This window comes from Lactuca sativa, chromosome 5 (assembly GCF_002870075.4).
Source record: "Lactuca sativa cultivar Salinas chromosome 5, Lsat_Salinas_v11, whole genome shotgun sequence".
Classification (NCBI taxonomy): Eukaryota; Viridiplantae; Streptophyta; class Magnoliopsida; order Asterales; family Asteraceae; genus Lactuca; species Lactuca sativa.
The window spans coordinates 61,879,367-61,951,455 of record NC_056627.2 but is presented as its reverse complement, the minus strand read 5'-3'; the positions used below and the strand labels follow the sequence as shown (position 1 = coordinate 61,951,455).

Here is a 72,089-nt window from a genome sequence, read left to right as displayed (position 1 = left end):
CTTGAGAGTGTTTAGATAGCAGTGGGGAGCTTATGAGAGATCTGCTAGTGCATATGATTAGAGAGAGTAGAGTACTTAGGATTTGGGACTCTGGGAGGAGGAATTGGGGTGAATGCTAATGCGGTGTGGACGGTAGTATTGGGCCCGTACTACTGAAGACACCGGGTCAGTGCACAGTCCAAGTAAGAATCCATAGAGTACCAAGGAACAAGTAGGGTGGAGTATTCAAGTGTGAGTATACTCGAGCGAGTCCCTGCAAATCAATACATATGTGAATACCACAACATGTATCAAGGACACAAGAATTACAATGGGGTGAATTATTAGACAATATAGTGTATGTACCTGCATGTTTGGGTTTTACTTTCCCATCCTTCACATCTTTTTGGTACTTTGGGCAGTTTCGCATCCAGTGCGACTTTTCATGGAAATAGAAGCATTCAGCCTCTTTAGGGTTAGCAGAAGGAATGAAGAAACCTTTCTTGGTTCCACTTGATGAGGAGTCATCAAGGGTCTTACCCTTGGTACCCTTCGAAGGGCTCTTCCTCTTCTTTCCTTTGCCTTGCCAGATTTCAAAGACAGGGGTCGCGGTAGGAGTAGGATTGGTAACAACCGACTTACTTTTAAGACCACTTTCCGTGGTCTTCAAAATTCCTTGAAGTTTGCTAAGTGTAACTTCCTTCTTGTTCATGTGGTATGTCATATGGAATTGATCATAACACGAAGGTAAGGAGTGAAAAATTATGTCAATTGCCAACTCCTCAAGGAAGTTCACATTTAGTTTCAGCAAACGGTCCACATACCTTTGCATTTTCTACATGTGGCCCGTGATGGGTTCACCATCCTTCATCCGGGTTGTTATCATGGAGGGGATGATTTCATATCGCTCTTGACGAGCACTCTAATGGTAGCGATCCATCAAATCCTGGTGCATCTTAAAAGGATAGTAGTCCTCATAGGACTTTTGGAGCTCGGCTGTCATTGAGGCCAACATGATACATGCCACTTTGGTAGCATCTCTTTCATTTGCCTGGTATTCAGCGATTTCCTCAGGCGTAGCAGACGACTCAAGATCCTTAAGCTCCTTGTCGAGTACATATTCCTTGTCCTCATAACGGGTGACCATCATGATGTTCCTGATTCAATCCATAAAGTTGGATCCATCAAAGATGACTCTCCCACAAAGGTTCATGAGAGAGAAGGAGTCGGTAGGGTTTGAGCCTGAAGCAGCATTATTGGAAGACATCTGAAAAAAGAAAGACAACTTTAGATTAGATATAAAGATAGTCCCTAATAAGACACCCAAATGTAATATTAAGGCTAGGACCCAACACAATATTTTATAACTTAAAAGAGGGATGCCGTAATCCAAGCTATAAAATATTTGAAGGTATGTGAATGACGATTCACCAATTTCAACCATGACAAACGAAATAAATTATTAGGTTTTAATTGGTTTTGAAACTCCTAGATTCTTTGAGATTCATTGAAATTTTCAATGGCATGTTTCAATCTCAAGTGTGCCCTTCAGGTTTTATGACTGGGATGTCGAGGATCACAAAACAAGGTGTGAAGTAACCATGCAAATTACTTGGTACCCTTAATATTTATCCCTCAATCGATGTGTTGGTTAACTACACGCACTCCATCGATAATATGATAAACATTAAGTTACCTTTTGCCTACCTTGTTAAGTCCAGGTTAGTGTGCCGGTTAACCACACACGCTCCACTAACGACTTAATCAAAGTGCAAAGTGTAATTTCATGGGTTAGCACCTTATTCACATTTTCCTAAAGTAACTAAGATTGGGAATTTATAAAAACATTTAGTTACTTTATATTCATCATACTTTTAGTGAAAATTTAAAGTCATTGTCTTACCCGTTCGGCTAACGACCCTCCACCGATCAAGGAAGTAGTGGGTGAGAGTGGACACCCATTAAGCTGCCATCTTATAGGCAGCAACCTTATATCCCCCTTATAGACCGACTTCGTGAATGAGGCCTACTAACGGTAAATCTACTTGTTCTTATACATATATAATTATTATTAACTTATAATATTATAAAGTTTAAGGGTTGAATTTTAACTTTTAAAATTCTAGGGGTTGGAACTAAAGTTTTTAAAGTGACTTTACATGTTCCAAAACTTGAGGGCAAGTTTTGTAACTTTCAAAACTTTTCATCTTTCATAACTTATGAGTTAAATGGTTTATTAAAATAAGAGACTTTTCATTTTATGTAACCTATGTGTTTCTTTAATAAACTTTAAAAGAATGACTTTTGGTAATCCATAACTTGAGGACAAATTATGGATTCCATTAAAACACATAATGATCAAGAATTAAACTAACAAGCAAGTTACAAATAATTCCTATGATCTTCTAAACTCATAAGTTCATGAACATGCATATCAACAATTTCAAGAATCATAAATAAACCATATAAATCTTGAAATTTTGATAATAGCCATTGAAAATGGATTAGCATAACCATTACACCAACTAAAACAAGTTTTATAACACCAAAGCAGTTTAGGGTAATGTTTCTAGTCCATTTCCAGCAGCAAAGCTCCAAAAACTGCTCCCTGGATGACAAACTCGTCGAGTTCATGCAATAACACATGAACTCGGCGAGTTTTTGGCCAGAACTCGTCGAGTTTTCTTGTATTGGCAGCTTTTGGCTTTTGAAAAACAAGTTTGCATCAAGTACCAAGTAAACAAGCCTAGGCTCTAATACCACTGAATGGTTTTGAACATTCTAACACTCCTAAGGTGTACATGCAACCCTAGAAACCTTGGATCTATGTTTGACTAAGATACATGAAAATTTTATTTTCCAAGGTTCTTCAACTATCTAACATAGCATTGGTACTAGAATCATAAAGCTAGTAAGAAAAACATACCTTTCTATGTTGCTTGGATTCCTTGATAACCTTGTGAGCCTAGAACCTCAAGTTTGATGCCTCATATGTCTCGCACAACACCGCAACACTTGGAATGACCTTGAGAGAAGTTCACTGACACCTCAAAATTGGCTAGCCCTCTCTCTTGTACAAGTAGTGCCGATTTTTGCTAGACTTGGGGTCTTTATATAGCTGTGACACAAGTAAGGTTACACCATGTAAACCCTAATTGTCATGGCTTTCCATATTCCATGATCCATGGATTTGTAACCTCCATGGATTATCCATGGAGCACCTTATGGGTTTTAACCCAATCCATACAAACCATGGATCATTAGCCCACTATACAAGAATAGATGATTTACACAATCAACCCCATATATTTAATTCACCTCCGTTTAATCACTTAATTAATTCCAAATTCATTCTTTGATCAATAATAATTAAATAATATTATTAATATATTAGAGCTTATAATATATTAATAAACCTTAAGTGTTCTTTCTCTCATTTTAGTCTATCCAAGTGTTGCAATGCCATGCAACCCAAATGGACCATGCTAATCGGGTCAAGTACATTCTAGAAATAGTTATGAACTTAGACACCTAATCCAACAACAACCCTTAGGGTTTCGTTGGGAATTGGTCCACCTGGTGTTAAATGCATTTTGTCTGATATCTCCCTGGTTTGTTTTCAGTATGGCAATTATGATACGATTTGAGGCTAGATCCTGATCAGGATCAGGATCAGATGGCCAGAATAGGCCAACATTAACTGAGGACCAGGTCAGGGAGATCATTTGTGAAGAGGTTTTTTCTTTTGTCTGGGGGAGATACTAGATCTGGTCGGGCTTGTTAAGGTCGATATGATGGAGTACTTCGATGACCGGTATGCTGCACTTTTTGAGGTTGTTTTTGCTGCAGTCATCGCGGTTGTTTCTGCCATTAGGGCTCGAGGAGTGAGATCTTAGCAGTACTAGGACTTCGATAATATGAAGCCCCTAGAGTTTGAGGGGGTCTTGGACCCGATTGTGGCGATGAGATGATTGTGTGACGTGGAGGGCTGTTTCTTCACGTGTTCTTGTCCAGATGACCAGCAGGTCAAGTGCGCCCTAAATTTTATACCCCTAAGTAGAGGGCCAAGATGACTTGGGAGCAGTTCTCGGAAATGTTCCGTGCAAGGTATGCCCCCCTGGTAGAGAGGGAGAGACTAGCCCAAAAGTACCTGGATCTGAGACAGACGACTGATTCGGTGACATAGATCACCAAAATGTTTACGGAGAGGGATTTTTTTAGTTCTGATTTTACTGCTTTAGAGCAGGCTCAGATGACTCAGTACATGAGTATGCTCAAGATAGATATTTGGCAGTTCGTGTCCACCTAGCGCTATGGTTCTCTCGTTGAGATTTAGGATGACACGAGGAGGCGAGAGATTGAGATAAAGAGCTAGGAGAGGGAGCAGAGTCAGACTCCGGATCAGTCCCAACCTATAGCGAAGTGGTACAAGTGTGCAAGCTAGGGTTCAGGATCAGTTGGAGTAACGTGCAGACCTTTTGTTTGCCACATGTGTGGTGAGGAGGGCAATTTTGGTAGAGATTGCAGGCGAAGTGTGCGAGTTTGTTTCCATTGCTGTAAGGAAGGCCACATCAGAGCTTCTTGTCCTTTTCTCAGCGAGGTACTGGATCCTACCCCCTTAGCTTAGTAGTTACTCAATGTTCGTCAGGGGACCGCTGGGTCCCGAGGACCAAGATTTGTGTTGGCAGTTCTTCTATTTAGCAATTATGGTAGTATTGGCATTCGCCTATTACTTCTGCCTATGTTTCAAGTTCAATTGTAATCTTGGATGATAAGTTAAATGGAATTATCTTATTTAGCTTTATTTCAATTGATCTCTTGTTATGTATGGATTAATTATCTTTGTCCTCGATTGTATGCGAGTTGCAATGTATGAATGTTGTGTGAATTCAGATTCTCCTATGTATGTGGATATTAGTGGTTGGGATCAAGTAATAGGGTCCGAGTTAGTCTTGGTATCGAAGGACTATGAAGTTCTCGGATTCTAGCATAATTCAAGTGGGGAGAGTGTAACCATGCAATAGGACGACCTTGTGTCAATGTTTGGTTCTCATTAGGATTTATCTAAGTTCCAGATTTCTACGCAACTGCTAAATCTTCGGGTTTCGTAACAAGATCACCGTCAGCTATTGGATTTTCCCTTTGATTAGTAACAATCTTAGTTGTGATAGCATGTGTAAGGTGCACTTGTGCTTGGACCCTAGGGTGTTAAGAGCCAAGTGAAGGGTTTGCTTGTCTGTTATTGTCCGATTGGTGGTGAGTCTGAGTGTTGATTATGGATAACTTAGTTAGGCTGTCGAAGCCGACCAGGAGTGTGGTATAGTTAATATGTGATCAGTTAGTTTTCATTCCGGTAGTGCCCTTTTGCATGGGGTTGCATGCCGGTGTTTGGCCGAAAACCTCTGGAACCGATTAACTCTGCGGATTTTTGTACATCTTGGTTGTTGTGGGGAGTACCTCATGAAGTAAAAGCGAGAGCTGATTTCGAGGATGAAATCTAATTTAAGTGGGGGAGAATTGTAACATTCTGTTTAAAATAAATAAAAATAAATAAATAAAATGAATAATAAACCCTAAAACCCCGATATGTAATTTATATTTTTTTTTATCTTAGCCCTAAATCCGTAATAATTTATCAGTGTTAGGCATAATGAGTTAAATGTTATAATTTATGGAAATTGGGATCTATATTGTAACTTTTGGGCTTGAATTGTAATGAAATCTGAAAGCTAGAGGTTGTTTGGTAAATTGTGGGCTTGAATTGAAAGGAATAGAGGGGGAGGGGTCGTAATTGTCGAAATGGTATGAAGTTTGAAATTAGATGGGGTCTAAACCCTGTCACCTCCCTTTCCTATGCATATCATCTAAACCCTAACCCTACATCTTTTTCCCAGCCGCAACCTTAACAACCCTCACCTCCAGCCACCGCCACCTCCACTACTGAAGCCGAAAACCACCAAGCTGAGCATCGTCACTATCTCCGTTATTGGTGAAGACGAAAAACCATGAACCCGACGTCGTGATTAGTCGGGGAATATCGGGAGAGCGAGGCTCGTGGGTGCAGTAGCCACTGTTCGCAAGTTGGGGTCATAATCTTCTCCCTTCTCTGTCTTTTCTGCTGCTACATTGTCGCCATCGTCGCCACTCCTAGCGGCTATCGCGTTTGACGTCACTACTCCGACCGTCGTATGCCGCCACAAAGGCGGATGAGTTGGTGTGTATATTTTGGTGTTTGAAACTCGTGTTTGAGTGTGTGTGTGTGTGTGTGCATGGGTTACTGCTTGGGCATGTCGGAGAGCCGTGTGTGGGTACGTCCTTGTTGGCCAGAAAACGAAAGGACCACCATGGCAGCCAACCATGGTGACTACCACCCTTTTCTTCCACCACCAGCCACCGTGTGAGGTGGCTATGTGTGTATTATGGTGTGAAAATGTGTGTGTATTGCTGGGTAATGTTGTATGTAACATACATGTTCGGTTATCGTGTTATGTAATTTTAAAAGTAAATAATATTATCAAAAATATTATATGATTTTGAGTATTGAGTTCTAACAGATAGTTTTTACTAGAAATAAAGTAAAACTATGTTTAGAATCACTCGGAAAATATTGGAAGTCTTATGACATTCCAATCTAATGTCAAATATTGAAATCTAACGAAAATATAAAATTTGAAATAAGTTAAATTTTATTATTGAAAGTTGTAAAGAATCTCGTTAGAAACATTTAGGCGAAAACCTCATCGAAATCCGAGTTATAACGAAGAAGTTATGACTATTTGAAGTTTCACGACAGAACCGGCATGACGCCGAATGACGTAAAAAGTGAGTTTTCGATAAACTACTTTTTATCCCTTATGATCTAAATAAAAATCATAGTACTCATTAAACTGAGAATTTTCATAAAAAGAACGTCCAAATCTGACTTCGTATGAGGAAGTGAGGATTTTTATAAGTTTTGATAAAGCAGTAGACAGCTAAAAACACGAAATAAAGATCGAGTGATATTTAGCCGACACGACCTAAACGACAATCGAAGGTCTCGTCAATATTAGTACAACGGTAAAAAGATAGATGAAAACGGACGCCGGATGAAGAAGTTATGAATTTTTAACGAACTTATCTTGTCCAGGCCTATTAAAAATTTAATAAAAAAAATAAATTCAAACTTAGCCGACAAAGTCTAAAGGAAAGTTATAGAGTATATTCTCGCCTATGCGTGCATATAAAGAACATTAAAAACGGAGTTCGTATGCAAAAGATACGAATTGTACAAGTTTTTAAATAAAAATAAATGAAAAATCGAAGCCTTATCCGAAGGGTACGCCCTGCGCAGAAGCGTACGCCCAGCGTTCGCATGCAGGGTCTCGGATCAGGCACGTCTGCGGTCTTCACAGGACTGCCACCTAACAGACACGTCCGAGCCACGTGCCTTTCCTTCGGAGCAGCGGACACGTAGCCTCGTACGCCCCGCGTACAGCGAGACTACGCCCCGCGTGGTGAGCTACTTTGGACCCCTATAAAAGGGATGCGAGGCTGCCGTATTTATGTTACAAATTTATCATTTCCTTTCACTCTAAAACCCCTTTTAGCCCACTTTTAACCCCTCGAAGCCCCGATATCATCCCTGACACCCGAAGCAAGTCTCGACGCCCCGAAGTTCCCGAGAAAATCATATTTTCAAGTCGAAACTCTGCCCGAGTAAGGCCAGTTTTCAACTAAAATCCCCGGTTTCGTCTCAGAAAGTCATATTTAGAGTTGAAGTGCTGCCCAAATTATTATTTATTCCTTCGGTTATTTCACGGTGAGTTCAATATATAGGAACAATTGTATGTTATGTGTTATATGTTCAATGTGCTTTCCCGTGTTATTATGATAATGAGTTATACCTTAGACCATGAAGTGTATGACATAAGCATCACTTGAGTACAGGTATGTAGCATCTGGCCGTGTAGAGCATGTCTCGTAAGAGAATGACTTCTACCATTATGGCATTGGCAGAAGGCTAGGCTGGGCTGAAAGCCTATAACTTTCTAGCCACAATGTTTATTCGGAAATTGGTTATTTTTCCATGCCATATGGGCAAAAGTCTTACTAATGTATATCAAGTATTGAAATTGTTATATCGCATTGATTGTATATCTTTGAATCAGATTATTTGTTGATATGGAAAGCATGTCATATGATACTCATCTGCCTTTGTTGTTCTTTGTACCTCTGTGCTTCTATCATATTTATATGTATATGGCATAGCGTTATATTGTATCTATTATTGAACTCACTAAGCGTCACCACTTACCCCTCTCAATGTTTAACAATTGCAGGAGATAAGTAAATAGTATAGTCGTATACTGTTGGAAGGTTTAGAATAATTATAATATTACTTTTGTATTTAGGGATCATTTATGTATAAAAGCTTAAATATTCTGGGTAGTTATGTAATATAGTAAAACTTAGTCGGTTTGTATCCAATAGTTTGTAATCACTTTATCAATGTAAAATATTGTTTTTATGAATATGCATGTAGCATGTTTTGGAGTAATAATTGTCAAGTATGAAAGTTTGGGTCTTTCAGAAATACGAAAGTTTAGAAAGAGGCACTTTCAATCATGGTATCAGAGCACTGGTTTAAGCAAACTAAATATCACAGATTGGTATTTAGAATTAAACTGTCTAACGTTCAATATATGAACGGAGTCATTTGTAAGTATATGGATACACACCATAGGAAAGATTTAAGTGGGGTATTGGGTAGTGATAAACCCTAGTATTTTAAGATATTAAGTTATTTCAAAAAAAATTAGAGAATTAGTTTAAGTGAACTAGGAATTTTAAGAATTTCTAGACTTAAACATGGATTGCTAAGGGATGATGATACGACATGTATCTAGTATATTTTAGGTTGAATACCTAAATGGACACAAGCACTAGAATATTAGAGGAGATATGTCTTATATTCTAATATGTGCGAAATGATAAATGAATATAGCATGCCTTAGGTTGCTTACTTATATTGTTATTACTTGAGAAAGTTTAAGGTCTGTTGCTGACCATAGTATGGGAAAGGAAATTTTATGTATTCCAGATTTAAAAATTTATATATTAGAACTAATATGAAACTTTTCAAAGTGATAAAAAGACTTATGATAGTCGACTCCGATAATTTTATAGATAAACGATCAAGGGATATCGTAAAATAATATTTAACAAGTGATATCGTAAATAGTGTATTAATACCTATAGAGTGGTGTTGTACATTCAAACTATGTTTAGTGAAATAATAACACCGTTGGAAGAATATTGTGTATTCGAAGTACATTCGGACGAGATGAATGTCTTTGCATAACCAATAAAGTTGTTCCACCGCTGTCCAGAATGAAGCAATGATTGCTTATAGACTAAGAAGAACCGAAGATGGTGATCGATACTTCAGCAGTATCGCAATTGATGTTGTGAAAGATTTTGAAGAATTAAAAGAAGAAGATATACACCTATAGTATTGCATGAGAAGAGATGTTGTTGTTAGAAATGACAGGGAACCGAGTCAAAGCTAGTAGAACACGCTGAGATGCAGCTATAATGCGGACTTCTTAGTAAGACTCCTATGAAGAAGACTTAAAATATACAACCATGAGAAGAAAACTTACTCATATACAGGAATGAAGATGTCATGGAAGGATAATGAAATAAACAATGTGCATGGTGACTTGCATGAGTTAGAAGATGATGCAGATAGTTAGAGACCCTTTGTCTCCACACTACTAGAGTAAATTCTGTCATAATGTGTCTTGCAAAGTAGACACTACCCGAGAAATAATTTATATGAAGAATTGGAAGTACAAATTTCTATCGACCTATGAAAAAGTATTAGGATATTCTAGATCGAGCATATGCATGAGAAGAATCTTAGAAGGTGAGTATAGGAAATCTAAGATATGTTTGATAGAAACGTGAAATCCCTAGTAGAGTCTAGGAGAAATTGTTCTATGTACTTGTTTGAACACACTCAGGTATGAAAAGTTGTTTTGTGAAAACTTTTGAATGGTGACTTGGGAACTGGGAGACAATACTTGGGACGAGTATGAGTAGGAGTGAAGAGTAGTAGAGGCCTATACTACTCGAAGCACAGGACTCACACTTGGATAAAGGAAAGTCACAAGGTTACCAAGAAGCTAGAAATTGATTCTGTTTTTATTTGAGTATGTCATTACCTTCGTTTCGGTGATGACTAAGAAAATGATTTTCGTTCAGACCTTAGTGGTCATAAAGAATCGAGTCCGGTTAATAAAAATCTGCAAAGTGAGTTGATTGGTTCAAAGAACCATGATTTGTCTAGCGACAAAACTTCAGTCGGAAGATTGAAGAAGGAGATGGCCGAGGTAGTCGATAAAAGTATAACAACCTTCATTAAAGGATTAAGCAACAATTAGCTAGAAATGCTATTAGTTATGAAGATATTATATCACATTAGAACATGAAGAAAGGTTTCTTCTATGATAGTGTTTGACTAATAAAAATAAGAGTATGATTCGTTGTATGTCTTTTGCATTATGAAATCAAAGGTCATTAGAATATGACCATTCGAGTTGTTGTTGTAGCAAAAGTGAAGACTTTATCTTGGGTTGAGTCTATAACCCAAATTCTTGAAGGAGTAAGAGTGTGCAATGAGAATTGATTTTTCCCAGAGATTAGAAGCGAAGTCCCAATAGAGAATGAAGAGTGAGTGCAGGTTTGTGCACCGCCATCAATTAAGAAGTTTGAAGAGTTTGGCACACCAAAAATTTAAAGATCGTACATTTTAGAGGAGGCACGTGAAAATCCAAATATTGTGACTAGTACATTTATTGTCAATTCTAGAACTACTAAAATCTTATTTGATTCTGGTGTCTAAGATTCCTTTATGTCTCATGAATTCACGTATTCTTTTCAAATTGCTTGTTACGCATTCGTCCAATCATTTCGTGTAGATACCGTAGGAAGGGTATCATTACTTGCTGATAAAGTCTATAAAGATAGTGTCATAGAAATTAAAGGTTATAATTTTCTTGCTAAACCTAATTCTTATCTCCTTGCCCAACTTTGATATTATTCTTGGCATGGATTGGTTGTCAAAAAAAAACACGCAGAACTCTTGTGCTCCAAAAAGATGGTATGTATCCCTATCGAAGAGGAGGATTCTATTTATGTCTACGGTAAAAATAATAATTTCTTTCTTAAAAACACGTAAATTTATATCGAAGAGATATTCTACTTATCCGACTTATACAGTTAATATCTCAAGAGAGGGGAAGAAAATTGTAAATAATGTTTCCATTATTAATGAATATCCTAATGTTTTTCCCGACGAATTTCCTGGACTACTCTGGATAGTTCCAATGGAGAAATACACACAAGAATACTTGAAGAAAATTATGGCGAGACATGGTATGCCACTAAAGATTATTTCCGATCGTGATACTCGCTTCACTTTTGGGCGAGTATGCAACGAGAATTAGAATATCGAGTTGTTCTCAACACAACTTATCAACCCCAGAAAGATGGTCAGACGGAGAGAACAATCCAAACAGTAGAAGATATGCTACGTGCATGTGTCTTGGAGTTCAGTGGTAACTGTGATAAGTACTCACTCTTGTCAAATTTCCGTATAAAAACAGTTACCACACTTCAATCAAAATGCTGCCATATGAAGCACTATGTGGGCACAAATGTCGCACTCCATTATGTTGGCATGATATAGGCCAAAAAATCCTTGGAGGCCCTGAATTGATTCAAGATACCATCGATAAGATTCAATTGGTATGAGAAAGAATGAAAGCGGCCCAAGATCGACAAAAGTCCTATGCAGAAAAGAGGAGACGACCGATAGAATTCTAGGTGGGTGATTTCGTAATGCTGAAGGTATCCCCATGGAAAGACATTATGCAATTTGGGAAGAAAAGGAGATTGAGTCCTAGATTTGTTGGACTTTTCAAAATCCTCTAGAGAATTGGTCAACAAGCATATCGCTTGGAATTGCCTAAAGATTTGGTAGGTAAACATGATATATTTCATGTAAGATATCTACGTAAATGCTTGAGCATATATGATGAAACGGCTCCATTATCCGAAGTGAAATTGGATAATTAGTTAAAATATGTAGAAGAGCCTGAAGAGATCGTAAATGAAGGAACGACTGAGCTACGTAATAAAGAAGTAGAGTTGGTGCTTGTCAAGTGGAAACACCATAGAAGCCCAAATTATACTTGGGAAAATAAGAATGAGATAAGAGCGAAATATATGTAGTTATTTAAATCGTTGTGATTTCGGGGACAAAATCCTCAAAAGGAGGAGGTATTTGTAACATACACGTTCGGTTATCGTGTTATGTAATTTTAAAAGTAAATAATATTATGAAATATTATATGATTTTGAGTATTGAGTTCTAACAGATAGTTTTTACTAGAAATAAAGTAAAACTATGTTTAGAATCACTCGGAAAATATTGGAAGTCTTATGACATTCCAATCTAATGTCAAATATTGAAATCTAACGAAAATATAAAATTTGAAATAAGTAAAATTTTATTATTGAAATTTGTAAAGAATCTCGTTAGAAACATTTAGGCGAAAACCTCATCAAAATCCGAGTTATAATGAAGAAGTTATGACTATTTGAAGTTTCGCGACAGAACCGGCACGACGCCGAATGACGTAAAAAGTGAATTTTCGATAAACTACTTTTTATCCCTTATGATCTAAATAAAAATCACAGTACTCATTAAACCGAGAATTTTCATCATAAGAACGTCCAAATCTGACATCATATGAGGAGGTTAGGATTTTTATAAGTTTTGATATAGCAGTAGACAGCTAAAAACTCGAAATAAAGATCGAGTAATATTTAGCCGACACGACCAAAATGAGAATCAAAGGTCTCGTCAATATTAGTACAACGGTAAAAAGACAGACGTAAACGGACGTCGGATGAAGAAGTTATGAATTTTTAACGAACATATCTTGTCCCGGCCTGTTAAAAATTTAATAATAAAATTAAAATCAAAATTAGCCGGTGGAGTCTAAACAAAAGTTATAGAGTATATTCTCGCCTACGCGTGCATATAAAAAACGTTAAAAACGGAGTTTGTATGCAAAAGATACGAATTTTACAAGTTTTTAAATAAAAATAAATGAAAATTCGAAGCCTTATCCGAAGGGGTACGCCCCACGTAGAAGTGTATGCCCAGCGTTTGCATGCAGGGTCTCATATCAACCACATCTACGGTCTTCGTAGGACTGCCACCTAATAGACACGTCCGAGCCACGTACCTTTCCTTTGGAGCAGCGGACACGTAGCCTCGTACGCCCTGCGTAGTGAGCTGCTTCGGACCCCTATAAAAGGGATGCGAGGCTGCCGTATTTATGTTACAAATTTCTCATTTCCTTTCACTCTAAAACCCCTTTTAGCCCACTTTTAACCCCTTGAAGCCCCAATATCATCCCTGACACCCAAAGCAAGTCCCGACGCCCCGAAGTTCCCGAGAAAAATATTTTTTCAAGTCGAAACTCTGCCCGAGTAAGGCCAGTTTTCAACTAAAATCCCCGGTTTCATCACAGAAAGTCATATTTAGAGCCGAAGTGCTGCCCAAATTATTATTTATTCCTTTGGTTATTTCACGGTGAGTTCAATATATAGGAACAATTGTATGTTATGTGTTATACGTTCAATGTGCTTTCCCGTGTTATTATGATAATGAGTTATACATTAGACCATGAAGTGTATGACATAAGCATCACTTGGGTACATATATGTAGCCTCTGGCTGTGTAGAGCATGTCTCGTAAGAGAATGACTTCTACCATTATTGCATTGGCAAAAGACTAGGCAGGGCTGAAAGCCTATAATTTGCTAGCCAAAATGTTTATTCAGAAATTGGTTATTTTTCCATGCCATATGGTCAAAAGTCTTATTGATGTATATCAAGTATTGAAATTGTTATCTCTTATTGATTGTATATCTTTGAATCAGATTATTCTTTGATATGGAAAGCATGTCATATGATACTCATCTGCCTTTGTTGTTCTTTGTACCTCTTTGCTTCTGTCATATTGATAGGTATATGGCATAGCGTTATATTGTATCTATTATTGAACTCACTAAGCGTCACCGCTTACCCTTCTCAATGTTTAACAATTGCAGGAGATAAGTAAACAGTATAGTCATATATTGTTGGAAGGTTTAGAATAATTATAATATTACTTTTGTATTTAGGGATCATTTATGTATAAAAGCTTAAATATTCTGGGTAGTTGTGTAATATACTAAAACTTAGTCGGTTTGTATCCAATAGTTTGTAATCACTTTATCAATGTAAGATATTTTTTTAATGAATATGCATGTAGCATGTTTTGGAGTAACAATTGTCAAGTATAAAAGTTTGGGTCTTTCAGAAATACAAAAGTTTAGAAAGAGGCTCTTTCATTGTATCAACAATCCTTGGCCAGAAAATCAAGGAAAACCCACCACCACCACCACCACCACCGTGAGGTGATGGCTGCCACCTCCTCCCACCGTCTGTCACCATCTTGGTGGTTGTATTGGGCATTTTTCCTTGTTCTTTTGGTGTTAGTGTGGTTATGTGTGATGTAAGAACCTTTATGTGTGTTTGGATTGTTGAATTTATCACTTGAGACCACCTTCGCCGTCGTATGTGGGTGGTTGCCGCCTCGGATCGCCGTCGACCACCACTGCCTGAGGTGGCAGTGGGTGGTGCCCGACTTTTTAAACATTAAATTACCTAAACAATTAACGTTAGCCCGAGTGGAACGAGTTTGGGGTTGGAAACCCAAATTAGGGTATAGAAAACCATAATGTCAAGAAAACCCTAGTTTGGAGTTGGACGAGACCCGCGCTAAAGCTGTTAACTAAACTTTACATAATACTTAATAATGCCCCTACAATTAACCTAATACAATATTGGAATTCATATATTAAGTCCTTAAGGGGTTAAGTGTGGAACACTAGCCCTAGTTATCATTTTATGTGAAAAACCCTAGAATCGGGGAGCACTATTTTGGACAATGATCGAGCGCATATTTGGGCTATTGTTTGGATTATTATTACACCCTAGAATGACTAGGTCAACCTTAATTGGTCCTACCCTTATGTGATTAAGTCCTTAATGGGTTAAGTGTTCTTACTTAACCCTAATCGTCATTTCGTGTGGGGTAGTCACTGTTGCAAGTGACTATAACCTATGATCGGGTATTAACTCAAGTATCTTCTTGTAGGTGATTGGAAGTAAGTTGAAGATGGTAGAATTTTTCATTTCTACAGTGGTTACCAATATGTATATCAAGGTGAGTTTCACCTCACTATACTCGTGGGTCGAAGGCACCAATGTTGGCCTACTAGTTTTGGTTATTTGTTAGTAAAAGGATACCTTAGTAATGTATCTAGTCATGTAGGATAGCCTGGGGACTCTTGATCCAAGCTCTCTTACCTGTTCCTTGCTTGGTTGTGGTTCTAGAGTGGGATCATTTTTCCGGGTGACTATCTCACCTATGAGTATATATGGCCATGCATTCCTTGGATTGTTGATACCGAGTATGTTGTTATGTTGTAATGATCTATTAGATATATGTTCTGGTATTGAGTATGCTACTATGTTGTAGTGATCTGTTAGATCTGTCTCCTAGTATTGAGTATGTTTCTTTGTGGTAATAATCTATATAATTGTATGTTATATGTGCTTGTGGTAATAATTTGTAGAATTGTATGCTATTATGTTGTAGTGATCTGTTAGATTTGTCTCTCTTGCATGATCCTAGTTTGGTTGTGGCTCTAGATTAGGAACATCTGTTTAGGTGGCGATGTCACCTCTGGTAACTTATGGTTACACATTCTATGGGGTTTAACTGGTAGTGGGAATGTATGTTGTGAGAGGATTAGTAGGCAGTAGTGAGTTGTATGATTGTTGTTTGCATGTATTATGTGTCTACTTGATCCTAATTGTTTATATGTCGAAATATTGTGTTTGGTTTGGGTTGAGGCGGTCCTGTTTTGTGCGATAGGCTAAGTTACTTAGTGCGGACTAGCTGTAAGCCGTAGGCACGAAGGCTCGAGAAGAGCGGTAGGGTTGAGGCGGTAGGCCAACAAACCTTGAGTATTCCAGCCCGATTGTTGATTAGACCTGTAGTATATGGGATTCCAACCTAGGGTATTCCATCCCAAGGATGACTAGACCCGAAGGTTGACTGGGCCTGAGGTATTCCAACCCGATGGTTAGGGGAAACTGTAGTATATGGGATTCCAACCTTGGGTACTCATGTATCAAAAAAAATTGAGGATTCCACATTTTCTATGGGAAGGAGAATGAGATACTGTACCCACGCATCAACAAAATTAAGGATTCCACGTTTTCTATAAAACTCTGATTTTGAACAAAGGTAATTTGGAATAAACGGTTTACTTAATAATTGATTTATAAATTGGAAAGTTTTCATCTTAATAAAAATGAAAAAAACTTGGTTGTGAAAATGGGACGATACAGGTAGCCCATATTTCGTAGTCGCACCCAATGAATAGACCAACAACATCTTACTTCACCCAATCGATGAATACCTTGAACGCTACAAACCACAAGATGGAATCGACAGCTATGTGCTGCATAATCAACTCAATTTTAGGGTTTCGAGATTGGGTTGGTACTGCATAATACTAGGGCTTTTCTAGAGAGAATTCATCATCATATCCATCCTAGGACCCCCGTTATTTATATGGAAGGATTTAAACCCTTAAAGGATAAATATCTAGTCACATAATAATTATCCTTATCTTTGCTAATTATCTGACTTTCTAGTTCCTTTATCTAGAACCTTCTAGATCACCAGATTTCATTTAAATAATTAAAAACTTAACTAATTAACAAACCATGTCCTTATAATTTTCTCTTGTCATTAGTTGCTTATTGCGGTCGTTGTGTTAACCCAAAAGAACCATACTATTAATAGTAATATTACCAACTGTTATGACTATGTACACCATATTTCAATAGTACACTGTGTTCTAGAAATTATATAGATTAGATGGTATATTATTACTTGTATCCCATTTTGAAATTCAAAATCATGATCCATGATGAACTAGAGTTTGTTACTTGGAACTGGAGAACTTATTTTCCAAGTATGGTTGTGAAATTGAGTTTTGGTAATCATTATAGAGTGAATCAATCTTAAAGAACTTATATAAACTTAATTGAAATATGTTTTTGGCCTATAAACAATGGGACTTCATGAATCCAAAGCGATTTTAAGGAGCATAACTGGAGTTAAGTAGAATATGAACTATAAAATGGGAATGTATGATTCCATAGTTGGAAATAGAGAATTGCACTCACTAAAAGTGAAGTAGAAGCATTAATTGAGTTTCTTAATAAGTTCGTATGACTTTTAAATAAACTTGGATTTCTCATTTTGGTCTTTGCTGGACAGTATTGCAATCGATGTCCATAAACCCTTTAGGTGGGGTTTTTTTGCCTAAACCGAAAGGTTTAGTTTAATCCATGATGGAATGATGTTAGTTTAATCCATTATCTGAAAGTGCTAGTTTAATCCATGATACAATTTCATGTCAAATAAAACCAAAATACATGATAAAGCACTAACACCGATGTTCAAATTAAGAATCTATAATAATTAACAAAATACTACAACTTACCACCCTTACCTTACAATTACACCTTCTACTGCTTTTCCATTTTCTTCACCTCTCTATTTCCTTTGTTTACTTACTTTTCCCTTAAAACAACATACTTTGTCTGCACTTTACTGTTGGATTAATGTGTCTAAGCTCATAACTAAATTGATATATTCTTGTAATTAGAAACAAAGTCCTTTTTGGGTTGTCCTCATAACCTGAATTTGGTGAGAATGGCATTTGTAGAAAGATGATGAATTTATTAGTTTATTATATGATTAATAATTTGTAATAAATGATTTGTTAATATATTATATGATTAATATATTAACTGGAAATAGATAAATGGTTTGTTAATTTATTATATGATTATTAAATTAATATGAGATCAATAATTAAAAAAAGTGATTTGTTAATTTATATAATTATTAAATTAATATGAAATAAGTAAGAATTAATTAGCTATTAATCAGAACTAATTGGAATTAATTTATGGGTTAATTAGAATTGATTAAAGGTGTAAGGCTTGTACTGTAATTGTTCATAGTTGAGCTAGGAAAAACAATTCTAGATGGTTCCAAATGGTAAATGGTTTTATAGGGTTTTTGGAATCCTCTTAGAGTTGATAAGGGTAAGATCTTGAATAGATAAAATTTAAATATTTTATTATTCAAATCAGATTTTATCCTGAAAGATCCTCTAGCTATAAATACCTTCCATTGAACATCAAATTTTGTGTCACACCCCAAAACCGGAACGGCGGAAACGTTCTGGGGTGGATGACGTCATGTCAAGTATCACAACACATGCATATAGTAATCAAAGTACAACAAAACATTGCATTAATAGTAATAATTTTACATGGTTACATTACATAATATCAAGTAATACAAGCAACATATATAAAGTGCAACAAGGTACTTAAGCCATCTTCATCAGCAGCTCCGGGGATGTACCTGTCTAATTGCTGACCTGAGATTACAAGTTATTTGAAAAGCGAGTATCAGCATTTTTTTACAAATGCTGGTGAGTTCATAAGTATTTAGTGTCATTTAGTCAAATAACTTTAATAAGTGGTAGTTTAAGTGTTTTCAGTGCTTCAGTGTTCTTTCCAGAAAATCCTATATTTTCTTTAAATAAAGCAGCCTTCTACCAAGACTGTTTCAGTGCATTGTGGTAAGAGGTAGTTTTCCCTTAATTGCTATTGTTATCAAAATACTGAATTTGATTATTAAAGAAAGCAGGAGACATCAGGGAATAACATATGCCTCAGCAGTGAGGACTGCTGACTAAGACAAAGAATCATAGACTCCAGGAGGGTATCGAACAGACGACACGCCTGGTTCAGTCTAACAAAGGGGAGACATAGACCCCAGAAGGTACCAAATGAAAGGTACAACTAGTAAGGTCTAAAACAGTGAATATAGACCGAAAACGATACCAAATGAAAGGTATCTCTCACAAGGTCAGAACAAAGACTACAGACCCTAGACAGTATCAGATGAAAGATACAGCTAGCAAGGTCAAAACAAAGACAATAGACCCCAGACAGTATCAAATGAAAGATACAGCTAGCAAGGTCGAAACAGAGACTATAGACCCCATACAGTATCAAATGAAAGATACAGCTAGCAAGGTCGAAACAGAGACTATAGACCCCAGACAGTATCAAATGAAAGATACAGCTAGCAAGGTCGAAACAGAGACTATAGACCCCAGACAGTATCAAATGAAAGATACAGCTAACAAGGTCGAAACAGTGTGACTCTGAAAAGTGACATCAGCATACAGTGTAAATTGCTGACGAAATACCGTTACCTTAAAGCCATGAATTATAAGGTAACCCAGGATACTCGTAACCATACTGACTAGAGTTCCAGATGCCCTACAGGCATCTATATAATGTGACATTTGTCACCCCTTGGCTTGGTGGGCCGTGGACTGTAGCTAGCAGTCAGGGTGCGGGGTTGTCAATCCCGTATAGATCTATACACACAATGTCCGCTCTCCCTACAGGAGACTCTGGTTACCAACTAGACGACGGAGAAGGCCGTGTCCTGAAGATGCATCCCAAATAGTGGGTTTCAAATGGAAGTGCTGGACTAGAGGTAGAGACTTCCCAATAGTGGGTTTCTAATGTAAGTATATAAAATAGAGGTTGAGACTCTTAACTGAATTGACTGAAATAACCCGTATGTCTAAGCTTGTAAACATAGTATATAACTAATGAATCAAACGACCTTCGGATGGATATCCGATCCCACCAGACCACATCTCAACGAAGAAAAGGAAATAGGGTGGACAAACCTTCCTAAGTCCTTCAACCATTATTTATATGTGTCTACACAAGCACAGACATACATCTAACTGTGCTTGAGTGGGTGTCGAGTAAAAGTGATCCTCGTGAAGTAGGAGTGTCTAACAAGTGAAGTAAGATCGGTCGCAAGTGAAGTATAAGTGTCGAATAAGTATAAGCGCATCGCGAAGTGGAGATGACCACAAGTGAAGTAAGAGCGTATCAAGTATAAGTGAAGTAAAGTCGATCTCAAGTATAAGCGAAGTAGACTCGTATCACTAATTAAGAGGGTGAATAAGTATAAGCGTTATCAGGTATAAGTGACTTCAAGTATAAGAGAAAGCGTTACAGAGTAGGAGTATAAAATAAGTATAAGCGAAGCAGCGGTATCTAACAATTAAAAGTATTCATGAAAACCTTTGAAGACTTCATTACTCAGGAAAATCGCATTTGTATTCTTTGATAAAATAGGTGTGAAAACCTTTAGAAATCTTTGGGAATCTTTTATAAATCAGTTTGAAAATGAATCTTTGATAAGCTATGAAAGTAAGAATTTGAACAATTTAAAAACCCTTTTTAAAATCCATTTATAGTGTCCTACTCGGTAAAACAGTGTACAGTGGTAAAATCTTGTGCATGCGGGTTATCAATCACATGTGATTGATATGATAACTGGCATGTTTAACTTGTAATCCCCCCCTATAAAAACATTTAAAAGCATTTAAAAGGTTCATTCAGGGGTATGAACTCACCTGGTGTAAGTAGGTCCGACGAAGGTGTCGTTTGGGCGTTCGGGGTCACGCAAGGACTTGAACACACACAAGGACCTATTTTAACATATGATAACATATGTTCACATACAATTAGCATATAATATACTAATTAAACAATTATACACACTCAAAGGAGTGGAAAACACTCCCGGTTGAGTGTTTGGGGTCCCGGGTAGCGTTTAAGGGTGCTAAGGGTCTCCTATCAGCTGTGGGACTTTGCTATATTGACATATCTAGTGTGTAAAGGGGTTTAAAGCATCAATATGGACCAAACAAGGAGTTTACGGCCCAACCTAAGGGAGTTTACGGCCGTAAACTCCCAAGGTCAATTTCTTGGGTGTTTGATGCTTCTAGCTTGTTCATAGGATTATTCTAAGCACTTTTCCTCAAAGGCATGATTGGATTTGAGGCTTCTAAGGGTACTTTATAGGAGTTTACGGCCTAGGAACTCTCCCAAGGGAGTTTACGGCCGTAAACTCTCAATCTTTGAGTTTAGTGAAGTTTTAAGTCCCTATTGCCTTCCTAGAATTTCCTTATGAAGTTTGATGCCATTTTGGGTGATTAAAACCAACATTTGAGGGGGTTTTGGGGAGTTTACGGCCTAGATAAATGCTTGGGCTGTAAACTCCAAGAAATGTCTCATTTTCTTGGGTTTAAGTCCTTAGATCCCCTCCTAGCAGTTTATGGTAAATGTCTAAGGCCATTAGGGGGGCAAAATCACACTTTTGGGCATGATTTTAGGGTGTTTACGGCCTTGACCAAGTCTGGGCCGTAAACTCCTTTCATTAAATCATTTTGGAGTGTTTCAAGGGTCTAAACTCAAGAGGATAAGTCCCTAAATTATGTAATAAGCCCTAGGATGAGTTTGGTGCACATTTGGGACCATAACTTGTGGAGTTTACAGCCTAAGCATGTGCTTGGGCCGTAAACTCTTCTTTGAATCCAAAATCCATGCATTTTAGTGTTTAAACACCCCTAGGCTATATCCCTTAATAGATTCTAAGCTTATGGTCAAGTTTAAAGGCATATTTAGCACCTTTTTAGGGGTTTACGGCCCTAGGATGTTCCTGGGCCGTAAACTCCTTATCCTATGCCTTCTTGGATGGTTTTTGGGCTTTAAACATAAATCAATACGCTTAGAATAAGCTAGGGTAAGCGGACTTACAATTTGGAAGCGTTTGGTTGCGGATTCGGGGCGAAAACGGGTCTAGAGAGAGAGTATAGAGAGAGAGTGTAAAAAGTCTCCAATGGACTCCACTCACCCATATATAGGTTTCACAGTCGGGGCTCAGTGGAATTTTACCTGATACTGCCGTTAAACGGGGCTTTTGGTCGCACCCGATTTAGTGGTCGTAATAATAAAACTTGACATTTTCCAAATGAATGAAAATATGTGTCTTGTGTTTTTATTCCCTTTTATCACGACTTAACGGCATGTTAAAGGTAATCAATGGAAATGTTTATTAAATTGATGCCCTCTAATTAACGGAACTTTTATACAATGGAATATTCCGTTAACGGTAACGGGGAAATGTAACGGGACAACTTGGGTTGTCACATTTTGTGGTTCTCATTTCCTAGAGGGTTATACATAAAATTATCTTGATCCTCATCTCTCTTTTCTTGTCTTCTAGTTCTAAGGTTTAAGTGTGAGCCATTAGAGACATCATCCTTTTGGTGCTATGCTTTCCAAGACCAACAACTACAAGGGATTGAAGTGATTTGTTTACTACAATAAATCAAATGTATGTAACCCTAATTTCATGATTTCGAATATATTAGGGTTCATGTTAGTTTTGTTGTTCATATTATATTGTCTTCAAAGTGTTATAACATAGATCCTTATAGGTTGGATGTGGCCTCTTAATTGTTAAGTCTTTTTTCGCATTGTATATGTATTTATAGCCTACGAAACCCATCATTTACTTCCTCGGCCGTTACACCTCTTGAAGTGTGCCCTAATTTTTACACATGATGCAAGTAATACTAGAAAACATTTTTACACTTGATGCAAGTAATACTAGAAAACATCCCTGGAAGGTTTTATGATTAACTACATCCCTACCATGCTTTCTATTCTACTACATTTGTCCTTTTTTTGGAGTTCTTCAACTTTGGTAGTGAATTGGTTAGACAATTATATTACGACTACATATTAACAGAAATAATATGTCGCAAACAAGCAATATGTTGTATTATTAATTATATTAGGTGTGAAACCCATGTATTACATGAGTTTATTTAAAAAAAAAGTTAAATATAAAATTGAAAATATTTGATAAGTTTCAATTTATAAGAAAAGTGAGAAAAATATTGAATTATAAAAATTAAAGTGTTTTTTTATCTTTTAAATTTAAACAAATAATTTAGATAAATAAATAAAAGAAATTAGGGTAAATGTCACTGAAGCCCAAACAACTTACGTGTTTTGGTTTAAAAGGTCCCTTTTGTTATTTTTTGCGCTATAAGAGTATGGATTCAAGTTTTTAGGGTTCAAAAGGTCCCTTTGAGAAAAATGAAGGGGTCACCCTGTGAACCCCTTCCTAATCGGCAAATTATGCTAGTAACAATCACATCATCAGTTAATCTCTCTCTCTCTCTCTCTCTCTCTTTCTCTCTCCTCCTCCTCCTCCTCCTTTTTATCCATCATCTTCAATCAACACATATTCTTTCTTTGTAATACCTGCAACTCAAAGGCATACGTACATCAAACACATACTTCTGTGATTCAGATTCCAAGACCTAATTAATCCTATTTAGATTTCGCCGAAATCCATATAGACCCATCGATTCCGATAACTACAGAAACACACACCGACACACACAAAGCTTTCATTTTTGTGACCCAAAATGTCGACAGAGATGGCAAACACCAATCCTGAAGGAATCGATGATGCTCGTATGGCCACATACAAAAGTCGAAGTCAGCAAGTGTGTCATCCCTTTCGGAGTGGTGGCAGGGCCTACCGACATAAAGATACAACCAAGAAATTTAATAAATCAGAGAGAATCATAACCCACCACCAAGTTTGAATATGAGATCTATTTATGTTTCACCTTGTTCATGGATTTTAAGAGTATAATACTCATTAAAAGAACCTGGTATATATGCAAATGAAGATATAGAAAGATCGGCGGGTCCGGCAAACTCATGGAGCTAAATCTGAGATCTATTTCTCTAGGCCACCACCCAATTTGGTAGTGACCACAAAAGGAAATGATGTTCCAGTTATAGATGAAGAAGATGGGAACGTTTCTTCTTTTTTTCCAGGTCACAAATTCAATCGGAATATCATAGGTTGAAGGATGTCTGGCAATCTGTTATTTGAAGAGGAGGGTCGTGTTCCCCTTCGTTTCTTTGTACCGACATACCCCAAAAATTAAGAAAAAAGCCACATGAATTTGTTTTAAATTTTGAACTTTAAAAAAATATATACATATAAAGGACCTTTTAAACCAAAACATATAAGTTGGTTGGACTGCAGTGACATTTACCCAATAAATTAATGAAACTTTAATTTAGTAATCTTGAAATTAGAAGGAAAATCATTAATGAAATTGATATGCATCTATTCTTAGATTTAAATAGTATGTGAAATTTAATAAAATAGAAAAACTATAAAATAACATGTGTAATAAAAATTAATTTAAAATAACCATAAAATTAAATACGGAAAAATGAATAAAAATATGACATATGGCAAAAAAAACCTTTATTTATTAGAGTATAATCGAAAATATAAGTTCACGTAATAATGGAATTAATAAATAATATATTCTTTACTGCACATAAGCTTATTATGAATATAAAACTTAAGCAAATAATAGTTGTTTATTAGTATTTATTTTTCAAAAGCAAAATGAATGAGTTTTTTTTATTATAAATAAGTAATCAAAATATTTAGTTAAAATCCTTTTAACTAATTAAGGAATTAATTAATAGGTTGGGCCACTTCAATTGGTTGGATAGAAAAGCCTTAGAAAAAGCACACCAAACAATTTATGAGGTGTTCGATTTATGGATTTCAAGGGAATTTTGAGGAATCATAATGTAAATTCTGGTCAAATTATGCTTGGTTGATAAAATAATAAAAAGACTCTTCACAATCGTTTTGATCCATGTAAGAAGTAATTGGTCATTCTTATGTTTTATTATTGAGACAAAAATATCCACCCACCTCGTTTATATTTCGGTTACGATTCATCAAATAAAAACATATTATCATTATCCATCCCTACAACCCACGTATTCAACCTCCTACGACACGCTACCTCACCCCAACAACCACCCATTCACCACACACCTACCCCACCTATATCCCCACACTCATAAAATGTAACCCGTAAAATCTCGGATTTATAAGAGCATACAGAGCTGAAAGCAGAACGAGGAAAAATATTGATGGTACTGCCAAGGTGACAGATCCGAGAAGGTGGGGGAATCACAACTCTAGCATGTGGCGAGTTACTAAACTCATCAAAATATATATATATATATATATATATATATATATATATATATATATATATATATATATATATATATATATATATATATATATATATTAGGTTAAAACCCGTGGAACCCACGGGTGATAATTTTAAATAGAATTAAAAAATTGATTATATAATAAATTAATATATCATTAATTTAGGAAAACTTATAAATTGTAATATTATATTATTTTAATAACTTTGTAATTTGTAAGTATTTAATTATACATGTAAATCCACATATTTTATAAAAGTCATGAGTTTGTATAATGCAATATAGTATCACTTAGAAGACAAGCGTGTGAGTTGTAAAAAAGCTTTATTCTTATTAAACCCTTACTTTTGGTGCATGATTATTGTTGAACATATATGGGTTGTAAAATCAACCACATGAGAGTGTGTGGGAAGAAAAAAAGTTTGTTGGCTAAAATGTCATTTTTCTCATTGTAACTTACAACCCTAATAAATCTTTCAACTCCACTATCTCCATCTTTTTTCTTTCATTATAACATCCCTCTTTCATTTCTTTCTTTTTAATATTGATTTTTGAAAAAAAAAAGTATTTCCTTTATAAAACGGCACCATATATTTGTGGATTATTGGTAAATTAAAGATCAACACCTTTTGCACGTAATTTATCAGTAATCAGTATATTAAATAACTATTGATAATTCTAAATCGTAAATTCTATTATAATCGTTAATGAAAGCTATTGCAAGTCTCCATAAAAATTACAAATGTAGTTTCACTGGAATGTTACAAATAAAGACCAATTACCAAATTAATAATATAATTTCATTGAAATATTACAAATAAAGACCGATTAATAGTTTAGGGGATCATTTTATAATTTTATATTTTAAAAAATATAAAAAACATTTGTAATTTTGTATTCTAAAAATGATAAACAGAAGAAAAGGAAAAGAAAGATAGAGAATGTTTGTTTATTTCTTGTTAATGTCTTTATAATTTTGATTTTGTCAATGACCAAAAATAGTTAGATTTGAAGAACTGATTAAGGAGTAACTAAATCCAGCCATTTAGTTATTACATAAATTAAGTTTTCCCTATTTTTGATTGACTGTAAATGTTATTAAGGAAAAATGAATCAACCGTTTAAAAAAATCACAAGGTCCATTTTACCCCTGCCAACAAGATTCAGGTAGCTAACAATTCGTAATGAAACTAAGTTATTTAGGTAGCTTACAATGTAAAGTATGTTGTTGTTAAAACAACTAATTATGAACTAAAATGCTAATAAAGGAATGTAAACATACAAACACAACACAGAGACATACACACATAACAAACATAGAGAACATAAGTAGTTTCACAAAAGTACAAATCATAGTCAATCCCATGTTATAACATTGAACTTTTCAAACAAATAACATATTATAGCATCATATTGTACTACGCTTTTTTTTTTTTAAAAAAAAAGACATATTATAACATCATAACGTACTATAGTAGCAGATAAAACTTATTCATTTATCGCCATTTTACATTTCGGCATGCTTTCAGATTTATCAATAATAATAGATAATAACATGATATTCATAACAAATAGTAATAAAGAAAATATTAGCATACTTTTTTTTCTAGAAATGAGTTAATTAACATCATATCAAAATGACTATGAATAACAATCTTTAGTGTTCGTTTTATTCATTTCTTCTAACAATAAAAATTATAATCTTATCATACAAAGAAAATACTTAATTTTTTCGAATATGTAGTTTCACAGGAGTTGTTGGTCCATGTATAAAAAATAACAATGTACTTTCAAGTATATATATTTATTATACCATCTATTTTAAAGTACAATGACCTAAAAATAAGAAGTTTTCAATAGAAACATAATTAGTAAACATAAAAGAAAAGTAATAAATATGTGGTAGTCATGTACTTAAGTTTATATATAGAACTCTCCAAACAATATAGTTTTGATCTATTTATATCCAAACTAATCATGATATCTTTTTTACTATTCTTCCTTAATCATGTGACTTACTAAATCGATTAAATTTATGTTCTTTTTCCTTATTGTGTCTAAGAACTTAATGCATTAAAAGTCATGACTATTTAATCAATCCTACTAAATTCTAAATGAAAACTAATAGAATAAAAGATAAAATAATAACATGTCATAACTCAATCAAGCTTTTCACAAAATCATTGGATATAGTTTTTTAATTGAAAAACAAAACGTTTGAATTATATTCGTTAAAAAATATTGATTTTTTATTTTCTTTATAAACTTCAATAATTATTTGCAATAAAAAAATATATAATTGATCTCTTTCATACCATAATTAAACTTAATTCAATGATATTCTATTAAAACAAAACTAAGAGAAAATGAAATTGGATTTGTTTTGTTTAAAATTACGTCGTTTAAAAGGTTATATACCTAAAAATAGGTACATAACAGCCACATATTCACTTTACACACACACACACACACATATATATATATATATATATATATATATATATATATATATATATATATATTACCCCCTCTCTCTCTAAACTCTATATCTCACTCTTTCATAGTTATGGGTTCTTGTATGTCATGCACCAAATTAGTTTTGTATTTTTTTAGTATTATGAATTAATTTTGTAGATTTTAATTAGTTTGTATTTATTTTACAATTAAAATTTTGAGTTGGTTGGAAGAGATGAAATAGATGAGTTTCTATGTGTTATAGGATGTGAGGGGTAAAAGTAAGAAGAGTATGATAGTGATGTGATAAGTGGGTTGGGAGATGATAGAATAATAGGTATTTTCTGTTGAAATAGGTGTGCAAGGTCATAACTAAACTGGTTTAAATCAAAACTAAATTAGTATAACTTTCTATTATAATAAATGAAGATTTTTTTGCCACATGTCACACTTTTATTATTTTGACAAATGTATTGTGGTAATTTTGAGTTATTTTTTTTTTCCACGTGTCAATTTATTGGTTTTTCTATTTTAATGAATTTCACATAATATTTTAATATAATAATTGCAATATTTGTAGTAATGGATCTTAATTTCACTAATAGACTTACCTTCTAATTTTAAAATTCTCAAATTAAAGCTCATTAGTTTCTTTTGTTTATTTATCTAAATTGTTTGTTTAAATTTAAAAGATAAAAAATATTTCAATTTTAATAATTCATTATTTTTCTTATTTATCTTGTCAAAATCCAAAAACCATGGATCAAAATCAAAATATCCCACCAAGTTATCGAAGTCTCAATCCCAAAAATCTTTTTAGGTTAGATATAACTACACGTCAATACCCAAATATGGAATCACCTCATGGTGATTTTTATGAACTTGCTCCAAAGTGGTTCCCCAATCCCATAAACAAATTTTTTTTAACAATCATACCAAAATTTCTCAACCTATCAACAACCCTATCCATAACACTTCTAATATGCTTTTGTATACCAACAACTTTTCCAAACACAACATTCACAACGACAACCTTCACAAACACAACCTTTACCACCATATTTTTCATCATTGGGTTCTCCGGGTTTTGTAGTCGAAATACAACTCGAACAACCCCGACTAAAAAAGGAAGAAAGGAAAAAAATCGCTAAAACCACCCAAAAGGAAAATGTGGCATCAAAAAGGAGAAAAAGTGAATTTAGTACAAGCATCAACTTGTTTTTGGGAAAAAAGTTTGAACCATTTTATTTGATTTAATTGGACATGAAAGCCAAAATCCCGACCAAATTTGTTCGAAGTGGCATGATTTAAGATTGAAATGTACAGAATTCGACGAAATTTTCAACAATCTCACAAACTTGCATAAAATTGGGTCAAACGATTTTGAAGTTTTTGGCGCGACCATTGAACAATATGAAAAAAACAACACCAACATGTAAAGGTTTTCCATATATCCAACCTTGCCTAAAGTGAAAGATGTTTAAAATGGAAACGTATGCAAGAAGCACCTTATTCCGGTTCGACGCGTAGTCTCCCTCCTCAGGTCGGTCGACGGTAGTCTCCCTAACTTCAAGAAATGTCGATGGAAGTACACGTTCACAACAATCCGAGGGCTAAACACACATCAACATCAATGATGAGTTGGTGGATGTTGAAGATGAACAACCTATACTAGGGCTCTTTGTTTTGATGGATCAGTTCGATCTGATCCAATCTAGTCTATCCAAATTGAATTTCGTTTTCAAAACATTGATCCGAATAGTCCAAACAAAATTCAAATCCGATACGATCTACCCAAATTACAATTCGGTTGAATCGGTTTTTATATTTCGGTTTTAAAAAACCGAAACATTTTAAAACAAAATACAACTAGAACATTATCCAATCTTGTAAAAGAACTACTAAAAAATATATTATAGTTTAATATTTTATATAAAAACTTTTGAGATAATGCATATTAAGGTTCTTTACTTGGTGAAACTTTTTAAATCTAGAGTAAATTACACGAATGGTCCCTATGGGTTGGGTTAATTTGCGTGCTTGGTCCCTAACTTATTTTTTTAACTCGGAAAGTCCCTATAATTTGTTTTTGTTACGCATTTGGTCCATACTGTTTATTTTTGTTACACATTTGGTCCTTATCTTACCTAAAAATACTATTATTTAAATAGGGAAAAATGGTGGGGTAGGTAAGGTAAGATGAGAGGGTGAGGTTGTGCGGTGTGTTTATTGAAATAAATTAAAAAATTAAGGGAAAATAATATTTTTAGGTAAGACAGTGCCCAAACGCGTAACAAAAACAAACTGTAAGGACCTTCCATGTTAAAAAAAATAAGTTAGGGACCAAACACACAAATTACCCTAAACCATAAGGACCATTCGTGTAATTTACTCTTAAATCTATTTGAAAAAATAAATTTAATAAATAGTTATATATATATATATATATATATATATATATATATATATATATATATATATATATATATAATAAATTATTATTCTGTTTTTTTGGACTATTCGATTTTTATTTTTTAATCCAAATCAATCAAAAATCCAAAATAATTATTCAGTTTATTTTGAAAACTAATCCTAAAATCCGAATAGTCGAACTAGATAGTTTAATCCAAAATGTTTAATTGGACAATCCGGTTTTATCTAAATAATAAACAACCAAGCCACTACGTTGACGATAGGAATAAGTAAAGCAAAGAAAGCGGCTTCTGGTTCAAGGTCAAAAAATTTAGGTTCTAGCATTATCGATTATTTTGAAGAAAATTTGATTGATATGTCAAACTACAAGAAAACAAAGTTGTGACAATGAGTAGTGTGAAACAAAAAATTGTTATAAAGGAATGTCAATTTGGAGGTTTTAAAAATAAAACTTGGCAACTACACCACGGGGTAGATTTGAAGATATTTGTTGCAATGAAAGAATCAATCCGAACCAAATATAAATATTGGGATCAATTTTTTTTCAATGTTTGAGATTTTTATATTAGTTTTTTTTTTCAGTTATTTTTTTTCAAATTTAATCAATGTATTTCTTAATTTTAATGAATGAACAAATATTTTCAAAAATATCTAATGTTTTAATTACCTTTTTTTTTTATTTAATTTTAAATAAAAAAGACGGATAATATAATAATAGATATATCAACCTAATTGTTTGCAGTGATAAAATGACAATGATATGACGTTAATCTTATTTGTGGTTAGTGGTTAGTGGTTAGTGGCGACCATATGTTATGTATGCTTTTTATTGACATGTTACATTGAAAATATAAGGAACGGTAATGTATGATTTTATATAGATTTTATTTTGAAAATAAAAAAATAATAATAAATTGCAAGAGCCAATCAAAACTCACCTTTTTTTTTCTTTCTCCTCTCCCTCTCGTCACACTCTTGGCGACAACTCCTTAGCGAGCCCTTCAGGGGGCGGATCTTATATAGGGCTAGGGTGGCACACCCCCCCCCCCCCCCCCTCCCCCTTTGATTTTTAGGCAGAAATGGTCTATACTTTAGTTTTTTATATATTAGACTAAAAAATATAAAATTTTGACTATGTTCCATTTGTTTATCAATTTTTATATAAATTATATTTTCAGTCCCTTCAAATGAAAGATTGAAGTTCCACCACTATTAGGGGTGGTTTATAACGAGGGCTATCGATGCTCTACTAGCGCCCGACTCCCCGTAACCTTAAGGGAGAAAATAGTGTTCCAAATGTTACAACTGTTGCCTCCCAAAAATACTACAAATCGTTGTCCATTCCTTCCGCACTAAGAATATTAAATATGTTATAATGAAAAATAGCCATTTTTTTTTTAATTTAACAGTGTCAAATTATATTGCGTTTCTCTAGTGTACGGGTTCATGTAACAACCTCCTACACATTTCTTTTATGGCGTTATTTTTATAAAATAGGTTAGACAATATAAATCTTTTATTGTATGAAATTATGATAAAAATGGAAGGGGAGAAGGAAGGAGTGGGGTCCAGAGTGGGATACGGGAGATCTGCGTGGGGACGGGCGTTCACGTGGGAGGGTTCATCTAACATTACATAAGACGATGGTACAACTCCCGTAAGCACAGCTCCTGCCATCTAACTATATCCACCGATAAAGATTCTCTAGTCTCTACACATACACACTTTTATCATATTATCTATTTATATTGGTTTCAATATTATTATTTATTAGTAATTTATTCTCTTATATTTCTTAAATATTTATTATAAATTCCGTAAATCTAATATGTTTATCAATTATCATAAGTTCTTTTAAAGTATTATGTACACGAAAGATATGGTGACATTTAAAGAAGAAAAAGACTCACGTCACATGTGTTGTTTCTTTTGTGTGTTTACGTGTTTCATAGAATGAAACTCATATTAAGAATAACTTCAAAGTAATAAACTTCTATTTAAAATCAATTTCAGTTTTGAAAAGAATGATAGAATAAGGAATTAATTTTGTGAATTTAATATTTAATATCTAAAATAAATATGTCATTCATTATTACTTGTTATATATGCGGACAAAGCGCAAGTACACAACAAGTCGAGACTTATTTATATTTATATTAAAATATAATAATTGTAGATGTAGCTTACCACTTTTTACTTCATATATAAAAAGTAATACATGAAATATAAATAGAAATGAAAAGTTGAAATTGATAAAATGTCATATATCCTTACGCTTTTTCTCTAATTGACTGATAATATATAAATAAAAGAAATTTTCACGAAAATAGTCTAATTTTTTAATTATTTAGTAAAAAATAGCAAAAAATTAGGTTTTATAAAAAAAATAGCCAACAAATCTAAATTAGTTTCATCAACTTGTCTACGAAATAAAAGAAATTTTCACGAAATCGTCATCTCACATGCAAAAACATTATTTTTTTTAATTGAATTTTATGCAGAAAAGTCTTGATATTTAAAAAAAAATGAAAATTTTTTTATTTGAAAAAAAAACTCTATTGTTTAATATTTTGCCCAAATAAATAAAAAACTCTTTATTTTATTTTAATATAAAATGATAAATTATGGTGTAAAATTAACTGATCCTGACTTTTCTGTTACACCATCTCCAACTCAATTTCATTCCCCCCCCCCCCCCCCTCCCACACACACACACACACAAAAAAAAAAATGAAGTAAAAAATAAAATGAGTAGTGTTTCATCTCCAACCATACTTTCAAAAAAATGTTTTAACAAAAATATAATCTATATTTTTTTTTCATTACAATAATATTAAATAAATAAGATTATATTTATAAAATATGTTATCGTTTTTTTAACTTTCAATATGTATTTAAATTTTTATAAGAATTTGATAAACAAAACACAAACTTTATATTTATAATTAGTTAATATAATTTAATATATATCAAAATATTATAAGTATTAAATATGACATTTAAATTATAATTAGTAGATAAAAATAAATTAGAAATGTATAAATATACAAACAGAAAGACTAAAACGACAACACAAAGTTTATCCCCATTTTGAGAGAAATAAATAATATAACATTATATTTGTTGTAATACTATTCTTATCTCCGAAAATGATGGTGGTTGGAGAAGAATTGGAGAAAAAAAATGAAAGAAATAATGGAAATAAGAGTGAATTGGAGATGTTCTTAGAAAAAAAAAGACTTTATTTAAACAAAAAAAATTCAAGTTCAAAATAATAAATTTTTTCTACATAAAACATTTTTTAGTTACACCCGGATTGCCTAACATGAATCATTAGTAATGGTATATATTTTTCATAAATTGTCAATAATAATAGATTTTTTTAAATATATATTATATACTATGAATCATAAACGAAAACAAGCACCGCCCATGGTAAATTGGCACTCAAGTTATTTGATTTGCAATAGATTCAGCCCTCTTGCTACTGGTCATTCAAGATTCCCGACGGATTTTTCATGTCCAATTCCAATAAAATATACCGAGTATTATCAAATTTAGTTAGACATTAATATAATAAATATAAAATAACAATTGCTGATAAAAGAAAACATATAATTAAGACTTGAATCTTGTTAAAATTATGTTTTTCTAAGAGCATAGAGTAGGGGACGTTGTTGGCATGTTATGGATGAGATGACAATTACACCATGAACACCATCATCGGTGCATGTTAAGGATGTGTTGTGACATTTCTCGTTGTAACGATTAAGACGCAATAAAACAAGAAATGTGATTTGTTATTCCTATTTTTTACCATGAATTTTATTAAAAAAAAAATTAATATTTTTAAAACTATAAATATATACTATCCACCCTTTTATTTATTTCACATCATTCTCCTATTTTTTTTATATTTTATAAATTTTCAATAACTTTTCAAAACAAAATTCTGATGGTTACAATGATGATGAACAGTGTTATTTAGGAAAAAAAATATATTCTTTTTGTCTTGTATTTTTTTTTATTTATAAATTTGTATGTTATGTCTAATTTAAATGCTATGTTTATTTTTTGTTTTTAAATATTATATTTTATTTAAATAATATGTTTTAACATGTTCTCCATTCATAGTACTCTAAACGACCCAATCTAGATGGTGTTTATCTTTTTATATGAAAGGTATAATTATACTTTATAGGTATTTGAAATTTTATTTAAAAACAATTTAATAGCTTATTGGTTTTTTGAAAAATTAATAAATTAAAAATAAAATGTTTGATAATTAATTTTTTTTTTCAAAACAGCTGGATTTTATAAATAAAACTAGCAAGCACCTAGAAAACTATAAAGCAATAGCTAAAATGAGTTTGATAAACAATTAACCCATCTAGTAGGAATTTTAGAGTTTTCTAAAAATAAACCAATTAAAAAAAACATCAACTATACTATCAAAAATCAAATCTCGTCTATGAATCTCATTCAAGAAGATTAAGTTGTTACGATGTTTCCAAATAAACAAAATCCCCACAACTAAAATAGACTCAATAAGATCTTGTTTCTTAGTACCACTTGACAAATATCAATCCAACAACAAACATCCTCCAAGGATAACCAATGTAAACATTTTTTTCTAGACTTTTAAAATATCTTTTCATAAATCTTTTAAAAAAAGATTTCAATAATTTAGGATTTCTAACTTTTCAAAATTATTTATAATTTTTTTGGTTGTACAAGACGAATGCATATATATATATATATATATATATATATATATATATATATATATATATATATATATATATATATATATATATATATACACACACACACTAAGCGAATATCCGCGTGTTTCGTAGAAACACCTATGTAGTTGATATCTTTAAAAATATATGTTTTTTTAAATACAACAATAACATTGTTGTTAAATTTGATATAATAACTCGTATACTAAATTGATATAATATATTAATTATTTTGAATTATATAATAATATTATATATATATATATATATATATATATATATATATATATATATATATATATAACTGCATAATCACAATCGTTTGAATGAATTCTACCCGCGAATTACTTATAAATAAAATTAAATATAATATTTGGTATAATGTTATTTACAGTTTTTATTATTTTTAATTAATTTTTTAAAATTTATTTTCTTAACGTTTTAATTTCTATCATTATAATTATTTAAAACATCAAACATTGTTTTTTGATTTTAAAGGTAACAATATAATCATTGGTACAAAGTTATTTTTTTTAACTATTGTTATTGTAAGTTATTTTAAGCTACTTATTTGAAAACTTTTAACGATAATAAAAATATCTTTAGAAAATATTTTAGTTAAATTGAGATTATAATTTAGTTTTTGCATTTAGCACTAGAATTTATCACTTTTAAATATTCACAAAATATTCTTTAGGGTTTTAAGTGGAACTGAAATTTATATTTAAGTTGACACTATAATGTTATATTTAAATTAACAATTTACGTATGTGTTCCAAACTGTTCAAAAGTTGTAGCTTTAAACTGATAATATTTTATATATACAACAACATATTAAATCTAATAAATTAAGTATAATATGTTAAAAGTTAAAGACATAACTTTATAAGTAGAAGTAATATATTATTTTAATATTGAAATTTAGTTTATTTATGATTACACTTCAGGTTTGATATTTATTTAATCTTATTAACCAACTTATAATCATTATTAGAAAGACACTACTATTTATCACTTTTAACTATTTATAAAATATTCTTTGGGTTGTTTTAGTTAAACTAAAATTTATATTTACGTTGACTCTGTAATGTTATATTTAAATTAATAATTTAAGTATTTTATACAAATTGTTCAAAAGTTGTAGCTTTAAAATGTTAATGGTTTACATTCAACAATATATTAAAACTAATAAATTATGTATAATATGTTAAAAGTTAAAAAAAACATAACTTTATAAGTAGAAGTAAAAATATTATTTTAATATCGAAATTTAGTTTATATATGATTACACTTTAGATTTGATATTTATTTAACCTTATTAACAACCTATAATCATTATTAGAAAGATATTGTAAAGTCATGAGAGTTTCAAATAAATGTGCTAAAAGCAAAAATATACGGGAGTTTCAAATGAATGTGGTGAAAGGAAAAATGTTTCTTTTGTAAGTATACTAGATGAATTCCCACGCGTTGCGCAACGCAGGTTAAAAATATATTGTTAGATTATAGTTTTCAGACACCTTTTAGTTAATTCGATTCATCAATTTAGGTTCTTTTATTATTATTATATTTAATGTTTTCCTTTTAACTATGTTAAAAAATATATATTGAATTTTTTTAAACATTATTTAATATTTTACTTTAGGTTTTAAATTTTACACTAAATTTTTAAGCTTATTTGATATATTAATGTAAGTTATTTAGTTAACTATATATTGAAGTTAACAAATTAAGTATATCATTTTGATAAGTCACAAATTCTTCCATTTATGATAATGTTTGCAACTAAAAGTATATTTAAGTTAATAAATTAAGTATATTGTATGGAAATATGAAAAGTTGGGAGTTTCAAATGAATGTGGTGAAACAAAAAATGTTTCATTTATAATATAGTATGATATGATATGAAATGATGATTATAGTTTTAATTTTTATGTTATTGTGATATATACAATTATTTGATAATTTTATAAACCGTTTAAAATTGTGTAAATTATATATCAAACGTATGATAATCTATATATAACGGGTAATAAAATATATGAACAAAAATATGAACTACAGCTTTTAGTAACATAAAAATACAAAAAATCTATTATAATATTCGTATTAAAAAAGATATATATATATATATATATATATATATATATATATATATATATACAACGAATAATAAAAAAATATGAAAAACAAACACTACAAGTTTTAATAACATAAAAACACTAAAACATTTATTATAGGGATATATACAGTAAAGTCCCAATATTTTCATCGATTTGACAAGAAAGTCTTAAACTTTATTTTTTTGACAGTAAAGTCCAAATTAACGGCAGTTTTTGACACTTTTACCCTTTTTTCCCGGTTAGCCGGTAATTAGGACTTTTTTTGTCAACAAAATAAAGTTTAGGACTTTCTTGTCAAATCGTCAATTAGGACTTTACTGTCAAAAAAATAAAGTTTAGGACTTTTTTTGTCAAATCGTTGAAAATATTGGGACTTTAGTGTATATATAATTTTTTTGGTTAGAAATTTAATGGTATGATACTCTTTAAGCATAAGAGTTATTGAAACCTTCTCTAATCAGCTAGATCCTATTGAAATCCTTTACGTTTGCTTCTTGATAAATCGTTTTTTTAATCTCAACAAACAGACACTGAAAAAAATTGAGATAATCAAGAAAGAAAGAAAGAACCAGGGTTGTGTTGGCTTTTTGCAGTCTCAAAAATGGAGAAATTAGAAACCTAAAAAAACGAAATTGCTCTGGCTTTATACAAACACAAACAACACATGTCTAGTCAAAAGGGTGTGAATGTGGAGAAAGGAAAGAATGACAATTTTGTTTTTTTTTTGGTTTCTTATTTCTCCATTTTTGGAGTTGCAAAAAGTCAACACTACCCTGGTTCTTTCTTTCTTTCTTTCTTGATTATCTCAATTTTTTTCAATGTCGGTTTCTTGAGATTAAAAAAACGATTTAACAAGAAGCAAAACGTTAAGGATTTCAATACGATCTAGCAGATTAGTGAAGGTTTCAATAACTCTTATGCTTATAGAGTATCATACCATTAAATTTCTAACAAAAAAAAGTTATATATACACTAAAGTCCCAATATTTTCAACGATTTGACAAAAAAGTCCTAAACTTTATTTTTTTGACAGTAAAGTCCTAATTGACAATTTGACAAGAAAGTCCTAAACTTTATTTTTTTGACAAAAAAATCCTAATTACCGGATAACCGGGAAAAAAGGGTAAAAGTGTCAAAAATTGCCGGTAATTTGGACTTTACTGTCAAAAAAATAAAGTTTAGGACTTTCTTGTCAAATCGATGAAAATATTGGGACTTTATTGTATATATCCCTTTATTATAACATTTATATTAACTTTTCATATTTAAATCACAAATCTCTTCAAATACATTAAAGTTTTTAATGAACAAAACTTTACAACCTTATAAAAGAAAGGAAAATAAAAAGTTATTAGTGATTACTAATTAATAATAATAAGTTAAAAACTATTGAGTTGTAACTAATAAATATACACAAATTAGAAAACTCTTGAGTTGTAGTGTGAGTTTCAAATGAATACGCTACTTGGAAATGTGTATTTATTATTATTATTATTATGAATACGCTACTTGGAAATGTGTATTTATTATTATTATTATTATTATTATTATTATTATTATTATTATTATTATTATTATTATTATTATTATATTCGTCTAAATAATTGGTTTTGATGCATCATTTTAATCCCTTCAATTATTAAACATAAATATATTTAATTATAAATTTATAACATACATAGGTGCATATATATATGTTGAACAAATCACATATAATATATATTTTCGTAAATGTCATATGTAATTCTTGTCGTAGTAATATGGATAAATTACTTTCATATGAAGAACATATCATGCTAAGTCGTCATAATTACATATCAAATATTAAAAGTTATGTTATCTTTTAAATATGTCTTGTAAATATGTTGTGTAGGATAACCCAACAAGAAAAATAATAGAAAATAAACATAATCAAAATAGAAAAACTACAATCAAATAAATAAGAACATTGGGTGGTTGAATATATAAATAAAAATGTTACATATATATATATATATATATATATATATATATATATATATATATATATATATATATATATATATATACGTTTAAATCAAAAGAAATTAAAAAACTAACATTCGTCTACTTTGCTCAAACAAAAAACAACATGTATCCGTTTTCTGAATCTTCTTTCTTTATTTAACACCATTCAACCATAGAAACTTGATGACATTTCTTCACTAGCCTGCAATCAAAATGTTTTTCTTGAAAAAGAAGAATGAGAAAGATATTCCAAGCAAAACATTGATGTTTGGAGAGTTAAATTCAAGATTGAGTAATACATACAAATCACATATAAAGATTAAATGAGAAATTGAATATAAAAAAAGAATAGAAAAGCTTCATTATATAGTTGATATCTTTACAAATATATGTTTTTTTTTAAATACAACAATAACAATGTTATTAAATTTGATATAATAACTCGTATACTAAATTGATATAATATATTGATTATTTTGAATTATATGATAATATATACATCTATTATAACTGCATAATAACAATCGTTTGAATGAATTCTACCTGCGAATTACTCATGAATAAAATTAAATATAATATATGGGATAATGTTATTTATAGTTGTTGTTATTTCTAATTAATATTTTAAAATTTATTTTCTTAACTTTTTAATTACTATCATTATAATTATTTAAAACATCACGCATTATTTTTTGATTTTAAAGGTAACAATATAATCATTTGTACAGAGTTATTTTTTAACTATTGTTACTGTAAGTTATTTTAAGCTAGTTATTTGAAAACTTTTAACGATAATAAAAATATCTTTAGGAAATATTTTAGTTAAATTGAGATTACAATTTAGTTTTTGTATTTAGCACTATAATTTATCACTTTTAACTATTCACAAAATATTCTTTCGGTTTTTAAGTGGAACTGAAATTTATATTTAAGTTGACACTATAATGTTATATTTAAAGCAACAATATAACTATTTGTTCCAAACTGTACAAAAGTTGTAGCTTTAAACTGATAATGGTTTATATACAACAACATGTTAAATCTAATAAATTAAGTATAATATGTTAAAAGTTAAAGACATAACTTTATAAGTAGAAGTAAATATATTATTTTAATATTGAAATTTAATTTATTTATGATTACATTTTAGGTTTGATATTTATTTAATCTTATTAACCAACTTATAATAATTATTAGAAAGATACTACTATTTATTACTTTTAACTATTTACAAAATATTCTTTGGTTTGTTTAAGTTAAACTAAAATTTATATTTAAGTTGACCCTGTAATGTTATATTTAAATTAATAATTTAAGTATTTTATACAAATTGTTCAAAAGTTGTAGCTTTAAAATGTTAATGGTTTACATTCAACAATATATTAAAACTAATAAATTATGTATAATATGTTAAAAGTTAAAAAACATAACTTTATAAGTAGAAGTAAAGATATTCTTTTAATATCGAAATTTAGTTTATATATGATTACACTTTAGGTTTGATATTTATTTAACCTTATTAACCAACCTATAATCATTATTAGAAAGATATTGAAAAGTCATGGGAGTTTCAAATAAATGTGGTAAAAGGAATACTTCCTTTATAATATATATATATATATATATATATATATATATATATATCATTACTATATATAAAAGCCCTTTTATTCTGGTGGCCTGTACAACAAAATCATGGGATTGTATTTCCTCCACGTAACCCAATACTAAACGACACATTCTAGAAAAAAAAAAGCCGACTCAAAAATTCCTAATCGTCACATCCTTTGTCTGGCTAAAGGAAATACAGATGAATACATCCTCCAAATCTCCATTTGTTGCATATTTGCCTCCTCCACAAGAAGAAGTAGAAGTTGATTACATTCCCCACCGATACAGAACCCATAATTAAGTGATCAACAACTTACTTCACGGCGAACTAATGTCAAATCGGAAAAAACCAGTATTCAAACCAATGTCACACCGTCCTTTCATCCCGAGAGGTACATCATCACGAACCCTAATTTCATACGACTGTAAATAATTTAGAATCGTTCTTGCTTCTCTTTTACATTATAACACAACATGTTCTCCTCTGACTTGTGAAATTGATTGAAACGGTTCTGAAAAATTATTGGTTATATGTGAAATTGATGAACGGACTCTATCCAATTGATCGCATTGCATGAAATTTGTCACGCTTCATCTTCCTGATTCAATACAGGTCCAAAACCACTGTGATGGATTAGTTCCTTCATGTATTTTACCCTTTAGATAATCATTTTTCTTCTCTCGTTTCTTTTGTGATCTGTATGGTTATTACCTTTTCACAAGCATAATTCCCAATATTCAAGAAGGTTGGTTATGTACAGAGGTCTTGATCCCAAACAAAAATTGACCATAATTATCCTAAATTACATATATTTAACTAACGGTGTAATTGCAAAACATCAAATTTCCATCAATTAAAAAAAATTGAAATAGCTTTGAAATTGAAATATTGTTTTCCAAGTTCCTATCTTTCTAAAATTGACCATAATTGATCAACTATTTCCTTTACTTTAAAAAAAACATCCACATATTAATTTTTTTTTAATATCTTGTAATTTCTGTGTGGTATATCAATACAACATGGTGTTACACGTTTAAGTTCAAATGAATTTGCATTTTTTTAATTAGGAATCGACAATTCCATAATTATATTCAAAATTGCAAATTAACCATCATGATGTAATTACACCTGAGTACTCCTCTTTGTTACATTAACCAAAAATTGCAAAATTGTTGATTGCATTAAGTACTTGTGAAGAATAAATCATTCATTCTGCACTTATCTTATATGCATTAGTGTTCCATATGAAAAATTATTTCACATTACAGCGACAACAGTAATCAATGGAACAACCCGTTATTTAGTTACAATTGTAGCATTTAGTTAGAATCAGATATATGAATGAACCAGATCGTGAAACGATCAAGAAATTGGTATAGTATTATCACCCAATTTCAACATCATGATCGGATGTGATCAACCATCAAACATTGACACAAAAAAAATTGTTGATGGTTGTTCTAATGTAGATAAGAAACTATACAGATGAACAACTATTATACACTGGAAAAAAATGGTAATTGTGTTGTTATAATTGACAAATTAGATATGGTTAATGAACTTAAACTTTAACACCAGTTTGTATTGACATAACACACCAAAATTACAGGTACTAAAAAAATTTATATGTGGATGTTATCTGTTTTTTTAATTAAAAGGAAATAGTTGACCAATTATAGTCAAATTTAAAAACCTAGGAACATGGAAACAAAAGTACAATATCAAGGCTATGTCAATTTTTTTTAATTTGATGGAAATTTGATGTTTTGCAGTTATACCGTTACTCAAATACATGTAATTTAGGATAATTATGGTCAATTTACTGCTATAACAGTAATCAATGGAACATGCCATTATTTAGTTAATATTGTGAAATTTACTTAGTATCAGATTTTTGTCAATTGAGCCTTATAAACTAACTATTTCAATGAACCAGATCATCAACCGATCAAGAAATCGATGTAGTATTATCACCAAATTTCAAGAAAAGGACTGGATGTCATCAACCATCAAACATTGACATAGAATAAAGAACTGTTGTTGGCTGTTCTAATGTAGATAAGAAACTATACAGAAGAATAGCTATTATAAACTGGAAAAAAAAAGAATGGTAATTGCGCTGCTATAATTGACAAATTAGATATGGTTAATGATGCTCCTGTTTATAAGAAAAGATATAGAAAAGAAGCTATCATAAAATGGAAAAGGAAGAAATTAAAGACTACTTGCCATACAAACGTAACAATAAACAACAGAAATGGAAAACTAAATAATACCGTATGTACAGGTTTATACCATATAAATGAAAAAATAACTAATCAAAGTGAAAGACTCAACAAAAGAAAACTTATAAATCTAGGTCCACCAATTGATAAATCAAATAATGTAGACAAGAAAAATAGCAATAGAAAATGAAAGATTCTATTGCAACAAATAATTTTATCTGCTGATGTACTTCCATAAGTGTTGTGTTGTTCTTATTGTCATGCAGTGAAATTTTATTCAGAAACATCAAATTTCTGTTGTCAGGAAGGTCATATTGTATTATCTAGTAATGAACTCCCATATATCATGCAAAATTTATTGACATCTAATTCTGAAGAAGCAACATTGTTTAGAACATATATAAGAACATATAATAATACATTTGCATTCACATCATATGGTGTTAGAGCTGATAAAATCTTTACAAGACAAAATATGGGTATTTACACTTTTAGAGTGCAAGGACATGTATATCATTTCATGACCGATCTACAACCTAAAGAAAAAGAAGCCAAAAACCTTCAATTATATTTTCATGATACGAATAATGAAATAGAAAATCGTTTAACATCTTCCCCAAGATTATCTAAACAATTAATTGCAACATGTATAAGTTATCTAGAGAATAATCCATATGCACTTTTTTTAGAAATTTAAGAGAAATTCCGTGTTTAAATGAATATAAGATCATTCTTAAGACTATTCCAGGGCAAGATCAACGTGTTTATAACAAACCAGAGGTTTCACAAGTTACGGCACTCTAGGTTGAGGGAGAAGAGAACGGTGCACATGGGCGTAGAAATATACAAGTACGGACACACAATGACGAACCAAAGAGTGTTGAGTATTATTATGGTTGTTATGATCCTTTACAATACCCTCTGATGTTTCCATTTGGAGAACTTGGTTGGCATCAACACATTCCAAAAACAAATCCCACTGAAAGAGGAAATAGTAAAATAGTTAGATGTTCTGCTGACAGGCTTATCTCGCCATTGAGTATTACAAATGTTGATGACTTATTAAATAATGAAGAAATAGGTAAGGAAATACCCTTCATGTTTTTGTAAAACTATAAATTGAAAGTAATATATTTTTTTTCAGTTATAGGAAAATATTTGGAGAATACAAAATATGTCTCTGTAAGAGAATATTATGCATATAAACTTCAAATACGTTTGCATGGTAAATCATGTTTGTTGCTTTTTGGTAGACTATTACAACAATATATAGTATATAGTTACATAAAATTAGAAACATAAAGGTTAGATTTTTATAGAAATCAACAGCAAGAGTTAAGACAAGAGTTCCTTCAAGGAGTGGTAGATGATATGGCAAGTGGTGAAACAAGCGCATTGGCTATTGGTCGACGAGTGGTTTTACCCGCAAATTTTATTGGCGGTCCAAGGAACATGGGAAGAAAATACATTGATGCTATGACATTAGTGCAAAAGTTTGGTAAGCCTGACATTTTTCTAACATTAACCTGTAACCCTAATTGGCCAGAAATCAAACAACGCATGATGGGTAATGAGGAAACACAAAACAGAGTAGATTTAATTGTTAGAGTCTTCCATGCAAAACTTGAGGAATTTAAAAATGAAAATTTTAAAAATGAAATTTTTGGGAAGGTTGTTGAACATACTCATGTTGTGTAATTTCAAAAAAGAGGTCTACCACATGCTCATTTCTTACTTATACTTGCACCACAACATAAGATGTACCATGCAGAAGAACATGTGATTCTATAAACAGATCAAGAGCAATAATTGAAATTAATGATGGAACTGGAACAATTGCTGCAAGCATATCAACTCCAGAAATTGAAAAGTTAATTCCGTTAAACCCGAATGAAGTCAAGGATGTAGCAGAAAATGTAAGGTTTCCTAATTTCAAAACTATCATATTTTTAATATTATTCAACTATTTTCATTCCATTTAATAAATTTAATAAAGCAGGAAAAAATGTACATGATGTAATCGCATCAACAGTTCAAGGATTATCGGTTGTCACATTTGTACGATCATATCAATCATGGAACCAACAACAACAAATAACAAGATTTTCCATTGTTAAGGTGCATAAAGTTCAAGAACATTACACCAAAGACCAACAACTACTCAATCCAACAACTAAATCTGAAACTCTGTCAACAACAAAACCAACCTCACCTAAGCAATTCCAAAAGCGTAACCAGCCAGATGTAGGTAAAACAAAAGTGACAGAATCATCGTCAATTGGCACATCAAGACCTAATACAAAATGAAATAGGTATAGAGAAACAACCAAATATACTTTAATCAGTTTCATTTTTTTATTTACGTACACTAAGTGCTTTCATTTTGCTTGTCACAGAACTGTTTCCACACAATTTACACACCAACTGTTGACATTATAACTTACAAAGTTACAAATAACATTATGTTATTTCAGCATGGTATTGGTATTTTTTTATGTTATTATATCCAACATTATTACATCATTAGAAAATTAATTCATGTATGCCTCACAGACACTTCATTTATTCTATAATATTTATGTTAGTCATCTTGCTGTTGATTTCAACATTGTAATTGCAAAATATTACATTTCTTTATACTACAACACACATAAATGATGTTGAAAAAATATACAACAAATTTTCAAAATAAATAAATGGCTAAAAATAATACTATGTTGATTAACCATAAAATGATGAATAAAATACATCAAATGTTCACATTAACAATTATTACAAATAAACTTCTTATTATTGAGATTATACTTTTAAATCCATCCGTTCTAATCATTCTCACTAAATTTGTTATAAATACGTTTTTTCAATCTCTAATAGTGCATTATTAATATCTTTATGGCATCACTTTTGTCATTAATCTAACATTTATTGCATCATACTTATCTTCATTCTATATAATCCAAAAATATAACAATCAATTATCACACTTTTCTCAACTGATTTCATTATCTTTTTGAAACAAAAGGAATTTCAACTATAAAACAACAAGTTGAAATCTTGAGTAAAACAGGGCCTAAGCCTGATTGGTCAAGAACAATCAGGAATCAATACATATACATTTTTTAATATCTACTTCATCTTAATCATCATTTTTGACCTTTCCCTTTTCTTTTTTTTGCTGGATTTTACTTCTTAAAAACTAGGCAATATTGGAATGAATTTGGTTTTTAGTTAGTTATGAAATTTTTAACAAATCCATTACTTATTTTGTTCATATATAATATGGTCATCATGTCATATTAAACATCTTCATGATAATCTTATCGATGAAAATAATAATAAATTACCTGATTTACTTTATTTGTTATTTATCTCATCAATTACTTCTTCCCTTACCCCGACATTCAAATATGAATACAATCACTTTGAAGAAGGTATACCTCGCTCTTATGTGGGATACAAGAATGTACATTCTGAGTTTGTATAATATAGTATTGTACTTACCTATCTTCATGTTAATATTATTGATGAAAATAATAATAAATTACCAAGTTTACTTTATTTGTTATTTATCTCATCAATTACTTCTTTCCCTACTCCGACATTCAAATATGAATACAATTTATGTGGGATATAGGAATGTACATTCTGAGTTTGTATAATATAGCATTGTACTTACCTATTCTTTTATTTATTTACACATTTTATGTTAAAAATCTACACATTTATATCACTGACCTTCGAATTTTTTGTTATTACCACAATATTTTTATACAACTATGAAACAGATACTTAAATTAATCTTCATGGACCGTGCTTAGCACATGCCTTTAACATTCCTAGTATATATATAAGTTAAGACAATAATTTTTAAAAAACAACTTATTGATTTTTTTCACCATAAAAGCTAATCTAAATAATTTTTAAAAAACTCAATATTTCACCAATATAAGTCAATTAATTACTTCATCTTAAAGTCCTTTTGAAGTTTAAATAAAATCCAAAACAACCTCTTACATATGCTTACGTTATATAATATTAAGTGAAAACTCGTGTGTTGCACAAGAATAAAACATGGTGATTAAAATGATGACAAATATATTATGTTGATTACAATAATATAATTAAATTATTGCTACATATATGGAATTATAAATAATTATATCATTGTTATTAATTTAGAGTTAGATAGTTTTTTATGATAATTTATTATAACACATTCTAATTATTTTAAATATATAATTAAAAGATACATATTAAAACCACATATTAACAGTTGCTAATTGTAAGTTACATATGAAAATAAAAATAAATCGGTTTCTTGATTTTTAGCAATTTTTAACCATTATCATATAGATATCTTTTATGATCGTATCAATTCAATGGAATGGAATGTGTGTAAGTTGTGTATGGTTTGCAATTTCAATTTAGTTGAAATAATATATATATATATATATATATATATATATATATATATATATATATATATATATATATATATATATATATATATATATATATATATATATATATATATATATATATATATATATAAATAAAGATATGAAGCTTAGGAATAGTAAACTTGACATTTTTTGGCAGAAATGGTCCCTACACTTTGCTCCTCATTCTTTACCTATTTTGACATTTTTGGTCCTTGCAAATCAATATTTTTACACTTTTTAGGAACTTTTTAATATTTAAAGTTTGACCACAAAACTTTAACGGTTTGACAACTTTGATCACTTTTCTAAAAATTTGCTAATTCCTACCCCCTTAATTCTTTAACCGTTTTGAAACTTTTGATCATTGCAGTTAAAACTTTTACATTTTTTCATAAAAACATAAAAAAATGGTCCGGGGATTGCACTTTCTACGTCTTTCATATTTATCGATTCGGAAACAATATTGAAAACTTTTGACCCCCGCGTAGCGGGGGTTACCTTTCTAGTTAATATATATATATATATATATATATATATATATATATATATATATATATATATATATATATATATATATATATCTGAAAGTTCAAGTCTCATTAATATTATATTTAAAAAGAAAGGTTATTTTTAAGTAATTAGAGACTATCTCTTTTGAAAAGATATATTATAAAAAGTAGTTTTTAATAAATATTTTGTTTTGTTAATTTGATATTTAATTTTAAATTTTAAATATAAAGATTGATCAATATAATAGTTTTAAGGGAAAATGTTATTGTAGCATAATGACTTTTAGGTGTTTTGTTCGACTTGAACAATTAACTTCTTCTTCTTTTTTTTTTTCTTTTTTTTTTTTTTTTTTTTTTTTGCAATAGGTTATCTAACTACTACTGATTTACTATACATGTCAATTAAGTCATCATCGTTAGTTTTTAACCATTCATCCATTAACTAGTTATTTTAAATTACACAAATGACCTAATGACATAAATTGTTTTGGTAGTTAGTCCATACCAGAAAGTCAATGACTTAAATTAACACTTGTCCACCATGAGACTCGCTCCACACCATCTCATCGATCTTGAAATCTACTTATTCAATTGTTTTACTTCATAATGAACCAAATGTGAAATATGATAAAACATGGTGCAAAAATAGTGAATTGTGGTCGCGTTTCGAATTTTTTTAGATTGTGACAAATTGTCGCCGAAGAGACGAAGGCTATAATTAGTTAGTGTAGACATGGAAGATAAAGAAACAACTTCAGATCGGATAAAAAATCGGAATATTGTGGATATGCTTCGAGACAGTTGGGCTTCCGGATCGAAGAAGAATTGAAAGGCATTTCAAGACACGCTTCGCCTCAAACATGCATGTAAAGCATGGACCTCCACCGTCCCTATCCCCGTATTTAATTTGTCGATTAACACCAACAATACTACTAATCGTATGATGATACGAAGTGGTTCTTCGAGGTATCCAAGTGACACGAACGTCGATGAATTAGACATCGTGGCAACTCGACAGTTACGTTATACATTGGATAGGCAACACAGTGGTTGGTTACTCTAATTGGATACCGATTTGGAGGAGGAAGACGATAATAACCCCTGGACGGTGGTGAGAAAAATACTGAACAATAGTTGTCGTTGATGTTGTTTCTCTCATATCACATACCTCATTACAATGCAGGACCATATAAACACGTTGAAGAACATCACGAAGAACCAAAACCAAAGGAAAAAGAAAGATTTTGTAAGTCAAAATTTAAAGCAAATCATTCGAGATGGGTCAGTCGTCCTTATAGAATGTTCTAGGTTGAAATTTCTTGTCGATTTCATCAAATTGGGTGTTATTCACATACGTACTAGAAAAATGGGAAGGTCAATACTATCGATTACCTATAACTTTTGATGCATTTGGAAGCTTCGAGGATCGATTGCGTCATAGCAACATGGAGGTTCTCGGAGGAGACGGATGGCGTGGGAATGTGTGGATTGTTCACGGGTTGCATATGATCTAGGGTATTAATAGGGAAGACAATGACAATGTTACATTTTGGTCCCTATAGTTTCAGAAATGTTGTAGTTTTGGTCGTGTAATTTAAACAATAGCTGGTAAGGGACCAACTACGACAGAAATTTAAGCCATACGGGTCATTTGTGTGATTTAGAATAATTGGTTAACAGATGAATGGTCGAGATGGATATTGTTTCTACTGTCGAGAAATAGGACATTAGAATTGGAGTTGTCCCTTTTATATAAGAAACACTGGCTAGACCAGTCATTCATATATCAGATAGAACTTGTACTTTTCATATAACACTCATATACTTGATACTTAATGTTAATTTAATATTTGTAAATATTTACAAACATTCAACAAAAGTAAACAGATGAGTACAAGCAAGTTGGAATGTTACTCTCAGAGTTTATTGTTTATGCTTAGAACATAAAGACTTGTACTCTAAAACAATGTGTGATTTAGAAGAATATGTGTTTGAATTTAGCTTGGATATATATATATATATATATATATATATATATATATATATATATATATATATATAGGGCTAGGTTCATGTGTTTCTTACATTTATTGTGTGCTAGAATGCACCAATAGGAATTTAGTAAAAAATTAAATAATTATTTATTTAAATAAAGATAGATATTAAATGATTTCCATAATTGTATGTATATTAAATGATATCCATAATTTTAATTCTCTTTTTTATGGAAATTAATTAAATTCGTCATTAATGTCAGTAATAAAATTCTTTCAGAATGAATTCGCATCTAGGTTTTCATGTATGTGCTTGTGTTTTGTTTATGAACACATTCACTTAAAATAAAATAAAGTTGCATGGAATATAAAGAACGAAAGTGGATTCTACTAAAATACACTCTCATTCTGTTAAAATATACTCTTATTCTTCTGGAATAAACTCTCATTCTACTAGAATACACACTCGTTCTTCATGTTCTAGGCTACCTTGTATTTTAATTGAGTGGGCCATGAAACGAAATATGAACCCATACATGACAAACTAGATGCAAATTAATTCTAAAAGAATATTATTGTTGATATTAATGACGAATTTAATTAGTTTAGTTAAAAAATGAATTACAACTATGGATATCATTTAATATACATATAATTATGGAAATCATTTAATATCTATCTTTATTTGATTAAATAATAATTTAATTTTTACTAAATTTTTATTAGTGCATTCTAACACACAATAGATGTGAGAAACATTTGAACCTAGCTCTCTCTCTCTCTCACTCTCTCTCTTTATATATATATATATATATATATATATATATATATATATATATATATATATATATATATATATATATGTTATATGATTAGGTGACTGATTATTTAATTAATCGTTTTTCATAATGATCACATTCATATTATGAAATGATTAACTTATCATTTTAAGAACTAGACCTCTTAATATAATTACAAAGTAAATATCAATGTTTTCTAAATATAATTATCTATGACATTGTTATCTTTATTATATAAATAAAATATACATATTCCAACTTCTAGAAATAGATTTTTTTAAGGAAAATAATGTAGTTTATCTGACACATGTGAATCTTATTTATGTATAAAATATCGGTAATTATATTTTCCATAAATCTAGAGAAAATAATTATTAAGGAAATATATATAGTGATGTGTGATTTCCTTTCTAATGAATGTATAGATTTAGTATAAGATACCTAATCAACTTTATTAACAACTATATTCATTATAATTGTATTTCATATGATAAATGATAATTGTGAAATCTTTCTTGAAGTTTTCAAATATGAAGTTGAGAAACAAATCAGTAGAACCATCTAAAGGCTTAGAGATAACAAAGGATGAAATAAACTTTATTAGATATGGTTTACTTTCTAATCGGTAGAAATTATATTCCTTTATCCTTTTGGGGTTATGAATTAATAACCATCACTTGATTTCGAATATAAACAAGAACTAAGAAGTACATAAAACAATTCAAAAGAAACTTAATGTTTGTTTTGTTTTGCAACGTGGATCCAAGACTTTGATTATTAATGTTTTAGAAACTTAATGGTTGTTAATTATTAAAGATATAAATATTTAAAATACTAAATGAATTTTGTAAAATTTTGTAGATGAAAACTGTAACACTCCAAACCACGTATACTTTGAAACCCTTGAAGAAATCAAATTTTAGTATAATAGTCCCTTAAGTACGCTAGGCGTACTTATGAGTACGCTTAGCATACTATGCATGGATGATCGCGGAGGGGAAACACGTACGTTGGGCGTATGTGCCGGATGACCAAACCCTAATTTTCGGACTTGAGGCCTATTTAAACGTCCTTAAGCCCCTTGGACTAAACCCTAGAGAGCCTCCATAGCCTTAGAACATCCTTCTAGTCCAGAGAGAGCTTGTGAGGCCATTTTGAGCTTAGAAGGGGTGTTGGTGGCCATTTTAAGTGACATTCAAGAAGGAGAAGTTGTCAAGGAAGCTTGGAATGACATTGAGCTTCAAGAATCTACATCTAGATCACCTTGAGGAGCTTCTGGAGGTATAAAGCTTGCACCTTTCGACCTTAATCACTAGATCAAGCTAGGGTTTTCTAGTTTTATCCCCTTTGTTAATTTTGGATCTTCTCTTGAGAGTTGAGCAACTCCAGAGGATGGGAATGTTAGATCTGAGGTCCTTTGGTCCGTTTATAACATAAAAATGAAGTCTTGGTGGGTGTTTTGACCTCATGCATGGGTTAAGAACCTTAAAAAGGTCTTAATGGGGGTGTTCGGAACATATGAGACATGCAAAGGCATAAATTTGTGAACTTTATGCCCTAGGTCGTCTTAATAAGCTTAGATATGACTTTTAGACATAAGGGAATGGAGTACTAAGCACTTAAGGGAGAAAGTGCTTAATCTGTTAGTACGTTGGGCGTAACCTAGCATACGCAGCGCGTAAGACCTAGAGACTCAAGACGCTGGGCGTACCAGGGTGGTACGCTAAGTGTACGCACCACAGTTGGCTTGGACTGTTAGGCCTCAATTGGTCATTAGGTCAGGTTGTATTTTGGAGATGGTGGGACAATTTATGTATTTTGGGCCATAGATGTTATGATTGGACCTTATTGGGCCATGAGGCCCATTAATCGTTTTTGGACATGGACTTTAGGCCCATTAACAAAGGAAGAATATTTGGGCTTTTGAGAAGGACTTGGAGTTTGGGTTTCCCTTTGATTATGTGAAGCACTAACATTGGTTAATATTATTATTCAGCACGGGAGGTTATAGACAGTTAGGAGGGTAGTTTCAGATTCTTCGGACAAAGGTGACTCTTCTCACCATACCAATGGGTCTAAGGCACCAAGGACGACCCATTTTATGTTAGGTTATTATGTATGTTATTGCATGGAAGAACCTGGGGGAAGCCCATGGCAATTGGATATAAGACCATGTCGGGTAGCCTATGACATGACTAGGTTAAGACCATGTGGGATAGCCTATGGCACAATAGTATAAGACCCTGGGGGGAGCCCACGAAATCCTTATATGTTTATGTTTGTGTTAAGTGTAATTAGTTCTGTGATATATGATATGTTATGTGATTATGTAACACTCCATTTATGGTATGTAAATTTAATTAAAGTATCTCCATTTCTTAAGGGGTACTCGACGAGTCTGTAGCCCGACCCGTCGAGTAGAAGCGGGATGAGCTCGCGATTAAAGTTGGCTACTCGTCGAGTCCATATGTTGGGACTTGGCGAGTCTGCTTGCCTGAATGAAGCCCTAATTTCAAGGGTTTTTACCCTATTTAAACGTCATTATAGCCTCCCACCCCAACCTCTAGCCCCTTTAGAGCATTTCCTCTGTAAACCCTAGCCCCCATTGTTGAGTTTGAGTGTTTTTGTGCTAGTTTGGAAGCTTTGGAAGAGAAGGAAGGAAAGAAGGTACATAGAAGAGAAAGGAGATCCAGGAGTTAGCTTCCATCTGTTTCTCATTTAGGTAATGAAGTTATTACCTTGTGTATTCCTCCATTAAACCCTCTTTTATGCTTGTTATGTCTTCTTTGGAGCCTTTTATGTTTCAAAACTTGATATATGGAATCTCCTTTGGATGGAAACCTTAGATTTGGACGTTATTGAACTCCAGGAGCTCATTATAGTCACCTTTATGCAATCTTGGCCTTGTTCCAAACCCTAAGTGCTTAGTATTTGTTGATTTTGGGCATTTTAGCCTCATACTCTTGTGCATGCACGTAAATTTGGAAAAGTTACGTGTAAAACTAGTCCTAGAAGCTCAGATCTATGATTTGGAAGCACTGAAATCGATTAGAATCGACTGTATAGTAATAGCATGCATGGGAATCGACGAGTTGTTCTTCGACTCGGCGGGTTGTTCTTTAGACTCGACGAGTTTTTCTTCAACTCGGGGAGTTGTTCTTCAGACTCGACGAGTTGTTCATATGACTCGGCGAGTCACAGACTGGACGTGTTCATATGTGGAAGGAGAACTCGATGAGTTGTTCATACAACTCGGCAAGTCGGATGAAGTTAGACTCGATGATAGCATTGAAGAAGAACTTGACGAGTCTTTGCCAAACTCGACGAGTAGAAGTAGGTAGAGGACTAGAATGGATGATAAGGACTCGGCGAGTTGATGGCCCAACTCGGCGAGTCCGGTCAACTGGAAGTTGACTTTGACCAAGAAGTTAACTTGACCAGGGGTAAATAGTCATTTTACCCTGAGATTAGTATTTAGTATTTGATTTAGTGTTTATGGGATTTGTAGCCGGGAAGTTCCGGAGCAGCAGTCAGGCAGTTTCAGATTTATCATCTCGACAACCAGCGTTATGAGGTGAGTTTCCTTCCAGGAGCAATGGGTCTACAACCACAATGCCAGCCCGTCTAGTTAGTAGTAGTTCCGGACTTCGGTCCGAGGCAGTTGTTCAGTGTGCTTGATGTCTTTGTGATTCAAGGCTATCTTTGTGTTATGTGTTCCAGACTTGGGTCCGATGCAGTATGCAATATATATGTTTATGCTAGTAGTTATGATTGTGCTATGCTATGTTCAGCCAGTTTCCGGACTTCGGTCCGATGCAGATGGAAAGGCCCTGGTTAGTTCCGGACTTCGGTCCGATGCAGTTTCCGGACTTTGGTCCGATGCAGGGGGCGAGGCCCTGGTTAGTTTCGGACTTCGGTCCGATGCAGTTTCCGAACTTTGGTCCAATGCAGAGGGAAAGGCCCTGGTCAGTTTCGGACTCCGGTCCAATGCAGTTTCCGGAGTTTGGTCCGATGTAGTGGGCAAGGCCCAATATGTGTTTATATGTTGTTGTATGGTATGTGGTAGTTTGGGGGAGCTCACTAAGCTTTGTGCTTACAGTTTTAGTTTTGGTTTCAGGTACTTCCACTAGCAAAGGGAAGGGCTCGGGTTGATGACATCGCACCCACCACAGCTTCAGTTTTATCCTGGGAGTTTTATTTAGACATTTTGTTATGATTGATACAGTTTTGTTTTGACACAGTTACTATGACTTTTGAGTACTCATTCCATGGTTCTTGTTATATACGACATTGGATGATGCGATTTTTAGTAATATTAAAACAAAAATTTTTGGGTCGTTACAAGTTGGTATCAGAGCCTTGGTTTGATGGATTCAGGCATAATTTCGAGTGGGTCTGAACTCAAACTAAGGAAATGGTGAAAGATTTTTAAAAGAGAAACGTTTTAGAAAGGAAATTTTGAAAAGAACTTAGAAAGAAAAAGAGTTTCTTAAAAAGGGGTGTGGTGCATGCGATCAGCCGAGCTCAAGTAAGTACTCCCAAATTACCCATACAAGCTTATGTTATGATTATCAGTTTCTATTTCATTAGAACAACATGCTAGAATAGGACTAAGGATCTAGGAGGATAATTTATGTGCCTGCTATATGTGTTTCGGCTTTATGAGAATTGCATGCTAGTATTGAGTAGACAGCAGTAGGATAGCCTGGTTAGGTTATGCCTGATAGTATGAGCTTAGCATTGTATGCTAGTGCAGATTAGTCAGAATGATAGCCAGAGTGGTATATGCTTGATTATGTACTCAATGCCCGAATGTTGCTTGCTTTGTGATTTTAGGAGTTCTAGTTGTCTTTCACTAACTAGTAAACGAATATGTTAAGTTATATATTGCAAGGACTAAATAATTTCAGAAGGTTAGGTCTAGCTCTATTTCGCAGCTCTCGTTTGAGTCCAACCGTTATAGGGTAGGATCCCTCATTCAAAGAATTATCTAGTCTGAGTGATATGTAATAGTACTCGCGATCTAGTTAGGGGAAGAAAGTGGGGACTTTTTATGCAGCTGATGGCGGAGAGTGGGTTGGTGATCACCCTAGGGCTAGCCTAGGATGAGATTAGCATGAGATCAACACTAGTAGTAGAAGGGACTCGGTGGAGTCGAGGCAGTTCTTGGGGAAGGTACAAATAGATGTGGAAGGTAGTAGGGGCTCATACTACTGAAAGCAGAGGATCTGTACTTGAATCAAGGAAGGCCAAGGCGAAACCAGGAAACTTGTAGTAATAGTGATCCCTCGAGATATATCATTATTTCTGACATTGTCGTTTTGTGTTTTAGAATGGCGATTTTATGCCCTAGACCAACAGTCGGCAGTTTAGGGGCCGGTGAGGGATCAGGACCAGGCTCGGGAGCCGAGCATTTAGATGATCAGACCAAAGAGTTTCTCTCTTCAAAGATTACTCGCATCATACTCGAGCAGACTCCTGTGATCCTTGGTTCGATCAAGGAGGGTATTTTGGAGCTGATGGATGAGAGGTTGAGCACCTTTCGTGTTGAGGTGGGGACCATGATGGGGTCACACACACGCTCACTTTCAGGGAGTTCAGAGCCTGTGGAGCTCCTGACTATCATGGGGCGCGGGATCCCATAGCGAGTACCAGGTGGTTGGCGGATGTCGCCAATGCTTTCTGCACCAACAGATGTCCCGAGGGGGATAAGGTCAGACTAGCATCCTGTCTTCTAAAGGACAGGGCACGAGATTGGTGGGAGGAGATCGGGCATGTCATCGGGGATGAAACAGCACTTGATGCGATGACTTGGGCTGATTTTTCTACCAGGTTCAGAGCCGAGTTTGCACCGATTATCGAGGTGCAACAGTTAGCCAGGGAGTTTCAAGATCTCACCCAGACAACAGAGACATTGGCAGAGATTACCGCCAAGTTCAGGGAGAGGGCTCTTCTCGTTCCTCAGTACGCAGTTGACGAGGAAATAAAGAAGGCCCATTATCATGAGATGTTGCGGAGTGATATCCGCCAGTTTGTGAGCCGATCCAACTGTAAAACGCTGGATGACATGATTGGTAGGGCTCGTGAGAGAGATTGATCTAGAGATGGAGAAGAAGAGGAAGCCAGAGGCGGTATCTGGCACTGGGAGTTCGGGCAAAAAGCCCAAGGTATCAGATCACAGATCTAAAGGTCAGCAGAGCCACGGCCGGTGTGGCAAGTGCGGGAGATTGCACGATGGGGCGTGCAAGGCGGGGAGTCCCGATTGCTACAAGTGCGGCCGGAACGGGCATATGAGTAGAGATTGTTTAGCTACTCCCACCGTTAGCATAGTAACTGATCTGATTTTCTTCCATTGAAATCAGAGGGGACATAAAAAGTCCCAGTGTTCGAGTTTGCCAGCAACAGCAGCAGCAGGGAAGGTAGCAACACCTGCCCTTGAAACATTGAGGATTACAGACGGCCGTCAGGGCCGAAGTGAGGCGCCAGTGGCGAAGAGTAGAGCTTTTCAGATGATAGCAGAGGAGGCACGGGCGACTCCTGATGTGGTGACGGGGTCGTTCTTAGTGAACGACATATCAACTATAGTATTGTTTGATTCGGGGGCTACCCGATCATTTGTTTCACTTGCGCTTAGCAAGAGGTTTAGCAGAGCTCCGAGGGAGCTGGATTGTCCACTTGAGGTTGAGATAGCTGATGACAGGACCGTCAGGGTCGCGAGAGTACATAGGGCTTGTTCGTTGCAGTTATTTGATGAGTAATTTTCAGTGGATTTGGTTCCTATTCCCCTGCGAGGGAATAAGGTCATAGTGGGTATGGATTGGCTAAGCCCCAATGGGGCAGTGATTGATTGTGAGCTACAGTTAGTGAGGGTCCGCACCCCTAGTGGGGGAGAGTTAGTGACTCAGGGCGAGAGGCCACAGCGTAGACTGATTCTTTGCTCGGCAGCGAGAGCTCGACGCTACTTCCAGGAGGGTTGCGCGGGGTACGTCGCCTATTTTTTGGATGCCCGGGAGAAGGGCAAGGCGACTATTGACGATGTACCGGTGGTACGTGAGTACCCGGATGTATTTCCAGAGGATCTGCCTGGGATACCTCCGGAGAGACAGGTTGAGTTTCGGATTGACCTGGTTCCGGGTGTGGCTCTGATAGCCAAGGCGCCATATCGGTTGGCTCCTCCAGAGATGCAGGAGTTGTCTACGTAGCTGCAGGAGTTGCTAGACAAGGGTTTCATCAGACCGTTCAGTTCACCATGGAGATCCCCGATCCTGTTTGTGAAGAAGAAGGATGGGTCGCACCGTATGTGTATAGATTACCGGGAGTTGAACAAGGTAACGGCGAAGAACCGTTACCCACTCCCGAGGATAGATGATTTGTTCGATCAGCTTCAGGGAGCATCTTGGTTTTCCAAGATTGATCTGCGCTCCGGTTATCATCAGATGCGAGTCAGAGGCGAGGATGTTTAGAAGACCGCTTTTAGGACCCGTTATGGTCATTATGATTTTGTGGTGATGCTGGTTGGGCTCACCAACGCTCCAGCCGTGTTCATGGACCTCATGACCCGCGTATGCAGGCCGATGTTGTATCGGTCTGTGATAGTGTTCATTGACGATATCTTGGTTTATTCCAAGACTCAGGAGCAACATGAGGAGCACCTGAGGGAGGTGCTAGAGACTTTGAGGGGGGAGACACTTTTCGCGAAGTTCTCAAAGTGCGAGTTCTAGTTGCGCGAGGTGTAGTTCCTTGGACATCTCGTCAACCAGAAGGGGATATTGGTGGATTCGGCCAAGATAAAGGCCGTGATGCAGTGGGAGGTCCCGAGGTCTCCATCTGAGATTCAGAGCTTCCTAGGGTTGGCAGGGTACTACAGGAGATTCATCCAGGACTTCTCCAAGATAGCAGTTCCACTTACCCGATTGACTAGGAAGTCGGTGGTGTTTTGCTGGGGCCCTGAGCAGCAGGCAGCATTTGAGACCCTCAGGCAACGATTGTGCGAGGCACCGATTCTTACCCTGCCAGAAGGAGTGGATGACTTTGTAGTCTATTGTGATGCTTCGATCACAGGGATGGGAGCAGTGTTGATGCAGCGAGGGCATGTGATAGCCTATGCCTCTAGAAAGTTGAAGCCTCATGAGGCTAACTATCCGACGCACGATTTAGAGCTGGGGGCAGTGGTGTTTGCCCTCAATATTTGGAAACATTACCTCTATTGGGTCCACCGTTCCAATTACACAGATCACAAGAGTCTGAGGTACCTCATGGACCAGCTGAATTTGAACATGAGGCAACATCGATGGTTAGATGTGGTAAAGGACTATGATTATGAGATACTTTATCATCCAGGCAAGGCCAACGTTGTGCCGACGCCCTAAGCCGCAAGGCGATGGCGGCACTGATCAGAGATATATGTCTGAGGATGACGGTGATTACTTCTTTGTTGGAGCAGATTAGAGAGGCACAGGTCGAGGGACTGAAGGAGGAGAGGCAGAAGTGTGAGAGGATTGTGGGTTGAGTAGCTTCTTTCGATTATGACAGTCGATAATTGTTGACCCTTCATGGGAGAGTCTGGGTGCCATATTGGGGAGGAGTGGGGTAGGTGTTGATGGAGGAGGCCCACAAGTCCTGGTTCTCCATACATCCAGGTGCGACGAAGATGTATAGAGATCTTCGACCCGATTATTGGAGGCCCTGCATGAAGCGGGATGTAGCCTGGTACGTAGAGAGATGCCTATCCTGCCGGAAGGTCAAGGCAGAACACCAGAGACCCCACAACAAGATGCAGCCGTTAGACATTCCTGTATGGAAATAGGAGGACATCACTATGGATTTCATCACTAAGCTCCCCAGGACCGCATGTTCAGTTGACTCGATTTGGGTCATAGTGGATCGGCTGACCAAGAGCGTGCATTTCATACCGATTCAGGAGAGCACATCGGCCGAGAAGCTAGCCGATATCTATGTGCGCGAGGTAGTGGCACGACATGGAGTTCCTGTATCAGTAGTATCAGATCGAGACGTCCAGTTCACTTCCAGGTTTTGGAAGCGGTTTCACGACGAGATGGGGACTCGTCTGCACTTCAGCACCGCTTTCCACCCTCAGATGGATGGGCAGTGCGAGAGGACGATTCAGACTCTCGAGGTCATTCTTCGGGCATGTGTCCTAGATTTCGGTGGTAGTTGGGATACGTATCTTCCATTAGCGGGATTTTCGTATAACAACAGTTACCACACTAGTATTGACCGCCCTCCTTTTGAGATGCTCTACGAGAGGAAGTGTAGGACCCCGATTTGTTGGGGCGAGGTCGGTCAGCGAGTCATCGGGAGTACCGAGGTGGTGCTCAAGACGACAGAGTTGATCCAGCAGGTCCGTAGCAGACTGCAGACTGCGTAGAGTCGGCAGAAGAGTTACGCCGACAGGAGTCATTTGGACTTGGAGTTTCAGGTGGGCGATATGGTCCTCCTGAAGGTATCACCCTGGAATGGTGTTATCAGGTTCCGGAAGAGGGGCAAGCTAGGCCCCAGGTTCATTGGTCCTTTTAGGGTTTTGGATTGGGTGGGTCGGGTTGCTTATCGGTTAGATCTTCCAGCAGAGCTTAGCCAGATCCACAACACTTTCCATGTTTCTCAGTTGAGGAAGTGTTTGGTGGACGAGTCAGCAGTTGTACCGTTAGAGGATATTCAGGTTGATAGCAGCCTGAATTATATCGAGAAACCATTTGCGATCTTAGATCGGAAGGCGAAGACCTTGAGAAACAAGGTGGTTCAGTTAGTGAAGGTGCAATGGTAGCAACGACAGTGTTCAGAGTGGACGTGGGAGACCGAGGGGGAGATGAGGGAGCATTATCCTGAGTTATTTTCGGATTCAGCGGCAGTAGACTTCGTGGACGAAGTCTAAGATAAGTGGGGGAGAGTTGTAACGCTCCATTTCTGGTATGTAAATTTAATTAAAGTATCTCCATTTCTTAAGGGGTACTCGACGAGTCTGTAGCCCGACCCGTTGAATAGAAGCGGGATGAGCTCGCAATTTAAGTTGGCTACACGGTGAGTCCATCTGTTAGGACTCGGCGAGTCTGATTTCCTGAATGAAGCCCTAATTTCAAGGGCTTGTACCCTATTTAAACGTCATTATAGCCTCCCACCCCAGCCTCCAGCACCTTTAGAGCGTTTCCCCTGTAAACCCTAGCCCCCATTGTTGAGTTTGAGTGTGTTTGTGCTAGTTTGGAAGCTTTGGAAGAGAAGGAAGGAAAGAAGGTCCATAGAAGTGAAAGGAGATCCAGGAGTTAGCTTCCATCTGTTTCTCATTCAGGTAATGAAGTTATTACCTTGTGTATTCCTCCATTAAACCCTCTTTTATGCTTGTTATGTCTTCTTTGGAGCCTTTTATGTTTCAAAACTTGAGATATGGACTCTCCTTTGGATGGAAACCTTAGATCTAGACGTTATTGAACTCCAGTAGCTCATTATAGCCACCTTTATGCAATCTTGGCCTTGTTCCAAACCCTAAGTGCATAGTATTTGTTGATTTTGGGCATTATAGGCTCATACTCTTGTGTATGCACATAAATTTGGAAACCTGACGTGTAAAACCAGTCCTAGAAGCTCAAATCTATGATTTGGAAGCACGGAAATCGATTAGAATCGACTGTATAGTAATAGCATGCTTGGGACTCGACAAGTTGTTCTTCAACTCGGCGAGTTGTTCTTTAGACTCGAAGAGTTTTTCTTCAACTCGGGGAGTTGTTCTTCAGACTCGACGAGTTGTTCATATGACTCGGCGAGTCACAGACTGGACGTGTTCATATGTGGAAGGAGAACTCGACGAGTTGTTCATACAACTCGGCAAGTCGGATGAAGTTAGACTCGATGATAGCATTGAAGAAGAACTTGACGAGTCTTTGCCAAACTCGACGAGTAGAAGTGGGTAGAGGACTAGAATGGATGATAAGGACTCGGCGAGTTGATGGCCCAACTCGGCGAGTCCGGTCAACTGGAAGTTGACTTTGACCAAAAAGTTAACTTGACCAGGGGTAAATAGTCATTTTACCCTGAGATTAGTATTTAGTATTTGATTTAGTGTTTATGGGATTTGTAGCCGGGAAGTTCCGGAGCAGCAGTCAGGCAGTTTCAGATTTATCATCTCGACAACCAGCGTTACGAGGTGAGTTTCCTTCCAGGAGCAACGGGTCTACGACCACAATTCCAGCCCGTCTAGTTAGTAGTAGTTCCGGACTTCGGTCCGAGGCAGTTGTTCAATGTGCTTGATGTCTTTGTGATTAAAGGCTATCTTTGTGTTATGTGTTCCAGACTTGGGTCCGATGCAGTATGCAATATATATGTTTATGCTAGTAGTTATGATTGTGCTATGCTATGTTCAGCCAGTTTCCGGACTTCGATCCAATACAGAGGGCAAGGCCTTGGTTAGTTCCAGACTTCGGTCCGATGCAGTTTTCGGAATTCGGTCCGATGCAGAGGGCGAGGCCCTGGTTAGTTCCGAACTTCGGTCCGATGCAGAGGGCAAGTCCCTAGTCAGTTCTGAACTCCGGTTCGATACAGTTTCCGAACTTTGGTCCGATGTAGTGGGCAAGGCCCAATATGTGTTTATATGTTGTTGTATGGTATGTGGTAGTTTGGGGGAGCTCACTAAGCGTCGTGCTTACAGTTTTAGTTTTGGTTTCAGGTACTTCCGCTAGCAAAGGGAAGGGCTCAGATTGATGGCATCACACCCACCACAACTTCAGTTTTATCCTAGGAGTTTTATTCATACATTTTGTTATGATTGATATAGTTTTGTTTTGACACAGTTACTATGAATTTTGTGTACTCATTACATGGTTCTTGTTATATACGACATTGGATGATGCAGTTTTTAGTATTATTAAAAAAAATTTGGGTCGTATTTTGGGTCGTTATAGATTATGTATGTTATTTCATGGAAGACCCTGGGGGGAGCCATGGAAATTGGATATAAGATCATGTGGGGTAGCCCATGGCATTCCTAGGTTAAGACCATGTGGGGTAGCCTATGGCACAATGGTGTAAGACCCTGAGGGAGCCCACGACATCCTTACATGTTTATGTACACATGGCTTATGTGAAATAGGTAGCTTTTAGAGCTAACATGATATGTAATATGTGGATTGTGTGTGTGGTATGTTCTGGGAAACTCGCTAAGCATCAGCTTACAGGTTGTGGATTTGTTTCAGGTACTTCAGATCTCAAGGGCAAGAGCAAGGCATGATGGTACGACATGCACTCTCTCTCTGGAATTTTCATGGGACACTCTGATGTTTGGAATAAAATTTGTATTTGATTGATGTTTTGAAAACAATTATAACTGGATTTCTAGATGTTGGAAATATGTTTCATTATTCAAAAATGAAAAATTTCTTTGTAAAAATTGGGTCGTTACAAGTTGGTATCATAGCCTTGGTTTGAGGGATTCGGGCACAATCTCGGGTGTGTCGGGACTCAAAGTAAGGAAATGGTAAAATTGTTTATAACAATAACATAAAAAGCTTTTGAAAGAAAGGAAAAGATGAGAGTGCAACACGCGTGATCAGCCGAGCCAAGTGAGTAGTTCCCCAATATGTTAGCCATGTTATACTAATACTTGAGCTTTGATGATCGTATGAAACTTGCTATGTGTATGCTTTTAAAATTGTATATGGTTAGGAGCTTATAGCCTCAGAATGATTGATTTGTCCTTATTTGCTGTTCCTTTTTTGGTTGTGGTCCTAGGGTAGAATCATTTATTCGAAAGTCTATTTGATCCTTTATGTGTATAATTTGCATGCATAAAGGCAACCTATTATGGTTGGTTTGGTTGATATGAGTAGAGAAAATATTCGGACAGCCTGAGATTTGATGTATGCGGTAGTATGTGGGATATGGTTTAGTTTTGGGATGAGTTGAAGTTATCAGGTAGAGCATTGGGGAAAGGTACAGGTAGGTGTGGAAGGTAGTATTGGGCCCGTGCTACTGAAAGCACAAGACCTGTACCCGAACCAATGTTAGATCTGACGACTTCAAGGAGGACTAGTGTGGGAGGATCCCTTATATGGAAATCCTGATCGTTGTGATTTATGACATTTTAGTTTAGCATGGTGGTGACACGATTTGGAGCAGGGGGATCAGGATCGGGATCTGGATCCGGGTTGGATCAGGCGACACTACCGATGTCATCGACGAGAGGCTGCGCGAGCTTATCGCAGCCGAGGTTACCAGGGGAATCCTTGACACTGCCCCAGTCAATTTTGGGACGGTCAATGAGGGTATGATGGAGATTATGGAGGAGAGACTCAGGGCATTCAGGGATGAGATTACTGCAGGTCAGGTTGGGGCCTAAACTCCCTCGTTCTGGGAGTTCAAGTCGTGCGGGGCGTCGAAGTTTTTCGGGGTCAGGGACCCCATTGTTAGCTGACGCTGGGTGGCGGATATCGAAAATGCCCAGCGCACGAGTTGTTTCCTGGATGCGGAAAAGGTTGGATTTGCTTCTTGCATGCTAAGAAACAGGGTCCGGGATTGGTGGGGCGAGGTTACTAGCCAGGTAGGAGCAGCTAGGGTGGCTGAGATGACGTGATCCGAGTTTGTCCGACGGTTTGATTTGGAGTTTGAACCAACCATTGAGGTGCAGAGGATGGTGAGGGAGTTCTAGGAACTCCAACAGACCACAGAGACTGTGGCGGAGATCACCACCAAGTTTCGTGAGCGAGCTTTGTTGATTTCTCAGTATGCTACTGACGAGGATATGCGCGGGACAATATATCATTCCATGCTGAGGGATGATATCCGGGATTTTGCGAGCTTTATAGGGTGCAAAAACCCTGAATGAGATGGTGGAGAAGTCCCGTGAACGGGAGATGGAGTTAGACTTCCGCACCAAGCGGAAGCCGGAGCAGGCACAAACAGCAGTGGGTTAGGCTTAGAAGCCTAAGACTTCAGACACTTCCAACAGGGGCAGCAGGGCCGGGGCCGGTGTGCCAGGTGTGGTAAATCGTATAGTGGGGCTTGTCAGACAGCAGGGATATCAGGATGTTACTCTTGGGGTCAGTAGGGCCACTTGAGTATGGATTGGCCTAAGAAGGGCTTGATATGTTTCCACTCCAACCAGACTGGCCATAAAAAGGCCGACTGTCCGAGGTTGTAGGGAGGGGGAGGAGCAGTGGCGGTGCCTGCACCCGCCACACTGAGGATCACCGATGGCCGCCTTGCTAAGGCGGATGCCCCGACGGTGAAGAGCCGTGCATTTCGGCTGACTACCGAGGAGGCTCGGGCAACGCCAGACGTTGTGGCTGGTATGTGTCTATTATTCTATTTTCTTATTATTTGTATGACTTCTGTGTACTTTATGCTTGTATTGGGACATTTTTGGTCAATGGTATGTCTGCTCATGTTTTGTTTGATTTGGGTGCTACCCGATCATTCATGTCACTTGCGCTTAGCAAGAAGTTCCGGGATGCGCCGGGAATTTTGGATTCCCCGATCGAGGTAGAGATTGCAGATGACCGCACTGTGAGTGCTGCGAGGGAATATCAGGATTGCATCCTGAATGTGTTGGAAGAGAGGTTTCGCGTGGATCTGGTCCCGATACCGTTGCGAGGGATGAAGGTGATTGTCAGGATGGACTGGTTAGGGGCCAATAGGGCCCTGATTGATTGCGAGCGCCAGTTGGTTAGGGTTTGAATCCAAAGTGGGGGAGAACTGGTTATTCATGGTGAGAGTGCCACGCAGGGGCCAACTCTCTATTCGACTGATAGGGCTAGGAGATTTCTGCAGCAGGGATGTACGAGATTTATGCAACAGGGGTGTACGGGATTTCTTGCTTATATCTCCGATACGAGGGTTGAGACCACGACGGATATGGGTAGCATACCGGATGTAGAGGAATTTTGGGATGTTTTCCCCGAGGAATTACTAGGAGTGCCTCCGAAGAGGAAGATGGAGTTTCGTATTGATTTGGTGCCGGGTGCCGCTCCGATTGCAAAGACACCATACCGGTTGGCACCACTAGAAATGCAGGAGTTATTGATGTAGTTTCAGGAGCTGCTAGACCGATTAGTTCCCCATGGGGAGCACCGATCTTGTTCGTGAAAAAGAAGGATGGATCATACATGATGTGCATCGATTATAGAGAGCTGAACAAACTAACGGTGAAGAACCGTTATCTGTTGTTGAGTATCGATGATTTGTTTGATCAGCTGCAGGGTGCGTCTTAGTTTTCCAAGATTGATGTTCGGTCAAGGTACCATCAGATGAGGATTCAGGATGAGGATATACCGAAGACATCTTTCAGGACTCGATATGGGCATTATGAGTTTGTAGTGATGTCGTTTGGGCTCACCAATGCCCCAACAACGTTCATGGATCTCATGAACAGGGTGTATAGACCGATGCTGGATCGGTCGGTGATCGTTTTTATTGATGATATCTTGGTTTATTCTAAGACTAGGGAACAACATGAGTAGCATTTGAGAGAAGTACTGGAGACCCTGAGGGCGGAGAAGCTTTATGCAAAGTTCTCCAAGTGTGATTTCTGGCTGCGGGAGGTACATTTTTTTGGGGAATATCATCAATCAGGAGGGCATTTTGGTTGATCCAGCCAAGGTTAAGGTTGTGATGCGGTGAGAAGTACAGAAGAATGCATCTGAGATTCATAGCTTCTTGAGTTTAGCGGGCTATTATCAGAGATTTATCCAGGATTTCTCCAAGATTGTTGTGCCATTGACCCGCTTAACCAAGAAGAATGTGACCTTTCGGTGGGGCACGGATAAGCAGATGGATTTTGAGAACCTGAGACGGAGGTTATGCGAGGCCCCAATCCTAGTACTACCCGAGGGGTTAGACGATTTGGTGGTGTATTGTGACGCATTAAATTTCAGGGTTAAGTGCAATTATGATGCAGAGGGGGCACGTGATAGCTTACGCCTTGAGGCAGTTGAAGCCTCATGAGGTAAATTACCCCACTCACGACCTGGAACAGAGAGCAGTGGTGTTTTCCCTCAAGATTTTGAGGCACTATTTGTATGGAGTGCGGTGCACCATTTATGCTGATCTCAAGAGTTTAAAGTATTTGATGGATCAACAGAACCTCAACATGCGACAGAGGAGGTGGCTGGATGTGCTGAAGGATTATGATTGTGAGATCCTATACCATCCAGGGAAGGCGAACATGGTGGCCGATGTGCTGAGCCGCAAGATGGCGGGGTCCCCGACCGGGAACATTTGTATGAGGATGACGGTGGTTTCTCCTTTGTTGGATATGATCAAATAGGCTCATGTCGAGGGAGTGAAGAAAGAGAATTGGAAGATAGAGAAAATTCGGGGATAACATCCTTTGTTTGTTAAGGATAGTCGTGGCCTTTTGACGCAGTGTGGTCGGGTGTGGGTACTGGTGACTAGAGGAGTGAGGCATCGAATATTAGAGGAGGCACACAAGTCCAAGTTCTCTATACATCCAGGGGCTACGAAAATGTATAGGGACTTGATACTGAGTTATTGGTGGCCCTGCATGAAGCGGGAGATCGCCTGGTTCGTAGAGCGGTGCTTGACCTGCAGGAAGGTCAAGGCTGAGCATCAGTGGCCTCATGGCAAGGTACAACCACTATCCATTCCCATGTGGAACTGGGAAGAGATCACTATGGACTTCATCATGAAGTTACCTTGGACGGCAAGGGGTGTGGACGCCATATGGGTGATCGTGGACAGACTGACGAAGAATGCCCACTTCATTCCAATTTCCGTGAGTATATCCGCAGAAAAGTTGGCGGATATTTATGTACAAGAAGTGGTGGCTAGGCCCGGGTGCTAGTATTGGTAGTCTCTGACTGGGATGTCCGGTTTACATCCAGGTTCTGGAAGAAGTTCCACGAGGAACTGGGCACTCAGCTACATTTTAGCACAACGTACCACCCCCAGACTGTTGGCCATAGCAAGAGGACCATCTAGACACTAGAGGAAATACTTCGAGCATGCGTCTTGTATTTTGGAGGTCGTTGGGACATGTACCTCCCATTGGCAAAGTTTTCGTACAATAACAGTTATCATGCTAGTATTGACCAAGCTACATTTGAGATGTTATATGGTCGGAGGTGCAAGACCTCGATTTGTTGGGACGAGTTTGGGCACCGGGTCATGCGGAGCACTGAAGTAGTGCTCAAGACTACCAAGCTAACTCAGCAGGTGCGCGACCGGCTGCGTGTCGCACAGAGCCGTCAAAAAAGTTATGCTGACCGATGGCGATCGGATCTTGAATTTCAGGTGGGGGATTTTGTGTTGCTGAAGGTGTCGCCCTGGAAGGGAATTATCAGGTTTTGGAAGAGGGGCAAGTTGGGGCCTAGGTTCATAGGCCTGTTCAGGATCATGGCCCGGGTGAGCAAGGTGGCATATCACTTAGATCTGTCGGAGTAGCTTAGCCAGATTCACAATACCTTCCACGTGTCTCAGCTTCGAAAGTGTGTCACTGACGAGTCCGCAGTCATTTCATTGGACGATATTCAGGTGGATGAGGGCCTGAACTACGTCGAGAGGCCGATTTCCATCTTATATAGAAAGACAAAGGGTCTTCAGAGCAAGGAGGTGAAACTGGTAAAGGTGCAATGGCAGCACCGAAGAGGCTCTGAATGGACTTGGGAGCCAGAGGAGGAGATGCGGGAGCATTATCCCAATCTGTTCACAGCCACGAACTTCAAGGACGAAGTCTAGTTCAAGTGGGGGAGAGTTATAACACTCCAAACTAGGTATACTTTGCAACCTTTGAATAAATCAAATTTTAGTATAATAATCCCCTAAGTACGCTGGGCGTACTTATGAGTACGCTTAGCGTACTTTTCATGGATGATCACAGAGGGGCAGCACGTACGCTGGGCGTACGTGCTGGATGACCAAACCCTAATTTTCGGACTTGAGGCCTATTTAAACACCCTTAAGACCCTTGGGCTAATCCCTAGAGAGCCTCCATAGCCTTAGAACGTCCTTCTACTCCAGAGAGAGCTTGTGAGGCCATTTTGAGCTTAGAAATAGAAGGGGTATTGGTGGCCATTTTTAGTGACATTCAAGAAGGAGAAGTTGTCAAGGAAGCTTGGAGTGACATTGAGCTTCAAGAATCTGCATCTAGATCACCTTGAGGAGCTTCTGGAGGTATAAAGCTTTCACCTTTCCACCTTAATCACTATATCTAGATAGGGTTTTCTAGTTTTGTCCCCTTTGTTGATTTTGGATCTTCTCTTGAGAGTTGAGCAACTCCAGAGGATGGGAATGTTAGATCCGAGGTCCTTTTGTCCGTTTATAACATTTAAATGAAGTTTTGGTGGGTTTTTTGACCTCATGCATGAGTTAAGAACCTTAAAAAGGTCTTAATGGGGGTGTTGGGAACATATGAGACATGCAAAGGCATATAGTTGCCAACTTTATGCCCTAGGTCGTCTTAATAAGCTTAGATTTGACTTTTAGATGTGAGGGAATCGAGTATTAAGCACTTAATGGAGAAAGTGCTTAATCTGTTAGTACGCTGGGCGTAACCTAGCATACGCAGTGCGTAAGTCCCAGAGACTCAGTACGATGCGCGTACCAGGGTGGTACGCTAAGCGAACACACCACAGATGGGCTTGGATCTTTTTTGGGCCTTTGAACTGTTTGGCCTCAATTACTCATTGGGCCAGGTGGTATTTTGGGGATGGTGGGCCAGTTTATCTTTTTTGGGCCATGGATGTTATGATTGGGCCTTATTGGGCCATGAGGCCCATTAATGGTTTTTGGAAATGGATTTTGGGCCCATTAACAAAGGAAGAATGTTTGGGCCTTTGTAGAAGGACTTGGAGTTCGGGTTTCCCTTTAATTATGTGAAGCCCTAACACTGGTTAATATTATAATTCAGCACGGGAGGTTACAGACAGTTAGGAGGGCAGTTTCAGATTCTTCGGACAGAGGTGAGTCTTCTCACCATACCAATGTGTCTAAGGCACCAAGGCCGACCCATTTTATGTTAGGTTATTATGTATGTTATTTCATGGAAGACGCTGGGGAAAGACCATGTGGCGTAGCCCATGGCATTCCCAAGGAGGGGAGCCGTGGCAGTTGGATATAAGACCATGTGGGGTAGCCCATGGCATTCCTAGGTTAAGACCATGTGGGGTAGCCTATGGCACAATGGTGTAAGACCCTGGGGGGAGCCCATGGCATCCTCACAGGTTTATGTATGCATAACTTATGTGATATAGGTAGCTTTTAGAGCTAACAGGATATGTGATATGTGGATTGTGCGTGTGGTATGCTCTGGGAAACTCACTAAGCATTAGCTTACAGGTTGTGGATTTGTTTCAGGTACTTCAGATCTCAAGGGCAAGGGCAAGGCGTGATGGCGCGGGGTGCACTCTCTCTCTGGCATTTTCACGGGACACTCTGATGTTTGGAATTAAAGTTGTATTTGACTGATGTTTTGAAAACAATTATAACTGGATTTCTTGATGTTGGAAATGTGTTTGATTATTCAGAAATGAAAAGTTTCTTTGTAAAAATTGGGTCGTTACAAAAATGAAATCCAATCTCATAACCATGTGGCATCTTTCTCTTGTTAATTTACATGATATTATAACATAGATGGATACGATTTCAATGAATGGCCTCATGTATTGACAATTAATTGTAAGAAACAACATAAATTGTATATTCTTGATGGCCCTGTTCCTAAACAACCTGCATTTACGAATAATTTTGGGCATGAAACTTGGTAGAAGCATCATTGTGATGCTGAAGATGTTTCTGAAATCATAATGGGAACAGTTATTCCAGACTTCCATAAAATCTTAGAAAACCTAGATATATATCAAATGTTCCGTTAAATTAAGCAGACATACCTTCAGAATGATAGAACCTGTTTTAAACTTATTGAAGCATTGCAAGAAAACAACGTTGGAGATAGTCACCATGTGTGATCTAAAACCCCCTTAGTTCATGGAAATGATACCTATAAGCCCAAGAAATCCAAAAATGCCGATAGAGATGGATCTTGTTTCTACTGTCGAGAAACAAGACATTAGAAGAGGAGTTGTCCCTTTTATATGAGAAACACTGGCCAGGCCAGTCATTCATCTATTAGATAGAACTTATACTTTTGATATAACACTCAAATACGTGATACTTAATGTTAATCTAATATTTGTAAATATTTACAAATATTCAAAAAAGTAACAAATGAGCACAAGCAAGTTGAAACTTCACTCTTGAAGTTTATTATTTATGCTTAGAACATAAAATACTTGTATTGTAAAAAAAATGTGTGATTTGGAGCAATATGTGTTTGAATTTAGCATGGCTATATATATATATATATATATATATATATATATATATATATATATATATATATATATATATATATATATATATATATATGTTAATTGATTAGATGATTGATTATTTAATTAATCGTTTTCATGATGATCACATTCATACTCTAAAATGGTTAAATTATCTTTTTGAGAACTACATCTCTTCATATAATTACAAAGTAAATATCAATTTTTTCTAAATAATAAATTCTATCAGTAAACGCAAATAATAAATTCTATTAGCAAACACTTTTGACTCAAACATGATCTGAATCTGTAACACCCAAAATTTTCAAATAATTTTTCACAATATAAAAACACACTTTCATTCACAAATATTATAAAATGTCATTGTATCACATCTCAATTCATAAAAACACAACCCATGATCATAATGTGTAAAAACTCCTCATATGTGTACTGATCATGCCGGCACCTTCTCGCGATCTTCACTAGTACCTGAAACACATAGCACAACACTGTAAGCATAAATGCTTAGAGAGTTCCCCAAAATACCACATACAACACATATTAGCCACTCGAGGCTATAACTCTGTTTGACCCTCTGGTCAGTGTGTCTCAGTGGGACCCTCCAGTCCCATAACTCTGTGGACCCTCTGGTCCTAACTCTATAAACTCTGAATCATACATAACACAATCACATAAACATCACATTGTACAAAAGCATACAAGATACTCTCTCACATAACTGTAATTACCAATCTTTGGTAAAGTATAGTGGGAAGACTCACCTCGGGTAACTCGGTAATCTCAAGCTCGGTAAAAATCCGGTCTAGCCTCCGCCTAATCATACGAAATACACTCTTAATCAATACAACTCTCAAGTCTAGACTATTCCCTCTCTTAGTACCCTTAGAAGGGTAAAATACCATTTTACCCCTCTCATGGATCAAGGACCCTAGAGTTGACCAAACCCTAAAAGTCAACAAAAGTCAATGCTCCAGGTGACGCCGCACGTACCAAACATGAACATTGGGCGTACCCAATGACCTCACACAAACGGGGTACGCGACCCCTTATGCCGCGCGTACTGGGATTACGCCCCGCGTAACTCCCAGTTTTAGACTCCTAAGCTTTTGGGGTCTTAAACTGTTAAGACACACGTCCAACTTCTAATCTGACCATTTCTAAGTCTCTTAATCCATAAAGTTGGTGACTTTAAGCCTTTGCATGGCTAGACAAGTCACTAACACCCATAACATTCCATTTCCAACCCTA

General features: G+C 35.2%; 1 protein-coding gene across 1 annotated transcript; it reads left to right on the top strand.

Annotated features, from left to right (window-relative positions):
* Positions 1–44,155: 44,155 nt before the first annotated feature.
* LOC111880953 (uncharacterized) lies at positions 44,156–48,120 on the top strand. The gene is made up of 3 exons (XM_023877366.1): positions 44,156–44,478; positions 44,580–44,705; positions 48,102–48,120. Exons 1-3 carry the CDS (start codon positions 44,156–44,158, stop codon positions 48,118–48,120), a joined length of 468 nt encoding a protein of 155 aa, XP_023733134.1.
* The last annotated feature ends 23,969 nt before the right edge of the window (positions 48,121–72,089 follow it).

What these genes read in the sequence shown, in the direction of transcription:
- LOC111880953 (XM_023877366.1), top strand. Translation starts at nt 44,156, where the DNA reads ATGGCAAGTGGTGAAACAAGCGCATTGGCTATTGGTCGACGAGTGGTT. An exon ending in GTTGAACATACTCATGTTGT is followed by an intron (nt 44,479 to 44,579) that starts GTAATTTCAAAA and finishes TTCTATAAACAG; the next exon opens with ATCAAGAGCAATAATTGAAA.